Raw genomic sequence first — 70,248 nt, forward strand, 5'->3', positions numbered from 1 at the left:
AAATGCCGTGCGCCCCACTATATCGTTAGTGTTTAGCACACCGTTGTTTTATTTTCACCGCCCTCACTAATACCTCCATCTATCCGCCCCACCGTCCAAGGCTCCCTGCACTCTCCCTGTTCACGCACAGCCACCCCCGTCAAGTTTATCTCCCCACGCACTCCTGTAACTCGGCCCTACCGTCCATTCAGTCGGCTGCGCAGAGAGCGGGTGGTGAACCACTGATTGGCCAGAAGACGGCCGCCGGTGACGACGGCGTACCGGTGTCGGCTTACAACTGCTGATGAGGCTCGAGTGTCCGATGACGAATTGCAGACTCGTGTTCGGGTCGCGCGGGGTCGCGGAGCAGTGGCACGGGTAGTTATTGAACGGGTTCTCACGGGAAGATCATTTGTCACTTGAATGGGGGAGACGGTAATGAAGTAGGTATGCGAATTTTGATGTGCCATTGTATAGAGATCTTGTACACGGTGGCATGATATGCGATGACGGCCGCCGGCCGCCCTCCAGTGCTCTTTGGTGACCCCTCCCTCGCTGGTGCCCTGCGGTGACCGCTCCCTCTCTGGTGCCCTGTGGTGATGCTGGTGACGTGTCCTGCCGTCACCCAGAGTCCATTTACGGGTCACAGCGACCGCTGTCAGCCTGCGTGTCGTCTAGCGATGGATGGTGGGCCGTGATAGGTCACCAGCGGCGGCCATATGGACTCTGTTGTATGTCTGTGTGTCTGTCTGTCTGTGTGTCCGTATGTCTGTCCCTGTCTGCCTGTGTGGCTATGTATCTGTCTGTCTGTCTGTCTGTCTGTCTGTCTGTCTGTCTGTCTGTCTGCGTACTCGCGCTTCGTCATCTAACAGGATTTCCGTGAAACTCATGTGGCATGACTTCCCAAAGTTCATGGCATCTAGCAGTACATAACTACTGTATATGCAGACTCGAACAAACGACCTCCGTCCTCCAGATGCATTGGGCAGGGTCACCAGAGTAGCTACTCCCAGATAAGCAATTTATTGGACCAGGGGAGCAATTGCCCGATACACAATTACTCCTTTTTGCTGCAATCAAGCGATTATTCACTTTGGTCTCTCATGCCCCAAAACGATTGCCTTTATTCCTTCGAGGAAAACGAATACATTTGGCGCCAAAAAAGCGTTGCGATATATTGCATCAAGAAACACCGAATCGATGTTACATAGGTTGTTACACTTCGCATTCATCCCAGCGTAAACGCAAATGTCGCTGGTCTTCATTTAGGGATGGGTTTTATTTTCTCCAGAAACAAATAATACAAGATTCTGTGTCCATTGTGCACGGTTGTCTAAGAAGATATCTTATTATCTAGTCCATCTTTTCATACCACGGTGAGTTGTGTAACCCACCGGCACCCTCTCACGTTACGTTTATCCAGCTAACCGGGCTGCCGCTCTCCATTGCACCTATGTACTGACTGCAGTCTGGGCGTTTTACCAGCTTAACCTTGCCGTTTTCATTGCTTCAGATGTACTCGCTGGTCTGGGCGTGTGACCTGATGGTGCGGATCGACCCGCTGGACGTATTCATCCTCCTCATCTCCTGCATCTGCCACGACCTGGACCACCCCGGCTACAACAACATCTACCAGGTCAGTTACTAGTTAGAGACGGGTTACAACGTCTACCAGGTCAGTCAGAGATGGGAAACACATCTACCAGGTTAGTCGGGGTGGATACAACATCTATAGGTACCGGGTCAGTTAGAGATGGGTGCAACATCTACCGGATCAGTTAGAGTCTGGCAACAACATCTACTAGGTCAGTTAGAGATGGATATGACGGATACACCAGGTCAGTTCGAGACGGGCAGCACATCTACCAGGTCAGTTAGAGATGGACGCAGCAGCTACCAGGTCAGTTAGAGAATGGCAACACATCTACCAGGTCAGTTAGAGACTGGCACAACATCTACTAGGTCACCCAGGAACATCTATCAGGTCAGTTAGCCCTGATAGATTAGCCCTGATGTGTTACCCGTCTCTAAATGACCTGCAGGTCATTTAGAGACGGGTACCACATCTACCAGGTCAGTCGAGATGGACACAACATCAATGACTGATCGGTTCAAGACTGGCAGCACATTTATCAGGCCAGTCAGCGACGCGGGCTGACTGACCTGGTTAGCCAGGAACACATCTATTCCAGGTCGGTTAGTGACGGACAGCTCACCTAAAAGTCAGTCAGTCCTTCCCCTCAGCATCTCCAGGCCCCAGCAGCGGACTGTGTGATCTAGTGACCGTAAACTTATTGCAGGTCAGAGGTATCGGGCTGCCACGGCCTATTTCTGAACCTCGCCACCCGTTATCCGTGGCGATATAGAGAACAAATCGCATTTTCCCAGCTCGTTCCCGCGCGAGAGGGTGTCATCTCGTGTTCCCGAGTGGGACAGATTGACAGATATGTGACGGGTAACTGCATATCAGCAGCCGTGATGGGTTCGGCGATTGCATAACTCGTTCCATATGCGTATACGGAATAGGAACTGTCCTACAGGGTAAAATCCTATTTTGTTTTCATTCGGGATGCATCAGGCGCTGAAGGTCACGCCCATAACTTACGACATGGTAAAGGGAGGAAGCGTGAGCTTAGAACAACATACGCTAGTGCTGCTCTACGTCACTAAACCTTTTTTGTAGCGGACATTCATTTTCTCCAAAGATTTTAAATCCATTAGATCGGAGTGTGATTGGATAATTAAAATTATCCGGCATCTCCGGAGTCCGGACTCCAATCATTAATCATACCCCACAAACACTGTAAACGTACATATAACAACACAAACACTGTAAAAGCTGTCGTAAGCTTTCGTATGCCCAGTGCCGCCCATCTGTTGCGTCCGTCGTCCCAGGTGAAATGCGCGGCGGTGTCACAGTCACCGTCGCTGTCCATTCGCGTATCTGGGTTTTTGTCGCTGTTTGCCCGTATGGCCGCAATGGCTGGCCTGTTTTCGTCCGGCCGACTGAAAGCGATCCCGTGTCAGCGCTGGCGACGCCGCCGGAGCGCCGCAGGGAGTCGAACTGCCAGCGGCGCGGGCTCCCCACCTCAGTGACCCAGGGCAGGGCAGAGCGGCCACTGACCCCACCGGGGTGGTAGGGGGGGGAGCCATGTCACGGACCCATTATCAGTGGCCTTTAGACGTCATGCTGCCTACGTTTATTGTGGGTGAATGTTTGGGAAAATGGCCTCCAAAGTCCAGCGGCACTATTTGATCTACTTAGGTACTGACTGACGTTTTCCAATTTTGTCTAGTTTTTTTTACAAAAAATATGAGCTTTTTTGACAAACATTAGCATTGGTGTGCAAAATTAAAAGCTGCTAAAAGCAGCCTCAGAATGCCTCCCAGCCTCCTCCACCCACGGCCACCTCTCGGTATTTTAGGGTCACCATACTCAGCCCCGGCCCGGTTTGGGGTCAGCACTACTGCGCGCCGGCCCTCGGTGGTAAGGTCAGTGGCCAGTCGGCGTCACCACCCATTTGGGCCAGTCCGACGCAGCGCAGAACCGTCACCGACCCGACTAGGTCGGCTTCTCTGGTCGCCAGAAACGTCAACACAGCGCCGCAATCGACCGCTTACCGATACACAGCTCTGGGGACGCTGAAATCCGCAATGACTCGCGGTAAAGGCTTAAAAAACATCGATAAAAGTCCGTGAAGAAACGAAAATAAGTACGTCAGTCGGTTTCGAGCTAAGCTTAGGCGCCGGAAATCAATTAATTAACATCGCTTCTCAATGACGTTTCACCGAAGTGCTCAGGTATATTTTATTATTAAAAGGGCTTCATTTTGAAAGGCTTATAAGTGGATTGTATTTATATCACAGACCTCAATATGCACTTGCCGACACATCTATCCGTACTGTAGTTGCGGACATTTGCCGCTCTTTATACGCTATCCACAGGCAGCCTGGTCGAATTACATCGGACTCTGACGTCAACAGGTCGTTTACCTATCGCCGCTATAGGGGAAGCCGGGGGAAGCCCGGGCGCGGGGGATGCCCGGCAACCCCGTTTCCGGCTAAATTATTCACAAAAAAATGCTCAACTGTTTGTCCTTTCAGCGTGGCAGCTGAGGTAACGCCAGCGCAAAAGTTAAAGCTAGCAAAAATTGCATATTGTTAAAGTTATAGAGCAAAAATGATATTTTAAGGGTTTTTAGCTAAAAACTGATATATGATGCACTGTTAATGTTATACCATACATCCCTAATATTTATACAGATGTTATGAAAGGACCGTTTAAGTGTTTGTAGTGAGGGGTAACTAGGCACACTGAAAAAAACTTACTCCCCATTTTCTAATTTTAGAATGTCAAAAAGCACTCCTGCAATCGAATAATTTTATGACCTGGCATAAGCGCCTAAAATGGGGAGTTTTGGGGAATAAAACTAGCATATAGAATATATTTAGTATCCGAACGCTTATATTATTCGTGCTAGGGAGTTATTTTATGACGGAGGATAAAAGTATGCTATCTTTGGATAAAATTACACCCGATGATAATTTTATTAACTTAATACTAAAATTACTCCCATTCGGGGAATAATATTGCCATGCCAAAAAGCACTCCTTTTTTCGATACTTTTACCCCGGAGTAACTCCCCGGTAAAATCAAGCCCCGGTGTAAAAGTACCACCCCTGATAATGCGGGGTGATGTGATAATATTATGACCAAGTGTAAAATAAGGAATGCATTTAAACAATGTATTGAAACACCAACAATTGATTAACGAATGGTACCTGAGCATCAGCAGGTACATCTTAATTTGGACGCACTTCCAGTGATGGCGCATTGCGGCCGACAGGGACGTAATTTTGCTTCCTAGTTGAGAAGCGGCGTCTCTGGGAGGCAAAACTTCGTCTCTGCCGGCCGCAATGCGAAATCACTGGAAGGACGTTCAAGGTCACAACTCACAAGGGCGTTATGGTTAACACTGAGGCTAACGAATAACATCTGCGCACAGAACCACCGCCACGGATGGCAGATAAAACGAGCGTGTATGGTTAACACTGAGGCTAACGAATAACATCTGCGCACAGAACCACCGCCACGGATGGCAGATAAAACGAGCGTGTATAGTTAACACTGAGGCTAACGAATAACATCTGCGCACAGAACCACCGCCACGGATGGCAGATAAAACGAGCGTGTATGGTTAACACTGAGGCTAACGAATAACATCTGCGCACAGAACCACCGCCACGGATGGCATATAAAACGAGCGTGATCTGGGCTATGAAAGACGTACTGAGACTCATTGGCGTACTGAGACCGCCGCAGCTGAATTAGTCATAATACAGAGGCTCCAGTAGTGTGAGCCACACGTTGCGAGTCACTTGAGCCACAGGTGAGCCACAAGCCACGAGTCACTTGAACCACAGGTGAGCCACGGGTCGCCAGTCATTCGAAGTGGGCATCTCCAATGCTGGTTCTACACTACCTGGGTAACCTCCTACACCTTCTGTGATAAGCCAGATAGGTTTACATCGAATCCCACACTCCGGTAAAGAATCTCGAACAGGGCCCTGCAGGGCCCCGTGCACTTTGTATAGAAGACATCGTGGGCGGCCGTCATTAGGGCCACGGTCTCCAACCTGGTGGCCGGCAATTGGCAGACCACCACACCGTCCACCGATAGTTCCTCACCTGCCTGACGAACCCCGTTTCTCGGATCCGCCAAGGTGCCAATGGTTGTTCCACAACCATAGGCAAGTAGAGCTAGCAGCTCGTCGTCTGCCGTGAAAAAGAATATTGCAGTCAGTTGGCATCAATGCATATCGTACAAATAAACGTAAAGGAAACCTAGGAGAGAAACAAGGAACCGCGTTCGTACAGTAGCTGGCTATGCCATCTACAGTATCTGGAGACGATTCTTTGCTTTTTCCTGATTTCTTTTCACTCTCAAAATTGTAGTACGATGCGTAGTACGTTTGCGTAGTACGATACACTCTTACAACTAAACGTGGTGCATAATTACAAAATAATTATACGTCGTTAAAATATTTCAGTGAAATAAGAAATTGGTACCCGATGTTCCGCTGTCATGGTTAAGTATGGAGTGCAAGTAGGTATCAAACTGCATGTAACTGTGGTATATTTGGAGACAATGAAGACAACCATGAATGGAGACAACCTGAATGGAGACAACCATGACTTTTCAATATCACTAGAGTTAAACAACACTTTTTGACTAATAGCAAAACCAACGACGATTGGCTGTCCAAAGGTGAGGTACAACATGTTGTCTCGCCCGTCGTTAAAGTGCCACCTTTTTACGGTTTTCGGTTTAAAACGGTTTTCAGTAGACCTGACCCACCTATGACCTACCCTGAAGTCTGTTTCCCGAAATTCGTCCTAGTTTTCGAGATATCCGCATTCGAACTTCACATTGATGCCATCACAAAAAGTGTGGGAGATGGGATTTTAACATGGTAATGTTACATTCCCATATTCCACACATTTGTGATGGCTTTAATCTGAAGTCCAATTGCGGATATCTTGAAAACTAGGCCGAATTTCGGGAAACAGACTTCAGGGTAGGTCATAGGTGGGTTAGGTCTAGTGAAAACCGTTTTGTGTAAAAAAAGGTGGCAGTCTACCTTGAAGCCAAAAAAAAAAAAATCATCAAGAAAATAAACAGTTGTCCTGCCCTCTGCTATTAATGTATTACGCCATTGGGATACGTGAAACGTCATTTCTCCATCGTGCAGGAAGAAGCATGCGTGGGAAATACCTCCCTACACTTGGTCTTGGCTAATGTTTTGGCCTGACCTCGTATTTATCGAAAATACCTCGGGCCTAACTTTACATTCGCTAAAAAAAATCAGTCATAAACATTATTCCAGCCCTGGCCAGGAATATATTGTCTACGATGATTGGCTCGAGCCCAGTTATATAGAAGAAGAGTATCCCCCCCCCCCCCGGCACGATGTGTTGCTAGCAGAACACCTCATCCGAAAAGGTGTGCTTGTGCCCGTTCAAAACTCACCGTCCTTGTCGGCCGGCTGCACGTTTATCATCGTCTGGGCATACTTCTTCGCGGTATGTCTGATTTTGTGCAGGACATGCTCCTTCACGTCCTCCTCGAGCCCCATGATCATTCCCAAGTCAGTCCACACCTGGAAACATCGTAAAATCACATTAATGAATGGAATTAACATCAAACAACAACAAGTGAACATTATATCATTGTGGAAGGTCAGGTCAGGTAAGGTCAGGTCAGGTCAGACAAGGGAGCCCAACCAGGTAAGAGAACCAGGTAAGAGAACCTGCACTTAACATGTTGGACGAGTCAGATGCGTAACCACGAGTTTGAAGTTAGGTACTGGGGACCACATGGAGGGCCGCAAAGACCAACTATTATATTTCAGGATCAGCCTTCGCCCGATTGGGTGGGGTGGGGAGTTGGGGGGGTGGGGAGAGGGGAGGGGGGCATTTTTGGCCACACCTGCCAGTTTTTGTTGGGCGTGTAAGGAAAACCGCGGCGCGCACCGCCGCGAAACTTGGTATAGCCTATGATGCCTCAATTTCGCATCGTGTGTGAAAATTTTGACCGCAAGTCACCGAAGGTCAGGCCAGCAGGTCAAGTAAAGTAGCCATGCCTCTAAAAAACTTTGTTACTGTCATTCCAACAGTTAACATCCCAGAAGTTTGAAACTCAAACTTTTGCATGAGGAAATCAGTATGAACAATCGTATGTCTCAAAATTTTCACATCGGTGACCTAATGTCAGGTCAATTTTGAGACCTCTCCGTTATAAGTCATGGGAAAAAATAAAATGCTCTTCTTTTGGCCAAAAACACATTCAAACACCGTGACACAGGTTAACACTGAAGCGGAAAATTGCCCCTGTGACCCTTTCTATGTCCCTGACGTTATATCAGGTCATGATGAAACATCTCCAACAGTTTTTTACCATAACTTTTGGTAGAAATATGCCAGGGCGCTTAAAACACAATGAATGGGTTCAGCTTAACAATACCAATCGAATGACATGCAACATGACCTTTTCCGTGACCTTGACCAGGGGTAAAATTTTCAAGTTGACATTTTCAGGTCAATTTCTAATTCATTCGACGCGTCTCGACGAGACAAACGCGATGCCGGAAAAATCAGCGTTATAAAAGTTTTGAGTCAAAAGGTAGGTATGATCCAAAAACCTTTTCCGCAAAAACGTCAACCTGGAATCTAAACCGTTGACCTTGGTCAAATCTGAGAACATCACTCAGAAAGGCATTCAAAAGAGCTACCGAATGCGCTTTCCCGCAGAAATGCAGCTCTATCGGTTCCTGACTTATGTGCCTATTTGTGAAAAGTTGTCAAAATTGGGAACAAAAGTTCGTGAAAATTTTACCTTTGGTGACCTCCAGTGACCTCAGCGTTGACCCGATCAAAAATGGCAAAAGTAATTCTGAAAGACAGTGTAGCGAGATATCTGTTGGTTTTTACTGCGTCTTTCTAGCTTGCTTACTTTCCGAGATAATCTGGTGTGGCCAAAAAGCCCCCCCCCCCCTCCCCCATAGCGAAATTGGCTGAGAGGCCCACCCGGGCGCTGGCTAAACAAAATATCCATAGTGTTGTCTTTTCTTACTACATATTACTCTTCACGTCGATTTAGAGACAATATTTGGTAGCAAGTTAAGGAGGTCTTCGGTTTTACTGGGGACGGTCCCCAGTAACCCAAAGTTACTGGGGACCGGTCCCCAGTGTCCCCAGTGGTGGTTACGCGCCTGGGACGAGTTCCTCCCTGCTGGCGTGCTTGCCTCCTACTTTTCAGCACCTAGAGCCGCCCCTGCCATACCTAGGTATTTGGAGCATTTCCATACAGTGTCCCTAAGTGAGATGCTTATATTGTTACTTACACTGTGAGTTGCATGGTTTAAAAAATATCACAAAATCTATAACTTATTAGCTCTACATAACAATCTTGATCACAACTTGAACTAAATCAGGGTAATTGACATGGCTGTTTCCCCTGGTTTCAATGGCCTTGAGCATGTCATGGGGGACAATTTGTCTTCCAGAATTTCATCATCGCGGAAATCTTCGTCCGCAAATCTACGTCAACGCATTTCTTGGATTGTATGGTCATACTACGGATTACTGTAAAGTCATACTAACAAAACACAAAGTATACAGTAATTTCAGCTTACCTTCGAGGACTGGGACGCTTGCTCGGTTCTCTGACAGAAGGCCTTGGTTCTGACGACTTGAGCACAATGGCGGTCGCAAATGGTCGCGAACTGCAGAGACATTCCGAAAATATTATTCTTGGAATAATACTGTGCTGGACGAATAGATTAATCACTTTTAGATTAGTTATGTCACAACGGATTAGGATTATCAAGAAAGTGATACAGTATTGCTTGAAATACGCTCCCGAATACTCCCGAAGAATGATGTTAGTAATGCTACCACATAATATTACTCCATGGTTATAAAATTATTGTCCGGACATGATAGTTTTATCACGAAGGAAGTAATTTTTATACCTACCTGAGAATAGTTTTATTCTGTCGCGTCAATTTATCAGCCGTAATGGAGTATAAAAATTACCCTAATTACTCCACAGCGGTTTATTTTTATGCAGTTTTGATAAAAGTACTCTAGCTGTCAATTTTATTACCATCTAATGGGAGTTCAGCACAAATATATTCCAATGACCTTGTTTATCACTGTGAAATAAGCTAAAATTACCCCATGCCTCTTTGAGACTGATATAAATTTATAACCCGAAAGAATAAAAAGGACACGTGATAAAATTAGAAGATGAAATTAGCACTTGCTAAAACACAAAAGAGATGATTATAGTACCAGGTTTAAGAATAACTTTCAAAAACGCCCTTAATGCAATGCAGAGAGTAAGAATACGCTACAAAACATAATCATTATATGCCATTGGTGCGTGATTATTCGCCAAACTGGAGTGGAAAAACTCCAAAAATAACTCTCTAGGTGTAAGTTTTTTTCAGTGCAGGCTGGCTTAAGTATGACATTTTGTTTCGAACATCGCTGTTCTAAAATGAAATTAACACATTGGGGTAACCCCGGGCGAGTGGGCGAGCTTACCCCCAACCGAGAGCAATGCCACTAAACCGCTGTTTTCCATGAGATAATAGGTACTGAGTAGGTTTGGTTTACACCTGGCCAAAATATAAATTTTGAAAATAAACGTGTTAATATAGACAAAGTCTCTTTAGCTTGTCGCTCTATTCCAGTGCCCGTACCTATCAGTTATGGATGAGGGGCGATTGCTTGCAAGGTTTTTACTGTAAAAATATGGGAGAGATCTGCTCCATTTTAACGGTTTTGGGTTATACTATGGGTTATACTATCACTTACTATCAATAAGTGTGATTAAGTTTATGTTTGTATGCTACAAGAACGGCTATGTCACTTGAGGTCAACTATAGGGTCAAACTACGTTTTTGCAGATAACATGATAGAAAATGAAGCTAGAGCTTCAAAAATGATGTTATTGTGTTCTTCATCAGCCGAGTCGAATGGTATGTTATATGATGCATTTAGGTAAACGAAAAAATGAATTTTAAGGAATTTTAAAATACATATTTTTTGTCTATTTTGCATCACGATTTTCATCGACCTGTGCCCTATATGTGGTAGACGCTGGCAAAAATACCTGAAGTGTCATAAACTCCAAGGTGTCCAGAGCTAAACAGTACCTTAATATTTCACTTTCCGTCAATATTTGGGGGACACATAATGGTTTCACCATGACTCGTTGTTAAGCGCTGCAGAGGTGGCCGGCGTTACCCCTATGCCGGGCTTACCCCAGAAAAATTTACATTTTTTAAAACTCGAATTACGCAATTTTATACTAATTCCACAAAACCGAGTTTTTGGGAAAACATGGCCAATTAACTTATTTAGCTAACAAGATATCAACATTTTATACAGCACGCAAGGTATGTAATAAAAATGAAAAAGAGCTTATTATGCCGGACTTCCCCCGGCTTTCCCTACCACCATTTGTGCGATATTTTTATCCAAATGGCCGAAAAGACGCCGGATTAGCTGACGCAGGCCAAATAGGTACAGTCCCCAGCTAATGTGTCGTGCTAGTTCATCCCCTCCGTAAGTGACAGACATCAACCGGGTCAATAACTGCACAGCATGCCCATCGCATCCGGCCATACACGTTACACATCTCTGGCTGGGGGTTTCTGGTTCTACGGGCACCCAATGCAGTGCAGTGGGCACAGGCTGCTCTTTATAATCCAAGAACTGGCAATTGGCATAATAAATGCATGCCTGTTACGACGAAATTGCGCCAAATGAGGATTGATTGTCATTGTGAGGCCCACTAATGCCGCCGTCAGGCTATCTCATACAGATACGAGCATGCCAGTAAGAAATAAACACTTGTGTCCATGCCTTTTATTACATATCAATGCTCTCTCGACGGCCGACGCTGTGTCTGCCTAAATCAAACGTTTCCAAAAGCAGCAGCAAAGGGCGCTTGACAAAGATCAATGGTTGGGCGATCGTGCGCTGTTGACCGATATCTCGGCAAATAGTGGATGATGTTTATGTCATAATTTGTGTTAATAGGCAGCAAGCCAACGTATTAATCGACATAACGGCCAAACTCTATTATATTCTCTCAGTTATTGGGCCCAGTCACCGCGCGCCTCTGTCATGCGGTGCAGCATAACTTCAGGCGCACACTACTGCCGCCATCTATCGTCGAAAAGATAAGCATATGGAGACAGCCTGCCCCGCGCGACTTGCAGCCTGTGGGCTGTGTTCATTGCAGGTTGCATTAATAAGCGCCGCCGAATACCAACTACAAAGTAACGGTCAACGGATGTTGCCTGCATTAGGCACAGCTTGATGTCAATGATACGGGATACCTATTAATTCCCCTCGCCCCGCTGTGAAGAGCCCGCCATGTCTCGCCCCGTCCCCGACACAGCCGTCGGTCGCTCCTGTCACCAGATTAACGCCGGCACCGACCTGGCGCTGCGCTACAACGACGTATCGCCTCTGGAGAACCACCACTGTTCTGTGGCGTTCACCATCCTCCAGGAGCCGGCCGCCAACATACTGGCCCGCCTGAGCCCCGCCGAGCAGCGGCGCGCGCGCGAGGGTATCATTCGCTGCATCCTGGCCACCGACATGGCCAGACACAACGAGATCATTGGCCAGTTCCGCGAGATCGTCGACGAGTTCGACTTCTCCGAGCCGATCCACGTGAACCTGGTGAGGAGGAGCAGCGGCGGGCAGTAGATAGGGGTGGGAAGGGTAGAGCATGAACGGTGTAACAAGGAGTGGGGCTTGTGTCCAATTCTTCAGGGTGGCGAGGGTGTATGCGTGCCCTGCACATTTGAGCTGTGTCTGTTAATCGACTTCAATCTGATGCCGCCTCCTGCCTCCTGGGTGGCGATGGAAGGTAGAAGATAAAGCCCGTGTATGACGCCCTTATTCACTTCGGCAGCTGTCAATGATCCTGATCAAGATAGCCGACATATCAAACGAGGCTCGCCCGGTACCGGTGGCCGATCCCTGGATCGACTGTCTCCTACAAGTCGGTATAACTCGATAGACAGTTAGGTAGAGACGAGCACTCAAACAAACACAAGCAGACGAGCGACAACACTGACACTGCACTGTACAGTGTACGGTTAGACGTATGTAGACGTATGTAGACATACATGTAATTGCCATATACGAGTAATTGCCTCGTATGCCGTTGCAGCTGGTTAAAACGTGGACGACTGCACGGTACACACGCACAGCCATACGGTTCAGCATACCTGCTACAACAGACTCGAGCTGATCTGCTGCACCTGAGTCTTGATGTGGCACCACAAGCTCCTTGTAATACCATTAAAAAATACATTTTTTATCGTAATAAAGTTTATAGGACGTCTTCCCTGTACGCATTTCCCGTCTTGCATTGTCTTATGCTATAATTAAATGTTATGTAAATTGTTTATTCTGTACCGGATGACGTTCTGTGTTCATTACGGAGCGAGCGAAGCGAGCGGAGTCTTTCCTTAGATTAACGGAAATTTCTGAGTATGAGCGGCCGGCCGGCTGGCCGTGGTCACGCCTTTACGAGGCTTATATCTCAGCAACCACTTGACCGATTTACATGCGGTAATTTTTGCATGTAAGGCACTGCATATCCATGTGCCAGAGTTGGGGTGCTGCTGCACGTGCGCACGTGCTGGGGTCGTTTCCAGATCTCGAGAACGGCTCGACCGATTGCGCTCAAATTTGGTACACAGTTAGGGACCGGTTAGTAGGGTGCCGTGCACAAGTCAATTGGGACCCATTTTGCACGTGCGCACGTGCAGGGTGCCGCTTCCAGATCTCGAGAACGGCTGGGCCGATTGTGCCCAAATTTGGCACATCGCTAGAGACCGGTTAGTATGGGTGCCGTGCACAAGTCAGTTGGAGGTACCCCCTCGCAATTTCGCACGTGCAAGGCCCACCCTCTCGCTCGCTCCGTTAGTCGCCCCAAAAGGCGTTATACTGGTAGGTAATACCTGCTAAAAGCTTTAAAGCAGATAAGTATAGGCATAAGTCGCAGGGAATAGAGAAATATAACTATGTCACGCTTGTGCGCTTTGTAGGCATACAGTAACTTACTCGTAGACGTTACTGCATACCCACTGTTACCCGTTTTAACGTTATGTTGCCCGTAGACGTCTTAACTTTGTTATAAAAACAGTTTGTTGGATATCACATCTTAGCTTCAGTCAAGCTGCTCCGGCGGCGTATGTCCCTGCTTGACAAGCTTGCTTTCTCTGTAAGAAGGAGTAATCCCTATGCTGACGATTCACCCGCTGTGCCTCGGCAGGAGTTTTACAACCAGAGCGACCGTGAAAAGGCCGAGGGTCTGCCCGTGACACCGTTCATGGACCGCGAGAAGGTCAACAAGGCCGCCTCCCAGTGCAACTTCATCTCGTTCGTGCTGATGCCGCTTCTTACGGCCGCTGCCGAGCTGCTCAAGGAGCTGGAGGTGAGTCGAAGGACAGACGGTCGAGCCGCACCTCAGGTGCCGGGGGAAGCCAATATCTTACACGGTATATGAATGGGGAATAGAAATGGCTTGATGCAAAGCATGTCCGCCATTTTTGTCACATTGCTGGAAATAATTGCATCGCCCGCCATGTACTGTTACATAACATGAGTAATTGATAGGGACACTGTGCTCTGTGGTGTCATGAACTGCAATTGAGTCCTATGAATGCAGCGAACTTGTCTCTTCGCTACTGAAACACTATTTGTAGACGGTAAAGCCCTCTGCATGGACCATAGTTGGGAAGCTATTTTCAATTTAGCCGATACCTGCGCCCTGCAGTGGTCGCTCCTTTGCCTGCTCCTTGACGTCCCGTCCCTCTGCTCCTGCGCAGGGTCTGGTGCTGCACCCCGCCCGCGAGGCTCTGGAGCACTACTCCCGGCTGAATGAGCTGCCCCGCTCGGCCCGGACCAGCCTGGAGACGACGAGTGTACTGAGCGGCTCGTCCCCTACCGCACCCATCGAGCCCGTCCCTGAGGACACAGAGACCTCTGAGGACACCCTCAACGAGGCAGAGGTCAGCGAGCGCTCGGCCAAATTCAAGATCGCCACCCGGAACGACTCGGTGTGCCGCCGGGTGAGCGAGGACCCTCCGACATCCGTCTCGCTGCCCAGCTCCGGCTCCGGCGAGGGCAGTCTGCGCATCTCGCGCTACTTCCGCTGGATGCTGTCGCGGACGGAGGAGAAGCGGCCCTCCTGGTCGGGCCCGGAGCGCACGGCCGGCGCCGTGGTCGGCATGATGACGGCCGACCGGCGCCGGCCCGCCTCCAGCCCGCACGACGCGCGACTCATCACCAACGGACGGTCCGGGGCGCGCGCCTCGCCCGTGCGCGCGCCAAAACCCGGCTACCTGCGCTCGCTGGTGCTGAAGAAGCGCGAACAATCGGCCGGCGCGCGCGACGGCTCCAGTTAGACGCGGTGCTGGCGGCGGGCGCGCGGGTCGCGACCGGCGCTGGCTCGAGCGGTGTGCGCTTCTGTGAAGGCGGCGGAGAGTCCCAGCGGGGCAGCGGGTGGTGCGAGGCCAGTGCGAGGTACCCAGGTGTCGGGTGGTCCCGAGACGTGCGCTGCGGCGCTGCTGAGGTAGGGACGGCCCAGTTACGTTCGGTCGGCGCTGCTCCCGGTACTGTGGGCGTCGCTCGCTGTTGTGTTGGTGTTTGCCGTCTCGTCTAATGCCAAATCTCGCTGGGCCGATGGGGCGGGGCCGACCGGAGGGGTATCGCGCGGCAGACAGCCGGGAGGTGTCGAGTCTCAGTGAGACTGGGGTTGGCTGGTTCTCAGTGTTTCGTCCGGGTCAGATTATAAACGAGCGATGCTCCGCTCGGGAACAGGACCGACTTGCGGCTGCCACTCCTGTCGCCAATGCCCCAGTATTTTTTTTTTCTCTCTCTCAAATGTTTCGGTGCGTGTGATGCCGCTTCGGCAGCATAGAGGCCCGTGCATATCACTATGTAGATGTGTGTCATTCCATAGATTGTGGACCAACGTCCTTTTTACTGTTAGTTGGTCAATGTGAAGTTTCAGTGCTACTTAAAAGAGATTTCAAGCGTAGACCTGACAAAAGTTGAATGACTATCATACCACAAATTTTGCAATGCCCGGTGCATCGTAGTATTTGGTGAGACGATGCCCAAAATAAGCTGCCGAAGTGGCAGGCTTGTGCTTATTTATTATAATTTATTTTTAAAACCCTTTCGATTTACGTTGTCGTGGTTCATATGCGGCCTATGCAATGCTCAGTTGTTCTCTGTCTTCTGGTAACAAGTCTGACCATGTCTGACATAACATGCGACACTATCTTATCGGCACAACAAAAGTCAAACACTATAGCTCCTATCCCTCAGACCTAAATAGCCTACATGTCCCTATACATATAATATTCATATCAGGTCATATATGTCATGTGTTGAGCTGTGGTGAAAGGAAGAGCTCTTAAGAGCAGAGCGAGATGGGACAAGTAGGATTGTTGATATTGTGTCAGGTAAGTCAGCTGTATCTGTTAAAGAAACGAATGACCTTGCGGTAGCCATTTTCGCAGGGGAGCTGTGCGCTTTGTGCAGCGAAGTGCACAGTTACCGATGTGTTATCATACCATAGGCTATGCTGTTAAAGAGCAGTATGGTGCATGTGTCTGAGAGTTGTATATCGAGAATATCGACGGCTGCTGGGCGGCCCCAGTCACAGTTTGTGCGCTGTGCGATAGTTCCGAGGAAGGGGCGTGTGTATGGCACGGCTACCGGCGCTGGTTTTGTACGCCCTGTTTTCGTTGATTCGTCTGTTTGTTTCGCCTCTGCAGTGCAGTACTGTGGTGTGTGTGCCCGGGTGACCTGTGCCCCGTTCAGTGATGTTATTCGGGCGGCGCTCGGGCACAGCTCGGCGGCTGTCCTGGCGCCGCGGCGAGCTCGCTGTTAGGTCCGGCGTGGTTCTCGTGCGAGGGGAGCGGTCGGCTGACAGGTTCAGTTGCGACTTACCAATGAGACATAGTCACGGGCTACGGTACTCGGGGCGGAACTCGCGCAGCGCCTGACACCCGCCCGCGGGCCAGCGCGAGAGCGTTATATTCCGTCTGTGTGCGTGAGTGAGTGTGTGCAGGCGCTCTCGCTGGTTCATGTGCCAATGTTGTGTTCACCGGTCGCGGTGGGCGAGACTTCCAGTATTAGCTGAATGTGCGACGTCGCCGCGCTCGACAGACAAAGCCCGGACGTCGCGCTTCACTCGGGTATTGCTGCCGCCGTTTGATACTGACAATGGTTGATCAAAAGCTACGCTTCGCATTGATGTTGATAGTTGATACAGTTGTTTGTAACTCTGGTCCGCATTGGGTCCGTGTGTGTGTGTGAGATGTGGCGGAGGCAACGACGACGGGTTGTAATCGACTCAGAGGAATAGATCGGCTCAATGAGGCATCAAACTTCGATAACGCCTGCTCGAGTGGGATCCGTAATCCTTTCAGGAACTTGAGCCTCGCTAAATGATTTAATTTGCCCGCTTCTATCCTTTTATGTTAGGAATGCCGTTCGCGACACAGCACTTTTATACTTGTGGAGATGCAGGGACATATACCTATGTTTTTTTTTTAATAAATTTACTCCGAACCTTTTGAATGGAAGGATTCACAATGTCAGAGTCCCCGGCCCGCTAAGCGAAGCTTGTTACGGTGACCCTGCCCTCTACCCTCCGATCGCGCAATTCCAGGGTGGTGTTTCACCGGTGATAGCAGCACGCTGCTATTCGTGTCAAATTGGGTTTCCATGGAGACGTCAACAAGCCCATTGCTCCAACACTACCACAAGTGTGACGTCAGCAGAATAGCAGCGTGTTGCTATCACCGGTGAAACACCACCCTGTTCTATGGCTGAATTTGGAGTCCAAAGTTTAACGTGCGCACATAGCCGCGCACGGCCGGTCCCCTCACTGACTTCGCCTGGCTGCGGCCTGCCACCAACCGCAACCATACCTGTCAGGAGGCCCATAAACGTCAAGCGCCCGTCGCGCTACGAACCCGGACTGTTATAACCGGGAACGCGTGCTCTCACCACGCGGAGTCCAACGCTCTACCCACTGAGCTACGGGACCGGCATATGATAGTACGGCTAAGCCTGTGGAGTTACAGACGTCTTTCGGCATTTATTGAGAGCCAAATTTTGTGTGTGTGAGTGTGTGTGTGTGTGTATGAAATTCGCGTATTTCAACGGAGCCCGAAGCAAAGTCACAATAAGTTGTATAATAAGCCATAAGCTATTATAGGTTGTAGGTATTATCAGCTATACAAAGCTAAGGAAAGCTGTCCTATTTATTATCTTCGACAGGCAGAACTATTCTGAAACTTGAAAATGTGTGGAAATTAGAGTAGACAATGTATTGTCTGTAATATACTTTACACTTATTCTTCCTAAGCACGAATGAACAAAACGCCTTGATTTGTCGGCGAAAATGCCGTTCTCGCGAGGGAACTCAGTTAAAAAGCCTAGACAACTCCGTTTTTCTGTCATTCTGCCACGAATTTAGGTTTTAGGTGCCGAGCTACATACAGATCTTTCCCGTAGCCGATGTTCTAAGAGAAGGTACATATTCCGATATCATGTGACAAAAACGGTTAAGATACAGGGAAATACGAAACCATATTGTATCCTTCTCTTAGGCTGTAATCTTTCGCGCTAGCCTTCTTCCAGCAGTCGTATTAAGTAAATATAACTATTATAGAATGAATTGAATTAAGGTCTGAGTCTGGTGCCGTCTATCATTAGTATTATGTTACTTATAGACAGGCGACGCATCTGCGTCCTCTCTGGTTTGGTCATCACGTGATGTGTATGCTGTATACTCTGAGCGGTCGCCGTCATTACATTCACTGTAACTCAATATGAGATCTAATTCTGAACGTCATAGTGGTCCGCGTATATCAAACACGAGGCTATTAGTGAGACGGCTTTCGCGTCTGATTCATGAGAAATGAGAAGGATAAAAAACTTGTGAAGGGTTTCGGAAACCACACATATGTAGGTACCGTAGGTACCTATCACAGAAAGAAACGAATGGAAATGATGTCTTCCCTTCGAAAACGAAATAAGAGCTGAACTGAATCATAAATAAAACATGAGATAAAAATAAGATATTCCATTACAGGTAGGTACTAACACCGATGTATTGTTCGCTAAATGAAAGACTGCCATAAAATCGAAGCTTTGTTTCCGACGTTAAATGCCTAATGGACCGGCTCTTTATGCTCATAAAGGTACCTATGCACAATGCACATCGCACAAACATACGATTTTATGTCTCACAGAGATCACTGACCGGTTACTAGTTAGATACCGAAATATATTTTCTGCACTTCACGAATCGCTCACGTGATCATGCAGGTAATGTTGAACACAGAGTTTGGGACAGTTCTCGGTAGGTCAGCTTATCTATTTGCCGATAGATGGCACAAGTGGTGAACGCCTGGAATCATACTGCACCGCACAACAGCTGAGCGCTGCCGGTGCAGCATATCTGCAGGCGTTCCACGCTGGGGTCACCTAGTTTCGAGAAGATGCATGTGCTAGTGATGAGAAAACGGCCGTGCCCACATTCGCAGAAAATGATGAAAAGAATGAGTTTTACAATTGCTCGATTAAGGCAAATAAGAAACAAAACAATGCTCGCAATGGTAACACAAGAAAGCATGTTACATAAGTTGTTTTGCTGTTTCGACCTGCAAAGAAACCACTGACAAACCATTAATGCGAATGCTCTTTTACTCAGACGGAGCCCATTGTATGACTGGCTGCCAGTAGCAGTGTGGCTTGTCCGCTGCGTTTACTTATAGGCGGCGGAACGGGGGGGGGGGGGGAGGCACCGGGGCACCATGCCCCCCTTTGATTTTGGCATTTTTACAATAGCCCTATGGGCGTTGCATGAAAAGAATGGGACCAAAAGTCGGCAGTGCCCCCCCCCCCTATTGAAGGTATTCCGCCGCCACTGCGTTTACCCGCACCTAATCCACTCAGATCCCCTCAAACAACACCGCAATTCGCGCTGCCTCCTGCTCCGCCCGTTCTCGAGCCGGCGGCGACATTTTGCCACGGTGCTCCGCCGCGTCGGCGCCGCCCCACCTGTCGTCCGAGGTGTTTGCTCAGCTCGACTTTACAGCCGACTCGCAAACAGACCGATTGTCGTCCTGCCGGGGCTTAGGCCGACCTAGCCCGACAGTGGGGTGCATCCGGTAGACCGCCGGGGAGCTAAGGTGCCTGACGGGTGTAGGTGTGAGAGTGCGGGCGTCAGGAGACACGTGGGTGTAAGACTAGGTAATATGTAGGTATGGAAGCCAAATGACTGGTGTGTGTAGATGTGCGTGCGTCAGCCAGGATCCGGGCGGTGGTCAGTCAGGAGTCAGGCGGATGTGGACTGGAGACGTCAGACGACGTTTTACGTCTTCACCAGCGGATGAAGACGTAAGACGTCGGTAGGTGTAATGCCTGTCGGACTGTTTGTGTAAGGAGAGTCGGGCGGGTATGGGACTGTGGGAGTAAGACGTCAGTAGGTGTAACTGCCTGCCGAAGTGTAGTCTGTGTAGGCGAGACGAGTCGGGCGAGTGTGGGCGTGCGGACGTCGGCGGCGGGTGGGAGCCTGCAGCGGCACTGCGCTGCTGGAACTCATCAGAGAGGTAAACCATCAGGCAAACACTGCACGGCCCGCGGTAAACTGTCTGTCACTGGAACAATCAGCACGGCCACCGCTCCGGGAAACCGAGCTAAATCGACGCTGATCCAAACAGCCCAAACGACCGATCGCCGATCGCTGACGACGGCCGTCGGCGGCGGCGTGACGGCGGCCAGATCAACCCCCCCCCCCTCCCCACAGCGGCGGAGGCGGACTGCGCAATAGCCTGCCGTGACTCACTCTCCCAGGATCGTGGGACTTTGATATCGCCCATATGCACGTAGATCAAACGACCCGGTCCCAAATGCCCTACGCCGTCTGATTTAGATTTCTATTTTTGGTCATTTTACGTCCACCCTCGTTTCCGCTTGCCTTGTTCCATTTAAGCCCGTTTCCCACTTGTAGGTATAGATCTTTTACACCCCGTGCAAAGTTGTATTCCATTAGCCCTGTTATATATTTTCTATCATTTATTCAATTCACACCCCGCAGTGTCAGGCTAACCTGCCCTAAATATCCCCAGCTTCACGTTCACAGTTTCTGTCAATTTCGAATCTATTCGCCTGTCATCCGTTCTAGAAACCGTTGCCTTTGCCTAGTCCTTTTACAGGATGCCAGGCGTTATGATGGAGAGTAACTTGTTTATAAAGGTGTTCAAAGTTCGTCTACATAAGATCCGAAGAGAAGGTGTCCCAAAAACCGTCAGCATAACAAATGCAAATCATATACAAAATGCCTTTCCAAACTAAAAATTATCATTCAGTCATAAGTCATCTATGATCTCACCAAACTTAGCCTAGCCTAACCACGCCGCGTATTAAACGGGGCTGTTGCAAGCTCAGCTTTACCTGCCATTTGAAGGCACAATTGCTTATTTGCTTGGCTCAAAAGTTTGGAAAACTTATCAAAGTCGCTGACAATTCTTTCAAGTCCAAAAACTTTGAGCGACAAAACATACTCTCCGAAGCTTAAGTTCCATTGTATTGAAAATGAGCGTCGAAAGCACAAGCTGAACGTTATTCAAGTTCACGACCCTCCCCAACCGAGAAATTACTGAAAAACCGTCAGCAGTGTCCGAGACACATTGGTGTGGGATACCAAGATACCTATCGAATAACCCCTTCAAAGCCCATTCAAACAAATAATTCCAAATTTGGCGAGCACGGCTAACAGTTTCTCTCTCCGAGACGTGTCCGCATATCAAAACAATAATACGCCACTCTCAAACAACTCATCTTATGTCACGCCGACCTCCCACAACTCATAACCGTGGCGCCATCTTTCTAACAATCCCGCAGGCCCTCCCTCTCTCCCTCCTCATCTTCAGCACACCTTCCCGAATTCACTCTCCTCCTTAGAACTTCACCTTCCTGGGCGTTCTGGTGGCGGGCGCGGCGGAGACAGCCATCGTCTGCGTCTCCCTAAAGTCGTGCTTGTAGTCTTCCTCCAGTGGCCCGTCGCCGATGGTCGCCAGTCGCGGCGCGGTGGCCGCCGCCTCCTCCTCTCGGCGCTCCGGGCAGTCATCGGCCAGGTGGTCGCGGCGCTGGCACACCTTGCACGAGCCGCCCTTCGGGTAGACGCCGTTGGGGTTGAGCGCGCAGTCGCGTGACAGGTGGCCAGTCTGGCCGCAGACGAAGCAGACGGCGTAGGGCAGTTTGCCGCCGTCGGAAGGCCGCCGACACTCTGACAGACGGTGCTCGGTGGAGCCACAGCGGAAACAGAGGCCCGTCACCGGAGCCTTCAGGCCCGGAGCGCGGTTCGGACAGTCGCCGATGAGGTGGCCCGGCTGACGGCAGCCCAGACACACCTGCCGGAGGAGGGGAGAGTCAGATGACGGTGAGTGGGGAGGGGGAGATACCGAATAGGCGCCATATACCGAACACAATTGATCGAAGAACGCACAGACGCGAGTAACACGCAACGCACTGAACAGTAAATAACTCCACTTATGTACTTCCCGGGATGGCACCTGAACTATACCTATCCACACTTATCTTTTAGTAAAAAGTCCCACCCAGGGCTATATGCCTCATGTCCACTCACCCGCTTAGCGTCTCGTTTGCGTTTCATCTCCTCGCGTCGGCGGGCCGTCTTCATCGTCTGCTTGAGGACCATCTCGGAGACGCGCTGCAGCTTCAGCTGGCGGCGCAGCTCCTTGAGCCGGCCCACGGCGTCCGCCGTCATCCAGACGCCGTCAAACTTCACCATCCGCTCCTCCCGCGGTGCGCCGCCGCCGGGGTTTCGCACGTCCGCCACTGTTCGGCGCTTCGCCGGCGGAGAGCGCTCCTCACCAGGCGTGTCCGCCTCGCCGTCACTCGCGTCGTCCTTGTCTTCCTCAGCGTCAGACCCCTGGGCAACATCAGCATGGTCTCCGCCATCCTCGTCGTCGTTTTCGGCCGCGTCGTCTTGGAGCCGAGCGGCGGCGGAGGTGGGCTTTCGGGCACCACGGGCCGCCAGCTGCGAGAGCAGCAGTCGGTGCTCGGCACGTTTGCGTTTCTTCATCTCGCGTTTGAGCGTCTGCGGGTCGGAGATGGAGGCTGCCAGCTCGGCGCGTATCCGCTCCAGACGCGGCACGGCACGCCGGCGCACCCAGTAGCCCTCGAACTGGGTCATCAGTGGACCCTCGGCCAGCAGAGGGGGACCGGAGGCCGCCGCCGGCAGCTTCTGCTGCCACTTCTGCTTCTGTGGCTTCTTGTTCTTGTTTTTCACAGGTAAATTACCGATGTTTTTAGACATCGGCTGTGCATCCGATGTCTCTTCTGCTGAGAAATCATCTCCATTTTGTTCATCTTTCATGATAGGAGGCTTCACCATGTCACCATCTTTTATGACATGTTTCTTCTTCTCTTTGTGCATGTTGGCATCTTGATTTTTCCTTTTCTTTCCTTTAGTTGGCGACTTAACATCATCTTCCCCTTGCAGATTGACATCAGGAACTTTTCCTTCACTATCTCCTTCCAAATCAACTGATGTGGCAGCAATCATGTTCAAATGCTTCTTCTTTTTCTTTTTTGCACCCTGAGATTTCTGTTCTTTCACTTCCTTATTTTGATAATTTTCCATGTTCACTTTGGGTGACTCAGCTTCCATTGAGTCATCTGCATCAGATTTGCTGGAATAGTCAACATCATCCGAGAATTCTTGTGGCAGACTCAGACGCTTTGCATCTATCTTTTTCCCCTTTTTCTTGCCAGTGGATGCTGTCCTGAAGTGATCTAGCTGAGCTGACAACTTTCCCTTGGCTTTCTTGCCACTACCTTTCAGAGTTGCCACAGGTTTTTTGACAACAGAGGCATTTGAATTGGCACCAGCAGCTGCAGCCGAGTGTTTCTCAGCTGATGGAGGTGCCATTTCTGACCATGGCGTAGCATCTAATGGAGGCTTCTTGATGCCTTTCGTTGAGTACCGAGCAAACCGAGTCATTGCTCAAGCTGAAATGAAAGAACAGTTCACATAAATTATTGTCGGACACAAAAATGAAAAATGCAACTTTTTACCATATTACATTTACACAATGATTTTGACAAAACCACTCATTTTAACAAAATTGACTACCTACCTACCAATAGCCTCTTCAGCTCATGTCAATGAACCTAGTTACAAATCATGCGTTCTGCGGGGTAAAATGAAATGAAGCTGAGCAACAAAATAACTTGAGAGCAAGGCCGTATATAAGCTTGAGAGAGATTATTAATAACAGTAACCTTCTTTTTAAAAACGTACCTTTGCCCTGCAATCTTCACAGACGACGCACGTGCGCACTGCGCGTGCTCCACCTGCGAGCAAAATATGTCGCTAGAGCGCCAAGAAGCGCAAATATGGAAGCATTGCACTAATTGCTACCAAATCCCTAAATCCCTTCAGCTCCCCCTATTCCGCCGTCGCCAAGCCGACGGTGCTGGATCGATGAGCGAAACACCTTCTATATACCCTGGAAACACCCACCACCAAAACCTCATCCCAGACCCTAGAAACGTTATCAAATATCAGTACTGTTGGCTTCACTGGAAAGGGGGATTAAGAAGACAAGCCTCGGTAAGTAATTAGAGTAGTCGGTCGCCAGACGCCAGGCATGAACTGTAAAGTTTTTGAAAGGCTTGTTGATGTTCGCAGTTCGACTTTCAAAGAGGCTTCGTATTTTTTTTTCCGGATGGCGTTATTTCCCTCGCCATCCGAATCAGGAAGTCGACAATACAATGAAAAATCCGCAAATGCCTACGTGAACTTTTTCGAACATCTCGATCTCGGCTTACATCTGCTGAAACAATTCGCACTCCTTGCGGTGTTTCCAGACGCGACTGTGAGGTATGGAGGAGCCGTACCCGTTCGCGGCGCTGCAGCTGCTGCTCACCTCCTACCGGCTGAAGCGGTGGCTGCACCTGGACGACGAGCCGCCGCCGCCGCTGCCGGACGGCTGTGAGGACGTGGACGTGGGTCAGGTCCAGGAGCTGGTCGAAACGGGCCTGCTGGACGGCCTGCTGCCCCACCTGACGGAGGTGCTCGGCTCGCGTCCGTCGCCCGCTCCTCCTCTGGCCGCCGGCCGTCCGCGGGAGCGGGTCCCGGGCCGCGGCCGGCGGCGGGACCGTGACCGCGATCAGCGCCGGGAGTTCAGCCTGGCCGAGCAGGACGTCATCATCACCATCCAGGTGCAGGACGACGCGCAGCGGCGCTGCCAGCAGTTCAGCTGCGCCAAACAGGTGCTGCTGGAGCACATGCCGTACTTCCGTGACGTGGTGCGCGGCCAGCAGCTAGAGAACGTCGACATCACCATCCACTGCGAGCTGGCCGTGTTCGGCTGGCTGATGCGCTGGCTGGAGAGCCGCTCGGCGGACGCCGCGCCGCCGGAGCTCTCCGCCGACGTGGTGGTGTCCGTACTTAGCTCGGCCGACTTCCTGCGAATGGAGCCGCTCGTGGATGAGTGTGTGGCGTTCATTGGCGCTGACCTGTCGGCGGTGGCCGGTCGGCCGGGCGTGGCCTGCCTCAGTGACCGGCTGATGGCGCGGCTGGCCGCCCTGTTCGACCACCGCAGCGTTGAGGCGCTCTCTGAGCACGAGCGGCTGCGCAGTCGGCTCTACTGCCAGCTGACCGCGAGGTTGTGTGGAGCGCGGCCGCGGCCAGCCGGAGCCCACCAGCGCACCGCAGCGCAGCTGTTCCGCTGTGCCGACTGCGGCCGACTTCTTCTCCCGGAGGTAGCTGCGCACATACCCTGCGCAGCGCGTAACCTGGCCGTCTGCGCCGACGGCCGCGTGGCGTACCGGCACCGCCGCGACACGGACTGGCAGCTGGGCGCGCACGTGGCCCAGCTCCGCCGCCAGCTGCGCTCCTGGCGGCTCGTCTACTGGCGTCTGTGGGCGGCCGTGAACTTCCTCTGGTGCGCCCGCTGCGAGGCGCCGTTCGCAGCCGCCCACCTGGCCGGCTGTCGGTTCCACCCGGAGCCGGCGCGTTACGGCACGCTCGGCCGGTCGGCAGCCACCCCTCTCGGCCACCACCCGTGCTGCGGGGGTACGGCCGTTCAGTTCGACCCGCTCAGACTGCGCGGAGGTGCTGGATGTCTCCTCCGCGACCACCTGGTGCAGCCGGCGCCAGAGGTCGCGCTGCGAGCTGATGATGGTGTGTATGAGGATCTCCTGGAGCACCGCTCGCTGGCCGTCGAACCGCCGCCGTCCGCCGGGGCTGAGGGGGCGGTGGAGGGAGGAGGAGACGCCGCCCCGCTGCGCGCTCAGACTGAGCTGCAACTGGTGCCGTCTGGAGTCAGCGGCGGTGGCGACTGCGGCCTGCTGCCCGCTACCCTGCGGCCCAGGGAGGGCGAGGCTGCCGCTGCTGCTACACCACAGCGCTCCATATCGCTGGATTCAGCCGACTTCACCGCTTCAGATGACGAGGAGGAGGGCGCTCCTCCGCCGGAACCGGCGGCCGGGGCGGGGGCGGCGCGGCCGCGCACCGCCCAGCTGTGGCGGCGGCGCGGCGGCGAGCGGCCAGAGCCAGCGCCGCCGCCGCCGCCCGCCGTCTGGACCCCAGCCGCCTCGACTCGTCACAACCAGGACGCCCAGCGACACCGTGAGACCGGCGAGCTGCGGCGGCTGGCCGACCAGCTCAGCGGCAGGCAGGCCGGCTGGCGCGCGCGGCGCGGACTCGCCGCCGCCGGGTCGTTCCTGGTGATAGAGCGCGAGCTGCGGGCCTCGGCAGAGCCGCCAACATCCGACGGCCGACACCGGAGAGGAAGGAGGAAATAGTGCTGCGAGAACCCGTCCGCAGGTCAGAGGTAGCTAGAGTCGGGAGATTTTCGAAAAGTCACGACCCAGTCAGGTGCGCCATTCATGAGCCCGCTTGTAGCGAGATAATGGTATGGGCGCCTGTCTCGTTGCACTCAATGCGCGGTACGGATTAAATACACCAATAACACACAACCTGTTCGCAGATTACCTAATTAACGGTAGACTAGAAACGATTGACAAACACACTGATCAATAACAAAGGCCATATATTAAAAATGTAGGATAACTAGGCTTCATAATATCGACCATGTAGAAAACAAATGCACCTGACAAGCTGAGATAATATACACATAAACACTTGGCATGCTTCACAGCTCAACAAACCATTTCATATGGCGGCACCATTTCAGCTACGCACTTTTAGCGGTCAGAGCTGCCCGAACAGCACATCATCGTCATCATTAAACATGGCGTCGATCTCGGCGGCAGAGATGGTGTCCGGTTTGTGTTTGGCGGCCGCTGGGGGCGGCGGCGCGGCGGGGGCGGGGGCGGGGGCGGCCGGTCTGGAGAACAGCCGGAGGGCGGGGGAGGCTGCCGCCGCCGCCGCCGCCCGGGGTGGGTGTGCCGACCCGGAGGTCAGGGGAGAGGTCGCGGCAGGTCGACTGGCGGCCGGCGCTGAGCGCAGGGCGGGGGACGCCGAGTTTGCACCTCTACTACTGCCACCACCGGTTCGCTGTGGGGTGGAGTAGGGCGCCGGCCGGCCTCTGGAGGAACCCCCGCCACCTCTGCCGCGCCACGAGCGGCCACCACGGCCCCGCCAGCAGCGGCCGCCGCCGCTGCCGCCGCCGCCGGACAGCTGAGGGGTCGGGTAGAGCTGCGGCCGCGGCGGGGACGGCGGAGGAGACTCCTGGAGTACAGCCACCTCTGGCGGCTCCTCCACGAGCCGTGCCGACGTCAACTCTGCCTCACTGAGCTCGGACAGCTGACGGCAGAGGGCGGGTAAAAGTCATTGACCACATCACGGCGCAGTTCGGGATATACGGATTAGGAAAGAGCAAAGACGGGTCGGACGCATTCTGTAGACAGCTGGACAGCTGAAACTGCTCTCTATGGGGAAAAAAATAAAACATCACTTCAGAAGTCAGACAATGAACTGAAATTCAATTGTCACATCTAAGTTCGATCCGCCAAATTAAAAAGGTAACCATTCAGAGGCAAAGCTCATTCATCGTGGGCTGGGTTTAAACCTCTACTGCCAATTCAGGACCAACTCCCCTTCCCCAGCCCCAACACCTACCCGTACGACGGGCGCGGAGTCGGCCCCGGCCGGTGTCTCCGGTGCCAGGTAGACCAGACTGCGCCGGGTCACGCTCAGATAGAGCCGCCGTGCTGACTCCCGCCACACGACCACGTCACGAAGCAGTAGTGCGCAGCCCGGCCGCAGCGCGGCGCCACCGTGCTCAAACGCGTCCTTGGCTACGGTTCCCTCCATTTGACCTGCCGGGTAGACGAGGACGGATACAGTGACACAGTCATCACCCGTGTCCCGTTCTGACTGCGTGCTAAGATCTATCAGTGAGCTTCAATATGGGTAGTATCTCAGAAAATCACGCCCCAAATGCAGACATGTTACCATTTATCGAATTCAGCCATTTATTATGACGCATTGACGATGTGTTTAATTTCCGAAGATATGTTGCTGAGAGTTCCATTTCTATGCACATAAGATAGCATCATTTCTAGGATCTTCTCAAGTAACTCCAGACACCTCGCAATACAAACAGCTCTCAATGTAAACAGATGCTCTTATCTATTCACAACGATGCCTCTTATCTATTCACAGCGATGCCCTAACTGCCCGAATAAGTATCTTCCCGGCGATCCAAATCACCAGCTACCGACGTCCTCCCTTCAACCGGCCGGTCCAAAAGCCGTCTCCCATCCCTCCTACTAACCAGTGGGGTCGCGGAAGGTGGCCTGGTAGCTGAGGTCCGAGGTCCCCATCCCCCCTACCCCTCCCCCCCCTACTGACCGGTGGGGTCCCGGAAGGTGGCCTGGTAGCTGAGGTCCGAGGTCTCCCCTATCACCCCCCCCCACACACACACACACAATCACACACTAACCGGTGGGGTGCGGGAAGTCGCTTGGTAGCTGAGGTCCGAGGTCTCACTTGTCCCCCCCCCCCTACTCACCGGTGGGGTCGCGGAAGGTGGCCTGGTAGCTGAGGTCCGAGGTGGGCTCCAGGCTGTGCAGCACGGCCACCAGCAGGGGCACCTTGCGCAGCTGGTTGGCGGCCGCCGCGCGACGCACCGCGCCCAGGTTAATGCGGCGCGGCAGGCCGTCGGCGTCGGCCGGCGAGAGTCGCAGCTCGGCCAGTAGTCGGCGCCACGGCCCGGCCTCCCAGGCGGCAGTGTCCTCCGGCTGCGAGAGCTGACTCTGAGCGGAGGGCGTGGAGAGAGCGGTGAGCGTCGGCGAGTTGTGAGATAGGTTGGGGACGCCGCACTGTAGGATAACAAGGGTTATGCAGGAAAGCGTACTAAAAATGCGAAGCAAAAGGCTGAGCATTGAACGCATTTGGGCATATCGTCCTTACTTCACATTAACGGCAGAAGCTCAAGTCGGACCTTATTGATCGTGGCTGGTGTTATTTCGACCAGCGGGATAGCGAACGACACATGCAACTCCGTACACAACGTTTTCCTCAACAACGGGCAATATAATATGCATATGCATAGTGCATACGTAATTAAAGCTAAACCACACACCAATACAAAAATGTCCGAGTCTGCCAGTCTCTCACGAGTTCACCAAAGTGACTACAGACGGCTTCGCCCCAGCTCACCTCCGAGACCGGGTCATGCAGGCTGGGGTCATCGTCCTCCCCAGCGGCGATCGAGTCATCGTCCTGGAGACTGACCTCGTGCGCCAGTGTCAGCAGAGAGCCCTGTAACAACCGCCACAGCTGGTCAATACTGACACCGTATTATGGTCAGCAGGGAGCCCTGTAACGATTACAGGTCAGGTATAGCACCTCATGGGATCAGCAGGGAGCCCTGAAACGATTACAGGTTAGTTACAGTGCCACAGTGGAATCACCAGGGACTCGGCCTATAGCAACACAACAGGTCAATAATGGCTCACAGAGGTCACAGACAACGGACACAAGAGGTCAGTCGTTGTTCGCGAGCAGGCCGGGTGCTGCCACCGCGGCAACCGTGACCAAAGCCATGAACGAGAAATTACATTCACTAACAGTAACTGTCACGGATCCAAAGAGCTGCAGCAGTTGCTAATCTGAAATGTAATTCCAGAGCTGTGATAACACTAGAAACTATTTTTACATCATCTGCTTTCATTTCCAGGGAGCCACAGAATGTGTCTAAATGTGACAATAACATATGAGCTGGCCATTTGAGCGAATTCGTTTCGCAAGAAATAAAACGATAAAATTTATAGGCGCACCGGAAACATATGATCTGAGCTGTAATTTCACGGATAATTCACATCAGTCTAAGCCAGATAAGCAGAAGCTACGATCTTCATATGCAATTCTCCAACAAGAATGGGGGCGAAATTGCCCTGCGAAAAAAGCAATTGGAATGGGTTAACTATATTTTAACCAAAGAAACCACTTTAACGCTATAATCTACAATCTACTGTGGTGGGTACTGGATAGAATATGCCGGCCAATTGAGTCGACGCCAGCGCAGTCACACCTACCGTCATGGGTAGAATGCCGGCCGGTCCGGGGAAGCGTCTCTTCACTGCCGAGCCCGTCGAGCGCCGCCCACCGGAGCGTGGCACGTCAGACGACCGGCGAGAACCCGCCGGCATGTCACGTGACTCCCGGTCAGGGAGCGTCATGCCGGCCAGAGGTGAGTCACGTGCTCCGTTTCCAGGGAACGCCGACCCAGCGACCGGTGAGTCACCTGATCTCAGGTCAGCTAGTGGACACCGACTGGCTGGTGGGTCACGCGGCGGCGTTTTAGCACCGTTCCGCTTATCTTCCGTGTCACGTGGTGCCTCCCCTATGTCGTCCAGCATGTCACGTGGGCCAGTGGCGGCGCCGCTGGGCAGATCACGTGACTGAGAGCTGACGGCGCCGACGGTCGGGAGGTGGGCGGCCGCAGGAGCCGCCTCGGCCGCCTCACAGGCGTCTAGCAGGTCCGCATCCATTAGATCATCGTCGTCGGCGAACATATCTGCAGTGGACATCTCGGGCGAGGCCGGCGCCGCGGCGGGGGCGGCAGCGGCGGGGGCGGCGGCGGGAGCAGGCCAGGAGGGGAAGGTCGCCGCGCCGGGCCGCAGCCCGAACATCTGGCTGACGCTGACCGAGTCAGGGGTGCAGCTGAAGCCTCCCAGTCCCGGGTCGTCAGGGCGGTCCGGACGGCCGGCGCCGGGAGCCGCCCAGCCGCCGCGCCGCTCGCTGCTGCTGCCGGTAGGAGGGTGAGATGGCATCCGACTTGGAGGCAGGACCTCGTCCAGGAAACCCTGCAAGGTCAGCAAAAGAGGCATTGGCAAAACAGCAGCGAACAAAATAGGGGGAGTATCTGTTTTCACACAAGCAACCCTTTAACTCCCTTTAAATATTTTTTGTCTATAATCACACCATTTACCAACTGCAGTCTGCAAATGTCAATAATAGAAACACCTAACCTCAGCAAAATCAAAATCTTCATCTTCAAAGTTCATTTTCTTGAATTGATGCTCTTCTCAGACAAGATGCTGTGCAATTGAACTACAAATATCTGGAAACAAAATGCAATCATCAGGAAAACAAAGAAAAGGACAGAGATGGTCTGCCTTTGGTGGGAGCAGTGATGGTTCATTGTAATCTGAACCAGTTGTTTTAGCAGAGTTGAGTTGAACAAAATATGGTTCTGATTCACATTAAGGCTAAGCACATCATGCTTTGCCATCCAAGCATCAAAATTTGAATCCTGCCAAAATGCAAATATGCCTGCAAATACCATAGGTAGGTAGCCAGTAGGTAGCTCAAAAGACAGACCCTGCGTTCGATGTCTCTCGGACGACGAAGATTCTACACCGTCCGTCCAATAACATTCCATAACCACAGCCGAGCCCCCACAGACCTTGAACGTGATTGGCCGGACAACGTAATATCTTCGTCGTCCTAGACATCGAACGCGGGGAGTGTCTAGTCTAGAGTGCTGTCTAGTATTAACAAATTAACAATAAAAAATAACATTTTCTGTGCATGTCACGTTCTCAATTCAACCCAAGTATCAAAACAATCCAACAAATTATTACAAATGATTAATGGAATCCATCCCAGCTGGCAAATAATAAAATAGCGTGGCCCTCGTGATGGCTTAACACAAACTTGCGCACCAGCAGGCAGTGAGCTTCAGTTTAGTGATCCATGCCATGAAAATACAAAACTTGAGAAAAATAGCATTTTTTTGTAAGTTCCAAGTGACAAGCTGTGTGCGTTAACCAATAATATGTACTATATTTTTAATTGTTCGGTGGAAAACCTTGCAACACGTGCCGAGAATCAAATGTTGGCGCGCATAATCTCGGGCTCTGGTATTAACTGGATAATTCGCCAGCTGACGCCGTATGGTGGTGCTAGTGGAGCAGCACCATATGACGTCAGCAGAAAACACCGTGAGCAGCTATGAAATGGGAGCGAGCACCACGGAAATATCGAAAGGTGATGGACATGTACTGACTTTGGTCATTCAAGTACCACCAACACCATACAAAAACCATATAATATCGTCTAGACTGATTCTGGAATCGATTCGTTCGGGTATTTAAAACACATAAAAAATGTTTGTTACCAAATTCTGAAACAGTATAAGGATATTCTTGTCCCTTATTTTTACCTTGTGGAGTACCTTTACAATACTTTTACTCGCTTTCTAGCGCGCCCATCACTATCTTTGAATAAGGGCCCTGTTCATGAACCCCGGCGGTCGCTGCGGCCGCTGCGGTCGCTGCGGCCAGCCGGGTTGTTACGTCACAAAAAGGGGCGGGGCTCATGTAGTATGACGAATGTATGACGTCATCTTGCTGCGGCCGCTGCGATCTCTGCGGCCGCAATCCAGCGACCGCCGAGCCTCAAGAAAACTAATTGCACTGAACTTGGCGCACTGAAGTCAAATAGGCGCAGGCCGTGTTGTCATGGAGACGATTTTGTAAACAAATTATCTACCGGTGTGCTTCAGTTGTAAACAATTGTCGGAAACTATTTCGGCAGCAGACGCTGTTCATGGAACGCTGCTGCGGCCGAGTGAGTGATGACGTTTCAAAAATGGGCGGGGCTTAGAACCTGCGGCCGGCCGCAGCGGCCGCAGACTTCATGAACAGGGCCCTGGATTGCAACGCTGTAGGAAAACTTTTTTCATTTGTCATTTCTTCCACTTTTGAGCAATGATAATTTATTTGGTTTTATACATTAAATAATGAGGCCGGCTCCTAACTTTTTAGGGATCTGCAGTGGCCCAGAGAGCAAAATCAGATATTTCCTAGAAACTTGAGGCCACTATTTTCTTATATGCTAAATAATATACAAATATTGATATGTAAAGAATGATACGGGTGTATAATTCTGCAGAAATATAAATTCAAAGTATTTAACATTTTTCCAGAACTTTTCCAAAATCTTCCATAATGACTTCTTTCAATACAAGGTGAAAGCAATTTCAGTTAACAATAAAGCAGTACAAGGCATTACCTTGAGCTGCAATGATCCATAACCAATCGGCACCTGCAATTTGATCTTCGAGATGTACCCTGCCTCTGTTCCCTGACTTTCCCTTTTCGTTGTACCGGGTGAAGTGAATATTCTGTGAATGTTCTTCTGACAGTCAGTTTTTAGTCCTACATTATGTTGTCAATCAGATTTAATTGGTTCAAAAACCGTCGTAGTCCGTCTCATTCGCAGTCCACATCTCCACATGCGCACCCATACATGCTAAAAATTTTCACTACGTATGTACTATGTACCCTGCAGCGTACCCTGATGAAAAATGTTTTGTTGAAAGCAGAGACACTTCCCAAGGTAGGCCATAGTCCATGGCCATATATTTAAGTCAAAACAAATGAAACAGATAAACACAATTCCAATCATCAAGTCAACCAGCATCGACAATCTGCACATAAGTTCTAAATCTATTGTAAGACTACTTTGTATTCAAGCTTTGTATTGCAGAAGGGTGGAAGCTGCATGGAATTATGCGACAATTTCAGCGTGCATCCACGCTCGAAAGAGCAGGGTTAATTGTAACAATACCATAACAATAACGTAATTGTAGGTGTTGTGATTCAGTTGTCTCTTGTCTGTGCTGGCCATTGCGCGGGCGGTCCAGCGGCGGAACTCGGCTTCGCCGCCGTGGCGCGCTGGCAGTTGCTTCTTCTTCTTCTTCTGCATCCCACCGCCAACCCGCTCAGGGGGGCGGCGGGTCGAACGGCGGCTCGGTCTGCCCAACATCCTCGATGAAGGTGACGACCTTCGTCGCCGGGCCGCCGAGGACGTCGACCAGGCGAGGGTCGACACCCCAGCGGCGGCGGCGGGCCGCCTCATAGGCCGGACAATCGGTTAGTAGGTGCGCCGCGCTGTCGGGCTCCCCGCACGCGGGGCATTCGTCGTCGGCTGCCAGGCCAATCTTGTGGAGCGTGTCACGGGTCAGCGGTGATGTGCCGGTCCTCAGCTGGGACAGCGTCACCGACCCCCAGCGCGCCAGGGAGTCGTGGGCAGGCGTGGGGTCCGGGTGCGGGTGGGCAGCGGTTGCCCTCTGTCGCGACAGCTCCCGGACATGGCGCGTGACGGCGGCTCGCGCACTCGACAGGTCGATCGGTGCGCTGTCTTGGTCGCCCGCCGTGGCCTCGCCAGCCAGGCGGTCGGCGGTTTCGTTGACGTCCAGCCCGGCATGGCCTGGCACCCACTGGAGCACCGTCTCGGTGCCGTTCTCAGCGAGGGTGCTCAGCAGCCTCCAGACCTCGGCGGCCAGGGCCATGGTCTGGTTAGCTGGGCCGCGGCCGAGTAGTTGGAGCCCAGACCTTGAGTCGGCGAGGAGGCGGACCGACTTGGTCGATGCCAACTCCCCGTCCTCCAGGCCGGCCACAGCCGCGAACGCCTCGCGCATGGCGGTCAGTTCTGCTCTTAGGCTGGAGCAGACCGCCCCTGCAGGAGCGCGCACGGTCTCTTCTCTGTTGAGGTGGTGGAACTGGATAAGCGCGCCTGCACCGCCCTATTCCGTCCCGCCGCGAGCCGAGCCGTCCGACCAGATAGTGACGTCCGGGTGCGGGAGCTCGTAAATGGCTCGCAGGGCAGCTTCCCTGCGGACTGCAGGCGAGTCCGACCGGCGGGTGGCCACGGGCAGGTCCACCCTGAAGGTGATGCCAGCGCGGTGGCCCAGCCATGGCGGGTCGCAGCTGTAGAACGCCGAACCTGTAACGCAATAAAATTGCAATTGTAACAAAGACCTGCATGGTCAGCACACATCTGCAGTGACTGTCATCCCAAGTTGGTATGAATTGGAACAAAGTTGGGTCATGGTAGCAGACGTAGCACAAGCTGTCGTGATATGCCATACCGTAGGACTAGGTCGTAGGTTGTAAATTTTAGGTTTAAGGCTGTAGGTTGTAGGTCAGGTTAGGTAAGGTTTGGTTAGAAAAACCCATTCTCGTGCATAGGGCAGCTTGTGCTAAGTCTACCTTACCAATACCCAATTTGAATTCCCAAAATTGATGGCAAACAGGCTCTTTGTATAACAAGTGTGGTTAATTGTTCTAATCCCCACTGCAATGTGAGGGTAACTGCTTTTCTACAATCACAGCATTTGAATTCATATAGGTAGCCATAGGTACAATTCACATAGGTTATAGGTATTCGACCATAGCCTCTCCGATTATGCCTTTCACTCGATACAAGCGGGACCCATAGGCCGAGTGGCCTTATAACCCGATGACCAACTAACGTAAGGTAAGGTAAGGTAAGGTAGGTGTTTACATGTTCAGAAAATGATACAAAATATGACACAATTATAGCTGCAACTGGATAGTGGATCAGGATACCAACCTCAACTAAAAGTTCTGCAGCCTTATAACCTAACACGACTAAATTGCCAAAATAAATCCCTTAGTACAATAGCTTGACTTTAAAATAACAGAACCTTTGCATGCAGACCCCGGAAACTGGAGGGTTAAAAAGTAACAAAAATAAACATTCACTAATATCAATAGGTATGTTGCTATAAATTTCATATGTAGCATAAGCGCCAATACTGCCTTTATTTACAATTTTGCTACTGTTTTCCACTCACAAACGCTGCCCTCCGTGGACAGCAGCAGCAGCAGTGAAACGTCACCCGTTGTGTGACATCATCACCCATGACGTAATGGAAATCCAGTTGTTACCAAGGCCCATAATCTCAATATACCCTGCGCATAATAAACAACTGCGCTCTCGATCAGCTGATTGGGGATCTCGTTTTTCTTTTAGAAAGCTCCTAAAAAATGAGACTGCCAAATAATAATGCGGTGAATGATATGTAACTTTGGTGCACACACACGGAAAATGTAGCATGACAAACTTAGGGCCTGTTCCAGCGCCTCCAGAAGAAATTCTTGACTGGAGGCTCTACCAGAGGTTTTACTGGAGGCGCTGGAACGCAATCTGGAGATTTCTGGAGATTAGCGTCATAGATACCAAAAGAATGATGATTGTTCTCTCTTGAAACGCAAAATTTGTTTTCAATTTTAGTTAAAAAGATAAATAAAATTATAGCATTGTAATTTTCTTTACATTCAAGTTGTAAAATAATAAGTCAAATGTCCTTTGTTTACATTCGTGATTGTCACATGTGCACCATAATTGTAGACCAGAGCCTCCAGAGAAATTTGGACCTCTCAACTCTCTGGAGGCTACTGGAGGTTTCTGGAGCTTTGGCGAGAGCTTTCTGGAGCTTTCTGGAGGCGCTGGAACGCTCTCTGGAGGATTCTAGAGCTTTCTGGAGCTTTCTGGAGGTTTCTGGAGGCGCTGGAACAGGCCCTTAGGAATCTTTATTGTTTGGCCTGTGAAAGTATGATGTAAATAATAAGCTTTTGTGCAATGCTATTCTTGGGCTCCGCATAGCTACCGTAAATGGGGGATCGACAATGCGTTGAAGTGGGATTGAAATCGAGCAAAATCAGACTCCGTGTAATTCAAGCGTGTTTGCTTGTTTTGAAAGTTCGGGGCGACAGGATCGTGTGATAGCAATTGCAAACGTTGCCAGATCTATTGTGTCCATACTTCCCAGTGAAAAGGGCGCAACTGACACCATCACCGATTTCAAATAGTTTATCCCAGCCTGCGCCCTGCAGAGTCATTCCAAATAGTCTTTACGTGATGCATGTCATCCACGTGTCATCCCAATCGGTTGGTTTAAACATCAAAGTCCGTTCTAAACATATATTGGAGCACCTACCTTACGAAAATAGTGCGGATGTCTTCACACATTTATCACATTTCAGTACAATACTTGAGCACATCAAAACAGCCCATCCAAATAATTGCACACGCCCACTATAACTCTAGACAGCATAGTATAGGGACGGTCAGTGGGAGACACCAGCTAACACTGAGGCGTCGCGACAACAGGGAGCGTTCCACATACGGAAATAGTGCGGCATCTAACCAGCTTGAGGAAAAAAGGACACAAAGCATATACTAACCACCATGAAATGCCAAAGCGACTAAAACATAAGCTCACGCGTCTGGCTCTAAGAGAAGAAAATTAGCTACAATAGCATAAGCAGTGAGAAGCTTCTAAAAGTGGCGGTCAACAGGACATGCACGTTTATTGGAAGATGCGTACCTACCGAGTCATCTAACATGACCTTGGCTAGCCCGCGCGCTGGTAGTCACAGTGGCGCCTACTTAACGACAACCTGAGTATTCCTTCTCCGCCCTCTGCCGTCATTGTCGACAGGCAGGTAATTCTCTCCGATCCGATCAGTGAACAATGAACACGATCAACAACCCGCACTTCTGCCGACAATGGCTTCCAAAACACGCACGTTTTCCACAGCAAAAGTAGCCTCAAGGAACACCGGCTCGTAAAACGCACATGGCCCACCCGTCGCCTGGACACGGCGCCACGCCATCGCTACCTGTCTTCGTACGCCGCCCGCCGCTTCAGAAGGGCGAGTTCATGCCGAGCTTGGTGTCGAACTCGAGTCTCGCCCGCTTCTGGTAGCGGATGTTGTACTTGAACTCCTGCCGCTTCACCAGCTCGGTGACCAGCAGCTGCAGCAGCGGGCCGGCCAGCGCCGCCGCCGCCAGCCACGGCGCCGCCGCCACCGGCCAGGCCAGCTGCTGGCCGTACACGGCACAGTCGAGCAGCACAAACACCACTGCCAGTAACAGGGAGATAGCCACCGACACGCTCCAGGACACGCTCGCGCACGGCCACCGCTGCCATAGCTGCGCGCGCCGGTGCACGAAGCCGGCCGAGCTGACGCAGGCGTACAGCACGATCAGCACGAGGAGGGCGTCCTGGATGGGCCGCAGCTCGGTCGGCGGGTACACGTAGTGACACGACTCGGACGGGCACACCGAGTGCAGACTGAGGCCGAAGAAGGCGAGCGCGGCCAGCAGCGAGGGCAGCAGGCGCAGGCCGTAGCACCAGCCGGCGTAGACCAGGTGCGGCCAGGTGACGGCCGACTGACACCGGTCCTGAGCCTCGTCCATGATCCGTCTGTCCACGGGCGCGGCCAGCAGCGCGCCAGACAGCACTGGCAGCTGCACGGAGAGAGAGAGAGGACACCGGTCGGCGGTCAGACGACGGGTGGTTAGAGGAGAGGAACACTGAACAGGGGCAACTAATGTCTTGACGCAAGACGAGGGCTATGCTTAGATACATATAAAGAAAACACAGTAGTTAAAGCACTTCACGCTTAAACGAAGAAACGTTTCACACAACCAACCGACCACCCCTCCCTCCCGTCCAACTAACCTGCACACAGGTGATCCAGAGCAGGTGTCCGGCCGGCAGCGGCGGCGGCAGCAGCAGCACCGAGCTCAGAACTGCCAGCGCTGCCAGGGTGATGGCCTGGCACGCCCAGAAGGTCACGGCCGTGCGCAGCCGCTGCACCAGGTGCCGCGCCTCCAGCACCAGCTGCGTCAGCGAGACGGCGTCATCACGACGCAGCGTCAGCGCGCAGGGCAGCGAGTCGAGCCGCTCGGCCAGCGCCACCGGGCCGTCGGTGGACAGGGACGGCGGCAGCAGCGGCTGGCGGCCGGCCTCGCCGTCCGCGCCGTCACCCTGCCCGCCGCCGGCGGTGGTGTCGGCGCCGGTGGTGGTGTGGGGGTCACCAGAGGGGCAGCCCGGCTCCGGCATCATGGAGCAGAGCTGCGGGTGCAGCGGACGGACCGCCAGCGCGGCGTCCGCCTGCAGGAAGACGCCGGCGTTCTGCGGACTGCCCGAGGAGCCGAGCACACACACCACCTCTCCGTACTCCTGCATTATCTGAAATACGTGACAGGGCGCCGCACGGACGGCGCAGGTCGGTCAGATGAGCTGGAATGGCGATACCGGTTGCGAACGGACAGTCAGACAGAAAGTGGTACTCATCAGAGCTTCCATTACAGTTTAAAAGTAAAACAACTTCATGATAGTCCAGGACTCGTACGATTTACGATAGGTAGCTATTATTCCACTCAACAACCGAAATACTAGCCCTGTATGAACAGATAAAATTACTAAGGCTAACAAGTCAAATCTCGTCACCGCTCCTCTACTGACCTGGAGCATGGCGCGCGTGGTGGCCGGCGTGCAGTCAGTGAACAGGGACACCTGCAGCGGCACGTTGTCCACGTGCTCCAGGTGCGGACGAATCTGCGCGATGCCCTTCGGCAGCTTGGCGCGGTTACTCATGTCAAAGTTGACCGGGTCCGACTGGTCGCTGCTGTCGGTGATCCGACTGGCCGAGCGGGAGGCGGCCGGCGACACGGGCTCCTCCAGCACTTCGACCGAGCCCACCGATCCCCCCGGCTCCGTGGCCGGGCACACACACTCGCTCTGCACGCGGATACGGCCGTCCGCCTGATCCAGACCGTCTCCGGCGCCGCCGCCGGCCGGGCAGCACTCCTCCTCCTCCTCACAGTCTGCCGACTGGTCCACGTCCAAGTTTATGACGGAGGGTGCCGACACACTCAGCGGTCGCAGCCGCTCCAGTGTGCGGCCGGCGGCGGCGCGCGAGTCGCCGCTCTCGTTGGAGGCCAGCCGCCGAACGGAGGGGTGCTGAACCATGTCCCCGGTGGGCGCACACGAGCCGTGGTGCGAGCCGTCGTCCAGCAGGGAGATGTGGCAGTTCCAGCCCGACTCCAGGCCCATCTTCTCGCTGAAGACGCGCGATCGTAACTCGTTCTCCTTGCTGAAGTGGACGAAGCGGATGCAGGCCTTTTCCAGGTGGTCAATGAGGCGCACCATGTCGGCCAGCGCCTGGTACTGCATCGTCACCATGCCGGTGAAGATCTGGTTACACTGCACCTGAATTAGCCCCTCTGTCGAGTCGACGTCCACCACCTCAGAGCCGTAGAGTGAATCGGTGGACATGTACTGAGGATGGACCGGCTTGTCGGGCCACGTGTCCAGTGAGAGACCGTGGCCGGGCAGCGGCGAGCGCGCCGCCCGGTAGATGTGACCCGACTGCTCGGGTAGCTCCAGGTAACGCTCGCTGAGCTCCACGGCCACGCGGGAGGTGAGCGGTCGGTACGCGAACGCTGAGCAATACATGGTGACCGAGTGGCGGTGGTAGAAGTCGAGGATGCGGCGCCGGTCCGCCTCTGAGAGAGGTATGACGTCGGTGCCGTCCCAGAAGTCGGAGCACGAGTCGAGCACCAGGTCGGCAGTTCCCTGGCTCACCAGCTGCAGCGAGTTGGTGTACAGCTCTCGCAGAATCACAGAGTTCATGTGCGGGTACGGGAAGCGGATCTTGCTGAAGCTGAAGGCGCGTGTCAGCTTGTTGCGTCGCACCGGGTCCAGCTTCAGGTGCTTGTAGCAGGCCATCTGCGACTCGAGCTGGAAGGCGTCGGCAGCGCGCTTGCTGAACCCGATCTGCCGGGCCAGCTGGCAGAGACAGCGCCGCGCCGGCACCGGCACCAGGTCGGCCTCGCCGTGCGCCAGACATACCATATGCCGACAGAAGCGCCAGTAGTCGGCCAGCGTCTGGTCACTGCAGGTGTTGACCAGCACGGCTAGACCGATTGGCTTCAGGCGTGAGAGCGAGTCACGCCAGTGCGGGTCGTCGAACTGAATCGACCACGGCTCGGCCGGGTTGTCGCGGGTGAGATCGAGCACGTCCAGAGCGGCGTCCGATACCACCGGGTCGATGTCGGCGTCCGAGACATCGCTGGCGCCGTCCGAGGCAGCCGCCGGCTCGTCGCCGCCCCCGCTCTTCAGACGCACCGTTACCACCTTCTCAGCGGTCGGATTTGGCCAGCTCAGCACACCTTTCTTGTCGACACAGCAGAGCGAGGTGAGAGCTCCCAGCGTGTACAGCAGACTGGCCGTGTGCGGCAGGCTGTCGCACCGACCGCTCGCCGTGTCGCGCAGCACGGGCCACACGTGCCGCCAGTGCGCCGCCACGTGCTCGTGCACGCTAGTCTCGTCCAGTACGTCCAGCTGGCGGCGGTCGTCGGGTCGTGGCTGTCGCATCTCGCGCGCCAGAGCCACCAGACGCGCCTGAGCCAGCCAGGCGGCAGGAACCAGCACCAGACTGCACGGCAGTGGCAGCACCGGCAGTAGACAGCCGCAGATGCGCTGCAGCAGCAGCCGGATGTGCGCCGACAGGCCGACCACCGTCTCGGGCAGCAGCCAGAGCTGCAGCGGCACCGCCACCAGCACAGCGGAGACCAGCGCGGCCGGCAGCGCCGCCATCAGGACGGCCGCCAGCAGACGCTCCAGTTCCCGGCGAGGCGGTGGCGCCGGCCGCTCCTCTGCCGACAGCGCCAGCTGCAGCGACTCCAGGTACGGTGAGGAGAGCACGCGGAACCGGCGATTGGGCAGCGCCGACACCAGGCGCGGGTGCGTCAGCTTCTCGTCACTGCGCTGTCCGGCGCCGGGGACGTACTGCTCCAGACGGAGCAGGCGCAGCGGCGGCTCGTCAGAGACCGACTCGACGTCTGCCAGCGCGGCCTCGCCGGGTCGCAGCACCACCAGGTCGCCGCGGGTCAGCAGCGAGGCAGGCAGGTTCACCAGCCGGCCGTCTCGGTACGTCCACTGCAGGCCGATACAGGGGGACGGCGGCGCGTGCAGGTGCGGGTACTCGGCCTCCGTCCAGCCGCCCGACTCTGCCGTGGCCTCCGCCGCGCGGCCCAGCCGCTCCGCCAGCCGGCCGGCCTTGGCCGCCAGCTCCCCGTCGGCCAGGGCGCGCTGCCACACGGAGAGGGCGGCGTTGGCGGCGGCGAGCGCCAGCACCAGCGCGGCGGCCACCGCCTCGCTGGCGCCGCCGTCCTCGGCCAGCGCGGCGCTGGTCACCAGCGCGACGGCGACCAGCGCCGAGAGCACCAGCACCGGCCAGGAGAACCAGACGCGCCGCTGGAGGGCGGCGGCGGCCAGCCAGCCGCGCCGCTGGCCGCGCCGCCGCTCCTCCAGCGCCGACTCCATGTCGTCCCGCAGTCGGCGCAGCGCCTCGGCCGTGCTGAGGCCATCGCGCACACTGCCGCCACCGTTCAGTTGTTGATGAACAGACGCCATCCGATCCAGGCCGAGTACGCGAACGCGATCAGCATGGGCACCGTGAGCGGCAGCACCAGCAGGTAGTAGCCGAGAGGGCCGACCAGCTCCATACAGCAGGAGGTGGGCTGCCGCCAGACGCGGGACACTGCGCTCAAACAGCTATTTCACAGACCTGGCAAAACACAGATGCAGCATTTAATAAGCACGCTACCATACTATGAGCAATAGAAATGCTTTGCGTTAGCAAAAAAAGGTACTAGAAAACGAAAATCAAATTATTTAATTGTTAATTGTTTGGATTTGGGATAGCAAGGCATGGTTGTAGACATATTAATCATAATTGATGTGGAAAGTGAAATCTGGAATCGTCTGCACATTATTGATCACTTTAACATAAATTTTGAAAAATTACTTAAAACTTTATTTATGTGTATCTAGCAGGAAAATGCATCTGTTTATGCAACCCATGAGAGCCAACCAACCAGTTCATTGTTGTCTGTTCAGTTTTGTAAGCACTGATTATCAATGTCATGCTGGTGCCTTGAAAAGTTCACTTAAACAACTGTTTTACCTATTATGGGAGACCTTTAGAAGCAGACCAATGAAGGTGTACACTGTACATACTACATAGGTAACAAATCAGATCTTTCAAAGGCCGTGAGTGTAAAGACAGAGTGCAAGTTTAAAATTAACCCTCGCCCGTATTGGTGTTTTTCCAGCCGCCAACGTATAAGGGGGAGGGGGTCCGTTGGACTCCCCCCTTGCCGTTTCGCCCCTGAGGCCTGTTTCACTAAAAACTTGCGATTGCAAGTGTTTGAACTTTACAATTCATAAGTATTTTTGCAAACTATGTAAAATCGGATTTCACTAAACTTCATCACCAGCGGCACCTCCGATAAAAAGAGTTGGTAAATAAACTTGTAAACAGTAAAATTATGCCCGGTTACATAGCATTTTTGTCGGGGCTGTTGCTCAGTTCTTCTGCGATGATTTTAATGTAGTACTTTTCGTATATTTAGATGAGATCATTGTGTAAATTGCAAAGCGTCATTGGCATGTTTTGCAACATCACAGGCGGAGCTAGAGGCTTGCAACTATCCCTATGTAAACGCGGCTATCGTTTTTAATCAAGAACTATAACATGTTACAGATATTGCTTATTTTAATCAAACTATGTCTAGTATTCATGTCGGAAATTGCAGGAATAAATCAAAAATAATGATGCTGTTTCTGAATGGTATAAATGATAATTCACAATATCTTCTTATTGAAAGAAAATAAAACGTAAAACATTTGACAGCAGAAGACTGTTGAATGCAATTATGGCGCGCGAATGACAAAACATGACGATATTTATTTATTGCTCGTAGCTGGACCGTAGGGAATGTGCTAAGTGAAAAAGAGCATATAATGACTCAGCATATCATATTTGTTTTAAATAATTGATTGCTTTTCATCATTGCACAAAAAGTAATAAAATTCCAAACGTAAGGGCCACTGGAATTTCGGGTTTGTAAGTACAAAGTGTTCTTTCAAGTTTTTGGTCTTCGTGAAACAGAAAGTTTGCGATTTCGATGTTTCTTACAAACTTTTTTCTTGTAAAAAAGTTGGTAAATTTTAAACTCAAAATTCATGCCCGAAGGTTTCGTGAAATCCAAATTTCAAATGTTGGTAAGTATTTGTTTTAAACTCAAATTTTTTCTTTGTAATTACACACTTTATTTGTTAGTGAAACAGGCCTCAGATTGCGCTAGTTTCGCGGAAAAAAACGAGCGTGTTGCCCGTGACGGAGGAAGCCGATGATAACTAATTTTAATGTCCTAGGTCATTGGTTGACCTTCCAGGTCAGGTCAATGACCCAAAAGTCGGGAAAATCGGGACCTCTTACTCATCTTAAAACGTCGAAAAGTGTGGCTGCTATGAGTTTTTTTCGGGGTGCTGATCACGAATATTATGTTAGTTTTGAATTTTGATCACAGATGATGTCTTCATGCATTTAGGCCAGGTCAGGTCAGGTCAGGTCAGGTCAACCAGTAGGGGTCCTGCCAGGTATTCATAGTAGGTGTCAACCACCTCTGACAGCTTCGTAACATGTTACAAAGGCACCAAAACTACTTCATAAATGTTCATATGGTTGCTAAATTCGAATTCAGCTCCAAAAACTAGCCAAGAAATATCAAATATGTAACTCGAAAAAGAACTGAGGTTATCAAAGGTCAATGACCCGACCTGACCTTCAGGTGACCTTAACACCCACCCTAATGCATGGGGGCAACATCCTATCATATGTTTGAACTTTGAACACTTGAAACCACGAAAAGACTGCAAACGCGCGGCTAATGCGAGCCGACATACGCAGAATCGCGATTCCGGCCAAACATGGTCTCAAATAGTAGGTCACAGGTCAAAGGTCATTTGGGTTAGGGTCATGAAAGGTTCAGGGTAGGTGTAAAATTGATTAACGCGAGGGTACTGAACGTTTGGTCGCGATCGGCCGCTTTTTACGTGAGTTATTTGCAAAAAACCGAGAGAGGTCCGTTCGAACCCCCCCCCCCCTACACGGGCAAGGGTTAATGTTCATTGTTCAGTGCAGGGCATCTCATCAGAGCAAATGTGATTTAATGGTGCAAAATGTTCAGTAGCAGAAGTCATCATTATGTGAATATTTAATGTCTAATAGAAAATAAAGCAAGTTGAAGGTGTAAACAAAAAGCTCCTCTGGAATTATCAGGTCCTTTCCTACAATTTTTACTACAATAATTATGAGAGTACAGCTATAATTTTACTTGATGTGGTGATATTTATTATCTTTACCCCATCAGTAGTACAGATTGTAAGATTTATATGTATGCATGATATATGTATGATGTATCTGGAATTTGCTGTCTTTTAGCAGCTTCCAATCCACCTTATTTTATGTAGATCTTGTCAGTAGTATTGAAAAGTTTCCTTTTCACCTTCACTTAATGACATTCTTGAGATGCAGTGTACAGCACTGGAACTCCCTTATGCTGCAAGGTGTGACCAAAGCTGACTGTCAACAGCTTCAAGAACAGGCCACACCAGCACTGGGCAACAACCATTCCTGAGTAATTTGTCTTGATTTGCATGGATCATGTACATCACAGGATCTAGCATGTAGTTATAGAAATGGAATCATCAGCTGTCTCAATTGAAACTATGTTTTCATATAAAAGCTAATTGTACAATGAGAAACACACACCCACGACACCCATACTCTGTTCTACTTCTATCGTATTCCAAGAAAGATTGAAGTAACCTGGCACATTAACTTCTCATGATTGATTCTTCCTTGTCTATATTACCTGCCTCCCTCAGCAAGTCTCCACCCAGGAAGCCTGAAGCCAAATAGGTGAGTTAACACTGGCAGAACCAGTGACAGTGAGGCCCGAGTGTGTTTCAATTTGGGGCATTTGCCCTGGCCCATCTTGGCATCTTGAGTCCTGCAGGCTGTGACACCCAAAATGTATGAAATGTTGGCACTCTTGTGAGTTTCACATATAGGAAGAAAACTGAACAAAATTTTTAGGTTTATTTCAAATGCATTGCAAAGCACTGGCTTACTGCCAAACGAGAAGTTTTTAAAGATCGGATAATCTTTTTGTGGATAATAGGAATGCCCCCATTGCAAGCTTTTGAGGATAAACCAATATGAATCAGTCTATATATTCTGCCCATATGTAAATATAACTGAAAATTCCATAGGCAGTCTTTTGAAATAAAAACCACCTCAACCTAGCCTGGAAAAGTACAAGTAAAGTAAAAGTATTCATATACACTGTGGAAAAGTACTGTTCATGACTACAGGAATCTATAAGGCTATAAAACTCTAAATCAGGCATTTTAGGCATCAGTATCGGGCATCAGTACCTAAGCATTTTGAAAAGAAAATGCCCAGGGCGGAAAATGCCTACTGATCCCAACCCCAATCCCTGAGAGGCGGTGCTACCACTACTCGTGCTTTGTTGTAGTGAATCAGAATTTCCAGTGATTCTGCATATTTTACGGGTCGGAAACACGGAGGTCCCCAAGCGTTTTCGTTTTAATTATATGAATCCAATTAGTATCACAACATGCTATAATCCAACTATCTAACATTCCCTGCCAGTAAAATGCAACAGCTTACCATTTAAAGCTGGCAAAATTGACCCCAAAACACCACATGCCCCACCCCTCGCAACCGACGCTGACGCCATGCTGTTTACGGCGGATGAACACAATTTATAAACAATCAAGGCTGCAAAAATATCAGATGCGTTTCGCGTGCACAATTTTTTATCGCAGCCAGAAATGACAAACAATACCAAGGTTCTCAGATTGTTATGTCTAAAGCGCGGACAACTTTAAATTTGAGAAAAGCGATTATTACTCGATGAAATTCAAAGAGGTGTCCTAACCTAACCTAACCTAACCTAACCTAACCTAACCTAACCTACTGATTTTTGCCTACCGAGCTTAAAGAAGCCTAACCTAACCTACTGATTTTGCCCACCAGGCATAAGAAACCTAACCTAACCTAACCTAACCTAACCTACTGATTCTTGCTTACCGGGAATCCTAACCTAACCTAACCTAACCTAACCTACTGATTTTTGCCTACCAGGCATTAAGGAACCTAACCTAACCTAACCTAACCTAACCTACTGATTTTTGCCTACCGGGAATCCTAACCTAACCTAACCTAACCTAACCTACTGATTTTTGCCTACCAGGCATTAAGGAACCTAACCTAACCTAACCTAACCTAACCTACTGATTTTTGCCTACCGGGAATCCTAACCTAACCTAACCTAACCTAACCTAACCTACTGATTTTTGCCTACCGGATAAGGAAATAGTTACTTACAGGAATAGATTGCAGGCAATAGTAAATCAAATATTTTCAGGTTAAGTGGTCATGCATCAGGCTTCAGGCCTTCGGCCTGAAGCCAGATACATAACCATTTAACCTAAAAATATTTGATTTACTATTGCCTGTAATCTCTCCTAAGGCATTGCCTTCGGCACTGCACTGCTTCGCCACGAGTTGGCCACCGACGAAAACATGCACAGTACAGGCGAAGAAATGTTGGACGAAGAATGAAAATATGTACAGACAAAAAAAATGCACGGACCAAAAAACGAAAATAAAGAAAATGCACGAACGAAAATATTTACGAACGAAACATTTCTGAAGACTTTTTCAGAAAAGTCGCTATCATTCGTCGACAGATCTGGCGCATCTCGTGAGGCGCTTTACCGAAAAAGAAAATTACCGAATTCTCTTCTATTAAAAATTAAAAATACAGAACCGTAATGTAATTCCAAAATTATTTGTGTATATCTATCACTTTTTCATAAAAATAGTACCCCCCCCCCACCCAAAACCCCGGTTTCCCACAGTTCCCCTAGTGTGTTGGGTTTTATGAAGATACTACATTTCTGCGTAATGGTATTTAACAACAAATGACATGTTGACAACAGACCGTCGTGCGGCTCCACCGAGATCGTGGTAAGAATACGATTAGTTAGCTTTTGGTCTTAAAATTATCGATCAGATAACTGGAAACCACATTATTCTTACTAAACATGAGTTTCTCTATAGAATGATGTCTATATTATAGGGATTAACTAATTTTTGAAGCGGGGACCTCCATGTGTACCGCCATTTTACGAAAAATAGATGTTACAGATAGCTGATTTTATTTATTAAAGGGACCCTCCCACCTTCAAAAAAGTTAATGAATTGGCACGAAAGTGATGTCGCTCGGTTCAGAAAGAGCGAAAACGAATATCTACCAAATTTCATCGAAAAATATTCACAGGTTTTCAAGATATTAGACTTTTACTTTTGTTTACTTTTTGGGATCTCCGCTGTTCCTAGCGACTTTATTTGAAAGTGCGGCATTTGTTGCGCGCAAAGCAGCATATACCACCGCGTGCTACCAAACGTTTTAGTAAAAGATTTAAAAATCGTTAGATCTCCGCTGACGTCACAAATTCTAAGGGGGCATACCAATGCACTAGCCCCTTAGAATCCGAAAACTGCAAGTTTGAAATTCCATATCTCCGAATTAAAGCATTTGTCGATGTTGTGAGTGCCCAAACCGGTATTTGCAGGCCATGGCCACCAATTTGGCTATCTCAACTCAAAACTAATGTTAAAGGTAGTGTGCCACCTTTGAAAGATTTCCCGTTTTATTTTTCCTAGGATAAGAAGCTTCTGTTTTTACCTAATATCGCAAAAAAAATCAAAAAGGGGCCTGGAATAGTGCCTTTTTCGCCTAAAAGTTTATCGGTTTTTAGATATGTATAACAACTGTAGTGGGCTCACCTGCAAACAAGCGTCGGGCAACAATCGCGAATGCGGCGCACTTGTGACAATAAGCAAAGGTCATTATAGTGTTACGACCATACGACGTACGGGAATGAGTTATCAGCTGTCTAATCGTAGACAACACTTGGACAACACAATGTCGAGCCTTAAACTGTAAGCCTGTATTGGTATTGTTTCTTAAATTTGGCTGTCGAACATTAATTTGTGGTTTGAAATATGATTTTATGTAAAATAATTGATATGAAACAGCCGTCTCTTAAGTTATGACCCCATTACACCACACGCAAGTGGCAGAAATGACAATGATCAGCTGACGCATTTTTCTTGGCCGAAGTCAGAGCGCGCGGCCCGACGCACCACGCGTATTTGGAAATTCCGACCTCGACGAGCATCAGAAGCCACCTAACAGGCGTGTTCGAAACCGCAGGAGATGATGATGAACGGGTTTATCGAAACTTGATTGGATGAGCCTATCGGTAATAGCGATTTTAGTGTGTGCATTTATTGTTCATAGTGGTGTGAAATGTGGTTGGGGTACGACCGACAACCCGTCGGGGCGAATTTCGCACTGGGGTACTCAAAATTTGAAGAATTTAAGACGTTTCCATAAGTTTTGAAGGTATGGATAAGTTCTAAAGATCCGGTTCTCCTTATCCGGGTCATTAACTCCATATGGTCCAAGAAAGCTGGCACACTACCTTTAAGGTGGGAGTGTCCCTTTAATTAAGCGATAAACACATATAAACACCAATCTACATTCACTTTGACGCGCCGATTCTGCCGCAACTCCGTTTTTTAAGGTTTAGTTTTTGTTTCTTATTTACGTCTTAAAGGTAGACTGCCACCTTTTTTTCACAAAACGGTTTTCACTAGAGCTGAGCCACCTACCCAGCTAACAATTTGCCGTTGTTACAACGTCGTTTAAACGTTGTCAAATGGTTACCACAACGTCCCGATTTATCGTTGTGACAACGTAATTTTGTAGACTCCAGACAACGGCGTGACAACGTCATCCGACCATGCATTTGAATGTCATCACAACGTTTCTGTAACGTGGCCGTGACGTCCCAAAACCGTTCTTACAACGTCCCGCCAACGTTATGAAATGTTTTCTGTAACGTACCAACAGTGTTTCTGGAACGTTGTCACCACGTTTCTGCAACGTGACTACAAGGAGTATAGAACGCTTTGGCAACGTCTCTGCGACGTTTTTGTCACGTACGCACCACGTTGTCGCTACTTCGTATTGCCGTCCCTGCGACCCTGAGTAAACGTCCTAAACATTTTCGCAACGTCCTTCAACGTGTTCGCAACATACTCAGAATGCGTTTCCGACGCTCTCTTCCCGTTCTCTAGACTTGTAAAAAAGGCATGTAAGAAGTGTATATTTCAATACATCACACAGCTCAGGTCAATTTACACAAGAAACAACGGCGGCGGCATCGGTGATGGGCATGGGGCCCAGGGCGCCCCCATGGGGGCGTGGGACGGAATTGGGTTCTACCGGCTCTAGCGCTAGCCGCTAGCACGCCAGAACTGGAGAAAGTTCACTTCTTCACTAACCCTCGCTGGGAGGATCACTCGGCGGACCGTTAGGCACCGGCTCATTTGCGGCCTCGATGTCCCTAGGCAGCTGGCAGTGCTTGACTAGACGGTCTGCGCACCCCCCGTTCCGGTCGCAGCTTCCGGACAGCCACTTCGCTACCGCATTGCCGACAGTAGGCCTGCCACAAGGCGCGCTGACGAGTTGCAGGACGTCTGCGGGAAGACATGAGGGAAAATCAGACATTCAATTCATGGAAAAATCACAAAAATACCTGCACCACTTTCCGTAACAGTGCGACAGGCTAGATCAAACATGTCAACACCTTAGAGGCTAGAGCTACAATGAACTATAGCCTAGACCGCACGATATTACAAGGCACAATCTTGCAAATGCTACTCGTAAATGGTACTTTGACTTACCAGTCAAAGCAATTATCACATCAAGCGCAGACAACTGGCGCTATCTTTCATCTTCCAGCTATCTCAGCCGCGCCCGCCGCCGGCCCTCACTGCTCACTCGCGCCGCGTAGACTGCGGCTCGGCCGGCTGGCTCTGAACGCCGGCCGGTGACACTGACGTCACGGCCCCTCAGGCGAGGTCAGGGCGCGAGCCACCGTTCGCCTGAGTGGCGGCCCGCGTGGCTTGCTGGCAGCCGCGGATAACAGCCGCGTTTACATAGGGATAGTTGCAAGCCTCTAGCTCCGCCTGTGATGTTGCAAAACATGCCAATGACGCTTTGCAATTTACACATGTTACATATATATATATACATATATATATATATATATATATATATATATATATATATATATATATATATATATATATATATATATATATATATATATATATATATATATATATTAGAGAGAGATAGAGAGAGAAAGGTATCAGAATTTACTTGTAAAAACACCGCTAATTATTCAGTACCTATAATGTCAAGGATGTGAAAAACCGTTTTAACAACGTGTTGGCGACCACCAGCTGACAACGTGAACAGTCCAAGTGTTAAAATATGTCAAATTTAACGATGAAAACTGAATATGCGCATTGAAAGTCAAAGGAAATGCATTATATGGCCATATATGTCACCATGCATTATCAAAATATAATGCTGCAAGTGCGCGGTTGCTGCAACGTACCAATAAAACGTTGTCACGACGTTTTACCACGACTTTCGGACCAAACCATGGCTTCACAACGTTCAGAACGTTGCTACAACGTAATTAAAACGTAATTTCGCAACTTACCGAAACACGACGTTGTGACAACGTTGTAGTAACGTTTCCTGTTAGCTGGGTATGTCCCAGACTGAAGTTGGTTTTCCGAAATTCGAACCCGTTTGCGAGAAATCGGAGACCAAAGTTTAGTTTGATGCCATTTTTTTAGTTCAAGAAAACCGGCATCTCTACGTTTATCGATAACTTTGAAACATTAGTTTTCTTATCTTTTGGCAAAAATATGTCGAAACTTTGATTGTTTCGAGATCAGAGAAGAATTTTGGAGTGTCAAAATAAAATTTAGACTAATATATTCAGTAGTTCATTTTTTTCCAAAAAAGTGTGGGAAATGGGGTTTAACATGGGCCAGACCCATTCCAAATGAGCCATGATTTTTAAATGTTTTACGAAGTTAAATGCAAAATAAATTAAACCTGGCCAGTTTCTTTGAAAATTATATATTAATTATCAACATACAACCTTACTTTTTTAAATAAAATGCAATAATATGACAAAGGAATCATGTCTAAGGCGACTGGATTTTTTTACCATGTTCAAAAAAACCTTCATGCATTCATGGTCGGGAATGGTAGGGTAAGGGCGGGTAAGAGTACGCGGGCGATAAGAGTACGCATCAGCTGTTTCGGTTGCTTAGCAACGCGGGTTTGTCGAGTTCATGAAGTGACATGAAGCCGCCAGTGCGTGCATGTCACCAACGGAACGTGGGCGTTGAGAGGCGACGCTGTTTAGTTTAGGGCGATGAATATTATTTTCGAGCGTTATGATATTATTATGATATGGTACAATAATTTTTATACTTGGCAGTCGAGATAAGGTACATTTCCGTGATTGTTGTGGGAAACTTGTGAGGTTATCTGGGGAAATACTGTACAGTGCAATATTCTGTTTGCGAAGTTTTGCACAATGTTTTGGGGATGTTTTGTGCGCGAATTGCATGTACGGTAAGAGGACGCACTGTTCAGGAGGGTAAGAGTACGCAGAATTATACATTAAATCGAATATACAGAAATATAGAATTATTAATCTATCGCTCAATGACGTTTGTTTTGTAGGTATATCATCAATGGAGCACTGTGATGCAGATGCGTACCTGAAATTCTTCCAAATACGAGCTATTCTCCTTTTTGATTGTGCATTTTTTTTTTAAGAAACACATGACATGATTATTTCCTGATTTATAGACTTGAAAGATTTATTTATGTTTTTCTTTTTGGATACTAGAATTAACTTAAATGCCTTCTGAGTTTGAAGTTAAGCATTTGGACAGTGCAAGCTGCATAGGTGTGTGTTCATATGCTTGCGTACTCCACCCGCCTGGCGTGCGTACTCTTACACACCCCGTATGGTAAGAGTACGCAAGTGCAACGGTTCAGAAAATGTCAGTTTTAGACCACTTCCATTTACGCTGAAGGATCGTTGCCCCATGGGTTGATGGCTAATTCAATGAACTTTAATATTCCCTATTTGCGATTTCTTTCCTTCAAATATTAAACAAATGAGAGCAAGAAATCCACTAAGTGCGTACTCTTATACGACTTCACCCTATACGATGGATGAGCTATTTTTTCTCATGTTCTTGTGTAATGATATTGTCCAAAATGGTATCAGAAGATTATTTCAGAGGGTAAAAACAAACTATGAAGCCCTATATCCCGTATGTCGGTTTTTAAAAAAAGTGTGGGAAATGGGCTTCAGCATTGTGAGACGTTTGAAGTTTTTCTTTCATATGGTGGCTTTTGAACTTGACCTCGATCGGAAGAAACTGAAACACATTTTGGCCCTTTCTTATAGGTATCTTGTTTTGGCCGGCAAGAATTTGAAGTGAGGCGAAATATGAGTTCTGTTTTTCCGTACGAAGGCATAGGTAATAAAAATATGGGAATATGTATTTTTCCTTTCAGAAAGTCTTGCAGAAATAGGTACTGCTTATGAATTAGATATTGATATGGATGTCGGGTCAGGGTGGTATTGGTCTTGTTTTTCAGCAAATTGAAATGTCCCATTCGGATGGTTTGCTATGGGCATTGTAAATGATGATCATTTTTTCTTAGCTAGCTCTTTGACATGGGTGTAAGAGCAGACAAAATATGGGTGGAGGATGGGGTCATGTTATTGTCATTGTCAAATAGTCAGCCATAACTTTGCTGGGTCAACATGATTCTTACATTGGAAAGCCCGGACTAGATAAAATAAATGCTCTGCTGAATATGACCAGCGTAGTAGTGGGATTGCACCTGAAAATTCATTGCACATCTGGCGATCTGGCATAACATCCTCTCTAGAGCCGTCCGCAGGGGAAATCTGCTGCTAAATTGACCAGACTACCGACTAAATTTGGCAACAGGGCTTTCGCTAAAATAAAAAATCTGTAGCCGCCCTGCGCCGTAAATTTCAGGTGCCAACATGCGCTGAATTCGGCGCATGTGAAGTTACGCCTGACATGCACTGAAAGTTTTGGCGCAATCATGCCACTATGCAGGACATTTTCAGCATAACGTGAATTTTTCCAGTCTGGAGCCAAATAGTAATGTCAGCACTGAGAAATTAGGATGTTGTCAACATAACCTTCAACATATTTGTCAATTTTAGTTACAATTTATCACTAATGGGTACCTATTGTTATCATTTGGTAGGTACCTACATTGCATCCTAGCTTGTCATCATAGCAAACATGCAGATATCTAAAGAAATGTTTGTTGGTCCTTCTAAGCTGTTGAAATTTCTCCACAGTCAACACAATGCAGTATGCTGGGAGCACAAAACGAAGGCATCCGTGGAAGGAACAGCAATGCTGGGAGCAGGCTGTTCGCAGAAAGTGATCAGTAAGTTACCTGTGCATACTGCTGTTTTTTTATACAGGGAGGGGGTTAGAGTTTAAACATGTCTCAGCAAGATTATTGCATGAAAATTAAATGATATTTGAATGCTGATAATTATAGATACTAGAAAGAGTAATCATAAAGCAGGCATTGCACTTCCCTGCAAACACCTGAATGAGCTGAAGGCGGGCATTGTATGAAGACAGATGAAAATAACGAACATAATCTAACCAGGCCTGACCTTACCTACTTACCGACAACCTACCAGCCTACAGCCTAAATACCTACAAGCTACCAGCTTACCACCAGTCACAATGCCTTCAGCTGTTCAGGGAAGAGCAGCGTCTGCTTTACGACTAGGTACTGATAGGCGGGTAACGAAACTGATTGGTTCCAGCCAGGAGTAATTTTCCTTCTAAAGAAAACAAAGTGTTGATTATATAACAGACTAAAGAAAAATATAGTCTGCTCCATACCAAGCTTATGGTCTAAGTTGCTTTGCCAAGTTGCTTCTTGGTTCAATAATGTGTCTCTTAACCCTCGCCCTGGCAGGGGGGGGGGGTTGATGCACCCCCCAAGGTTTTTCGAAGATAGCGTAAAAACGGCGGCGCAAAGTTGGCACAGCCTACGGGGCAACCCTTTTACATATGACCTGAAAATTTCAAGTCCGGGTGACCTTGGTCAGGTCACCAGGTCAGAAAAACCGGTACAAGGTCATGGTCAAGTTTCAATTTTCTTTTTGCACCTGTCGGCTGTCCAACTCACTGTTTTGGACTGATTTCCTTCAAACTTTCAGGATGTGCTAAGTTCACCGAGTTGTATAACATATAGTTCGGGTTTTTTGAGGTCACTGACCTGAGGTCAGTTAGAGGTCATAACGTCGTAATGTTAAGCCTATGGGAAAATACTAAATTCGGAAAATACTGGAGATATCCGCTTCGTTCCATCACTTTTGTGCTTTGAAACCATAGTAGTTAACAGCAGGTCACTTGGTGCTTCTTTGTTTGGTGAACTTATCCATTGGTCAGGTCAAATGAGGTCAACTGAGGTCAAATGACGTTTTTGCCAATAACTTGGCACATAATGACGCTAGAGTTTAAAAATGGTATCATTGTGTTCCTGGTGATCAGCCGAATCGAATGATATGCGATATGATGCAATTTGGGTAACTTGAACTTAATTAGTTAATTAAAGTTTACTTAAAAATTAAGAAAAACTTTAAGTACACTTCAGCAAACAACAAGGTATATCATTCGACGCGCCTTGACGTGCTGATTTCACTGGTGCTTTTCTTTTTTTCTATCTTAATTGGATCAAAAGTTATAAGCGAAAAACTTTTGACCTGTTTTTAGCAAAAAATTTACATTTATATCCCCCAAAACACCTCCAAATATTGACCTAGAGCAACCAAATTTGCATAGGGGCGAGAACTCCAGGGGTCCCACCTACCTACCAAATTTGGTGTTTCTAGGTGCCATAGGAGCCAATCGCGAGGGGGGGTCGCATCAACCCCCCCCCCCCCTGCCAGGCCGTGTTATGAAAAATGCCCTGCCAGGGCGAGGGTTAATGTAGGAGCTATGCACACATAAAGCATGTGTTGTTTACAGCATGGTACTTCGGCTGCAAGCTTGAAATGGAACAGACTTTAGTCTTATCTGCGTATGGTAGCTCGAGCAGAGGTATTACATCTGCTTACGTGTCCCGTAGCAGCATTTTACACCTTGTCCTGCTCTCCCACAGAGCGCGCAAGCCACCAGCCAGCTGACGCAGAGCCCAGAGGGCGGTCGCCACCAACATCCGCACGGCGCAGCTGCAGAGATGATTTCTGCCATGGAGCAGCATCCGCGGCTCCATAACATCATCCTTCCATCATTCTCCATCATCATTCCCGGAGCTCACCCGGCGGCGCCCGCGCCCCGCCTGGCCGTCCAGCTTGCGCGCTCCGCCGCGCGCCGCGGGCCCGGCTCGCCGGAACGTCCGGCTTAGTTCGGCGTTTGAGGCGCGGCGGGGGGCACCGTCTCTGTGCCCTGCTCCGGGTCCCCGCCGCCTGCGGTCTCTTCTGCTGCCGCCACTGAGGGGAGCGGCTCTTCTTTGAAGACGGCATCGGTCGACGGTGATGCTGGCGGGCCGGTGGCGCGTGCCCCGTCGGCAGCGCGCCTCGGAAGGACGCTGGTGACGACGAATCTTCATCGCCGTCGGCACCGGTCGCGAGCGAGTCGCTGTTTAGTTGGCCTGCTACAGACTTTGCTGTGCCAAAAAGTGCGACTGTGGCCAGACTGGTATACGATTTGTCAGTGCTTACGCCCCTCTTGCCGTGCCGGCCGTGCTCTTTGCCGTCTATTGAGGATGCGTTAGAGTTATCGTTTTGGGGTTTTATACCGGTATCAAGATTGATTTAAAAGATGGATTTCATCACATTCCTCGCGCACGTTCCACACGTCCTTTTGGTGTTTTGTATGATGGTAAAACGTGCTTATACCTTTTCTCTGTTACCAATGGGCCCTATTAGGTACTGCATCTCCTGCATTATTAGGTAGAGATGCAGTACCATTATTAGGTACTGCATTATTAGGTACTGAAGGAGATGCAGTTAGGTACTGCATCTCCTTCGGAGATGCAGTACCTAACAGATGCTTTCAGTGAACTTGTAGAGTCGAGATTTAACGTCAGGTGTTTGGCGTATTTAGATGATTTTCTTTTTATGTCCAAGGACGCTGAATGGTATCGCTGCGTTTCTGACTAGTGTTGGGTTGTGTATTAATTTCAATAAATTAGTTCTCGTTCCGTCGCATGTTTTTACGTTTCTTGGTGTGTCGATTGACTTTGGGCGTGATTCTGCGCGTGTTCAGGATAATGCCTTGTCACTATTGCGGGATGGCCGTGGTCCAAGCACAGTCGCTGTGACAGACGGTTCGATGTGTCGACCAATCATGTTGCTTCGTTTTTGGCGCCTTGTGTGTTGTCCGGTCTGTCAAGACTCAGCTGGCTCAGTCTCGACTCTGGCTCTGGCTGGCTCAGTCTCAGTCTCATCAGAGAGCGAAAGGAGCTGCGCGCGCGGCTGCAGCAATTCATCGGCGGCGGCGCTGTGAACGCTGTGTCGGCGGCGCGCGAACAGGAGCTGATCGCGCTAAACGAGGACCGCCAGCAGCTTGTCCATCTGCAGCAGCTGGTGTTGCAGCTGATGGGCGGCCAGCAGCCGGCGGCGGTCGCTACCCCCCCCCCCCCGCCGGTCCTGTGTGCGGGGACCGCCGCGCCCGGCAGTGATGGAGGGTACTATGGCGGTGTTACATTCCTAACTGTTGTCACATATCAACTGAGAACCGTCCGGAGGCAGTTACCGCCGGCCGGCACCTACTCACCGTGGCCGTATTTTTTATATGGAGAGAGGAGAGAGAGGAGAGAGTTGTTCAGAGAATATCAGGTTGTTAGAGAATACAGTGTATATTTATTATTTGAATCGAGCGAGTCGCGTGTTCCACGAGCGGGACTTGGAGCAAAAAGCTGGCACTGAGATACAACGAACAGAACGTGGCGTCGAGCAGGAACGCCCCCGGCTATGTACACGGTGCTGCTGGGCGCGCGACCAACAAAACACGGGAATGCATCAACATCAAAGACACACGGTACATCAAAGCCCTCCGCGCCATCGCTGGGTCCGTCGGCACCGCTAGCGCTTCTACAAAACAAGCACGCACACAGAGACGCCATTTCCAAACGCACGCATACACAGAACAAAAACGCACACGCACGTCCATTCGTTTCACTCAGTCACCCATGAACGGCTTGGGTTTCCGGACGGTCACCAGCCGGCGGGGCCGCGCCGCGGCAATAGGCGTGAGTCTCCTCGTTGAGCTTGCTGAGCGCGCTGCCACCGGAGGCGGACGGGGCGCCGCCGGCCGCGCCGTCCTTCGCGTCGCTCACCTCCACCTCGACCCCACTGTCGGAGTCCTCGGCGGCGGCGCGCCGGCGCAGCTGCTCGCAGATCTCCTCTGTGACGAAGGTTGCGCACTTGGGGTCGCGCATCAGCGGCGTGAACTCGAGCTCTGGCCGGCCCTGGTGCAGGCGCCTGGCGCAGGTACTAGGTAGTGCTCCGTCAGCGGCCGCGGCTGCACCACGGCAGCGCGCGATGCTCGCACAGCTCGCACTCACGCTCCACGGGAGCCGGCGCCGACTCCGGTCGCCGCCGCTTCACCGGCGTCGAGCTGGCCTGAGACGAGCCCTTTGCCGCACTGCCCGAGCCCGTGTGAGGGATGATTGTGAATTGTGATCTCGTTGTTGATTTTGATGGGCTGTCCGGTGGCGGCCGCCGCCGCAGCTGCCTTCCTACGGCCAAACGACTCCATAATCTTCTTGGCGACGACAGAGTGAGAGCTGTAGACGTCATTCTCGAACTGTTTGTATACATATGCGAATGTGGCCGTACAGACGGTGCACTTGTAGGGAAAGGTGCACCGGGTTCAGCATCACAAGGTGGTCCTTAAAGACGTGGTGCAGGAGCTTCCACTGGTACACCTGACGCACACAGAGAAAACACGTCACCGGTAAATCCCAGTTTGAAGTGAAGGAAGATGTGCATGAAATCCTAGGACCAGACAACTCGCAGGAGGGAAGTCCACAAATGACGCAACATCACTATTCACTACAACCTCGTATCGCACAGCAATGTAAAATCATTAACGGTACCTAATGGTCTCCCTAATAACCAGTGTACGTGTATCTCCAACCCGAGCCGCCTCCCCCTATAAGATCAAGACTTGTACCATGTGTCCTAAGTAATAAGTTCACCTGTATCAAGTTCACCTAGCACCACTTTTCTGAAGGAAAAGTGGTTCATGTTTTAGTGCCATCTTTCATTATAGAAAGACAATGATGTTGAATGTGTTTTCTGATGAACCACAAAGTGAAAATCAGTGATTTATTGGTGCATTGTATTTAAGAATTCCTTTTGAATTATCATGAGCAGAGTTGAATACCTCCTTTTGCACTCTTTAGAAAATGAAGAGACTCACAAAACTAAAACATGATTAGAAAGAACACATCCTTAGAAATGTTTTGTGTACTAACCATATTTTTTTCACAAAACATTTATAACTTCCACCAAACCACACAATGAGTCAGGTGAGATTATCTTACATTAGGTAAGGTTAGGTAAGGTTAGATTAGGTTGTATTATTTCTGCTTGTAGTGTACCTGACTTTTCAAGGTAGGTACATGATAATTTTAATTGCAATAATCACTTTAAAGTATATATTGGCTAGCAACCTAGATAAAGGCTAGGCCACACATGGCAATTAAATAAATATTAACAATTGTTTCATGCTTTCACATCACATCGTAAGAAACATTCAGTTATTTACCTTTGGGGCTCGGGCTGGGCGGTGGGTGAAAAGTTGAGAATTCTTCTTGCCCCTCGACCACCTCCTCTCCTCACCCGTCCTCGTCCTCTCCCTCGCTCACCAGGCATCTTCACCTGGAAGGTAGGCATACAGAAATGGGCCAGTCTGCAAAACGTGGCAGGTCTTGACAATATGTTGTCGGGGCACACACCACAGGTTGTGGCAGGTTTGAGGAATTTTGGGGCAGAAGCAAGGAAATCTGGGGCAGAAGTTGAAAGCTTGTCACAGCATTGATTTGTTTCGCTTCTCATACTTATTAAATGATGCACTTCATCATTATATCATTTTCATCATATTCATGAGGGGCCCTTATGAAAGGAATTGGTTTGCCCAGGTCTCGGCATTCCGCTTTGGGCAATGTTTTGCCTGTCCCAAACATCTTGTCACGGATTGAGCTCCCTGCCACACTTTGAAGACTGGGAAATTGGTGCTGGAATGGAAACACTATCAGATTCATGACAATTTTCCAATACCACAGGTATTTGTTATTCAAATAGCCTTTGTCTCAACTTAGTCTATCACTATTCATATAAACCTGGAAATAGTCTAGCTTTTAATATCACATGCCAAAATACATGCATATATATACCTATCAGATGAATCAGAATTGGAATATTTTAAGATATAGATAACATAACTCATTAAAACAGGCAATTGAAAAAGCGTAAACAGGACATACATAACCAAAGCAAGGATCATTGTATATTTCAATTGTAACATGCGCGCCGTTTATGGCGACAAAACCCGCTTCCATATCTTATGACCTTGAAGTCTAGTGATGTGTCAACATTGTCGCTAGACATTAGCCGATTGATAATTTATGATAATCGATAATTTTTTTACGCGATTCACGTGATGATAGCTTGCCAGGTGAATTCTAAAATTTCGTTTTATCCAGGGAAAAAATCATGGGCCAATCTGAGAAAACTTTTTGAAGGTGGCAGTCTTCCTTTAAAACACAGCTTTTTTCATTGGCGGGAAAAACGAAAACGGACGTCTCGCTCATAACAGCGAAAAAGGTAAAAAGAGATAATCTGAAACCATTACTTTATTACGAATAGATGGTGCTCTATGAAATAAAGAAGAAAAGAGAAGCATAGACACGGTTCAACAGCTCACCCTCGACACCCTGTCCTGTAAATGTATTTTACGATTCTTCCGTTTCGAGCGTTCTCAATATCGTAACATCAACATCAGCGAACACCAGGGGCGTCGTTTTGTATAGGCCTGGTAGGGCCCGAGCCTTACCAATGTTTATTTGGGCCCTACCAATGTTCGCTGAGCCCTACCAATCTTTTGTCACTTATCAGTTGATAAAAAATCAAAATAAACAGATAAGCAAATATTAAATAAGCACACATGCAAGGACATAAATAAGGTTCTAGCCACAGTAGGTGCATGTATAGCTGACAATGAGGTTTCACGTGTCTAGGACTCCGGTCCTTAATGGATTTTAAGAGGCTCGAAAACGCAATTGGTTATAGAGGTCCATAACTGCCTCTGAGTCCCGCATACCACGCGACCGCCCCTAATAGACCCCGATCCGTCTCCACACCAGCCGCTGGAGGCCCTACACCGACTTCGGAAGGTGCCGCTCCAGAATAGGCCATAGGTATATTGATTTGAGTGGGTGATGCAGCCTGATTCCCCAGGGTTCAACGCCAGGTCATTACCGCATCAGACCCCGAAAACTGAAGCTCGTAACTACGAGGGGCGTTCAAAAAGTTTCGGGCCGAACAATGAAGGAGTTGGAATTTTGGCCTGCAAGGCGGTGTGTTAAATGATGTGTTATTGAGATGTCCACTTACGCAAATTAAGTAAGTGGCCATTAATTAAGTCTCTTCTGTGATTGATTCGGGCTTCTATTCGTAGCATAGTTCGCCATTTCGGATAGGATGGGCGACGCCCAGAAGAGAGCAGTGATTCGTTTCATAGTAGTTAGCGCAGAAAAAGCACCAAGCGTTAACCCTCGCCCTGGGCATTTTTCATAACACGGCCTGGCAGGGGGGAGGGGTCGATGCGACCCCCCTCCGCTCGTCAACTTTCCAAAACAGGGGCAGGCAATTGATGATGTGCGTCCATTCGATAAACATCGAGGAGAGGCTATAGGGAAGCTGACGTAAAGTGTGCACCTGATCCGCGACCACGCACCTGCGTACATGGGCGCGGGCGGGATGACGAACAGTGAAGCGATGAGCTTCGAGTTGTTGTCGCATCCACTTTTTTCTCTCCGAACCTTGCACACTCTGGTTAGTGGTTGCCACCTCTTCCCCAACATAAGAAAATTAGCAGCGGCAACCTCGCTAACAGCAGGGAGACGAAATCAGCCGTCTTGGACGTGCAGGATGGGTCCAAAACCCACTTGGTTATGGAGGCCTTGAGGGCTCTCGCGAAGCGCTGCGCGAAATGTGCTTGTCTTAACGGTGTTTATTTGAATAAATGAACTTTTTGGTCTAATGAGTCGATGCTGTATCTCTCTGCTCCTTCATGGTCGGGCCCGTAGCTTTCTGAACGCCCCTCGTACTGTCATCCTTTTCACGGGCGTAGGAACGTCATGAAAAGTGGGTGGGCCACCCTGTCAAGGGCCTCCTTTTCCAGGGGGCCTCCTATTTTCAGGGGCCTCCAACTTTTGCCTCGTCCTGCTGGCTGCTTTCAAGTATGACCTCCAAATCTAGCTTCTGAGATCGGGCAGATGTACCCAGGGGCGTAACCGCTTAAGCGAACAGTGCGGAAAGTCCGCACCATTTTTAAACTTATTCCCCCTCCGATTTTTTAAAAGAATCTATTCGCCACAAACGGCGCATGACCCCTGAAAACCCTTACACAAATGTCTTCCTCGTTTCCCAGGTGCCCCCATTAGCTTCATAGGCGCCCTCTTTGGCATATAAGCGTTCTATGTATAGTCATCAGAGTCATCCCTATATGTCCCACAGTCGCCCCGTTGCATTGTCGCATACAATGTGCGCTTATCATAGGCGTCTCTCTTTCATAGACACTTGAAGGCGCCTCTCTTTGCCATGCCGGCGCCCCTGTTTCTTATGAATGCACCCTCATGGCATTGATCAATTGCAGTCTGCAGACCTCTATTGCATGTGGACGCCCATATATGTAGGCCTCAGAGGCGCCCCTCTTTCGCATTGAGGCGCCCCTATGGGCTTCATAGGCGCCCCTCTATTGCACGTAGGTCCCCTACTGTCTCAGAACCGCTCCCCTTTGGCTTGCAGACGCCCATCTTTCGTACGGAGGAGCCGCTGTGGTTCTTAGAGACGGCATGGTGCTCCCAGACGCAGATGGGGCTCTCGGAGTCGACAGTGTGGGACCTTCAGTCGCTGATGGGTGCCCGCCAGATGTAGACCCTCGGAGACGCCGGTATGGGGCCCTCAGAGATGCTGGTATGTGGCTCTTAGAGACACCGGTGTGGAACCCTCAGATACTTCAATGTGAAGCCCTTACAATTGCTGGTGTGGAGCTATGAATGCGCTGGCTTAAATCCCTCAGAGGCCGGCACATGGACATTAGAGCTCAGTGAGAGCTTGTGTGGTGCCTTCAGTGGCCTTGTGGAGCCGTTAGACATCAACATGGTGATCTCAGGAGCCGGTGAGTCCTCAGAGTCACCGGTGTGGGGCCTTCAGAGCTCTGAGACACTGGTGTGGGGCCCTCAGAGGTGCCGGTGTGGGTCCTTCAGATATACAGCCCACCGCTAAAGTAATGTAGGGTTTTACCAATCCCAACGGTTGGCTTTGACTGGCGATTGTTTAAAGGGACCCTCCCACCTTCAAAAAAGTTATTGAATTGGCATAAAAGTGATGTAGCGTGAATCACAAAGAGCGAAAATGAACATCTACCCAATTTTACCGGAAAATATTCACCCGTTTTCGAGATATAAGACTTTTATTTTTGTTTACTTTTTGGGAAATCCGCTGTTTCTATGACGTCACATAAAGGTTTTCTTTACGTCGACATTTGGAAGCAATAGTTTGGTATCAAAGTGCGACAAATATTGCGCGAATGATGCGTTTATCTTATCAAGGTCAATATATGATGGCCAATAAAGGATTCCAGGACAATTCTTATGGCATTTCTTCGTATCGCAATTCTTCGTCTGCAAATCTTCGTCAGGGCATTTATTCGTACCTATCGCATTACTTTGTCTCGCACCAGGGTATCAGTATATGAAAATCGGCTCGCATTTCTTCTTCAACGCAAATATATGCAAGAGTAAGCATTGAGGGACTAATAAATGCACCGACGAAGATTTGTAGACGAAGAAATGCGGACGAAAAATTGTGCTACGAAGGAATGTCATGCGAGGATTCGTTCGGGTACCATGACATTTATGTGATTTCAAAGTCAAGGTTCACAGCTGATCTGCTAAATCAAGCCAAGAATCCAAACTATCAAAAAACTATAAATATTTGTTTGTCTGTCACAGAGGTCTCAAGCAATATAAGGTTGACATATGTTGAATCAAAAATCTACTGCCACAACTCACATCTCCTGCCTTAGTTTATCATTGTTGTTTTAACTTGCTTTCAAGAGAAACGGAAGCCAGTATCTGATATCACTTCAGATGATTGTTTCAAGATCTGAGTTCAAATGGAAATAAGAGCAAGATCAAGATGAAACAGGGATTATTGCTGTTAAAGTAGTTTGGCCATGATACAACAAGCACATAAATCATTAGCCAAATCAAATACTGGTTGGTTTGTCAAGATGTTTGTTGTCTGTCGTCTGTCGAGCTGCTATGAACACTGAACGCTCTCACTCTTACTTTGAAGAGAGTAGTTTAAGTTGAATGGTAGTGAGCTGTAATTAGACAAAGCAGCTATTCAGTGCTCACATCAAGCCAGGCTAGGAAATGGCATCAACTGTGGTGGGAGGAAGCAGGTTCGGCAGCCCTATATGTTGTAAACTTCTGTTGTGTCTTGTGTTTGATCAACTGATGTTTTCTGCTGTTTTGTGCAGTGATAGTAGCAGGTAACTGCATGCTTGTCAAATTATGTGAATAAACGAATTCATAACATTGCATTTTTCTCTCCATGCAAGGAACAAGTAAGATGTTGTAGAAAATGTAATAGAGGGCTGCATTGCTGATTTTGCACTTTATCAGAGCTTTATTTAGAATTGCTTTCCTGAAAGCTACACACAGGCCACAGCACTGAAATTCACAATGTCATAGCTTTTGGCAGAAAAAAGAAAAGACTTGCCTAGGTAAAATTGGCTGAAAGTATGGCAGAGCAGGTCTTGATGCGTATGCCCATCCCAATTCGTGTGCTTGCCGAAGCCAAACTGAGTGCAACACATTAACTCTGACCCACCATGGTGGCTGGCATATCCTGAACTTTCACCACTCTAAACAAGACAACTTTCAGCCCTCAGCATTGTATTAAAACACTGTACATGGCAGTTGACACTCAAAATTTGTTTCAGTGCCATCCACGGACAACATCAGTCGCCATTCACCAGGCCAGTAAAAACAGAATAGATAGTAGCTTCAAACCCATGTAGTCAGAGTTACTAGGTCTGCACCTCAAAACAAAATCCAGGTGACATTCACCACGCCAGTAAAAAAAAAAAAAACAGGTAGGTATAGTAGACTACAGAATGATGTTCCACTCTTCAGAAGCTATCAGTTGACCGGAGCGCTAAGTTGTGCCGCTTATCACGCAATTAAGCGTATCGATTGTAAGCATTGGGACAAAGCTATAATTTGTGAACTCAGCCCGTGTGATGCGGCACAGCCTACCACTCCAGGCAAATAATTGCCTGTGAAAAGTGGAACATCATTCTGTAGTCGACTATACTTAGGTAACGTAACAGCTTCAAATCTGGTAACATGTTGGTCGGACTTAACACTACCATATGTACATGGAATAATATGATACCAAACAATAGTGCAACCATTCTGGACAACAAAAGTGTATGATAAAATTAATTTAGAATACTTTGGCAGCATGATTTACGAGCACAGGCAGGTGTTACCTACCAGCCTTCTCAATGCTCGTAAAACCAACATTGTAGTTTTGATTTTACCTTACATAATAACACACTTGGCTGCCATGGCACATTTAATTTAACACTGTGAAAAGACCAGTTATAACCACTTCACAAGCACAATTGCACCTCATGCCGACATCCTTTTCCAAAGACAGTCAGCAGCGTCTTTCGTCAAAACTGGAAGATCAATCCCCTTTCAACTGTTAACATCAAAAATATTTCTTCATGGTGTGATCTCCTATGGAAACCTTGCGGGAAAAGAATTAATGTCAATTGTCAGCTCTTCAAATTTCTTTGGACTTAAACTTGCAGTACCATAGGTATCCAGTTTGCTTTGATATTTTGTTTTTCATTCCATGTTGAAGTTGAACACCAAGCTCCAGATATAGCAGGCAGCTTGATCATCTTCGGCCTTGGTATAATAGATAGATAGATAGATAGATAGATAGATAGATAGATTTGTATTCCAGACTAACAGTCCATTGCTATGAGTTGATGATGGATGTACCACTATGGATGATGGATGAACAACAACAAACATCGATTAAGGCACACTCCCAGTCGATGCACATTCACTGTAGCACAGCATGACAATAGAGCTTACTGAGCCAAAAACGTTTCAGTTTTGATCTGAAACGGAGATCCCCTGAATTGATTGCTTCAATGATGCTATTGGGGCTCTCTTCAAGTCTTCTCAGAAACTTATAAATAAGTTTCCTGAACACGCTTTCACAATTCAGCACTCTAAAATATGCACATGTCATACTCGTACTCTCAAATTTAGAAAACCCGATAAGTCGTTTAAGAAGGTTGTGATAGCTCACAATGAGTCGATTCATAGTTGCCTTCCTATAGTTCCACCACAGGTGTGCACAGTACATCGATGAACAGTAAGTCTCAAATAGTTTCAGTTTGACATCTACAGTACACATGTGAAACATCCTTATGATCATATTCCCTCTGACAAATAAACCTTTGTTCTGATTGGCAATATCTAGATCATCAGTCATGTCTTCCTCTATGATATGCCCAAGATATTTAACTTTATCAACACATACTAACGGCATGGGCCCTAACATAAAATCAGGTATTTTGACATTCCTCATCCCCTTCGATCTACATGACATTGCAACACTCTTTGAACTATTATACACAACATCATTTGCCATACCAAATTCATGGCAAACATTCAACAGTTTTTGCATCCCTGCACTTGATGGAGAGATAAGCACCACATCATCAGCATACATCAAGTGATTGACCAATTTCCGACCTATAAGACAACCTATGCCTTTTTCATTTAATCTGCTAGACAACTCATCTATAAACACGTTGAAAAGGGGAGGTGACAAGATACCTCCCTGCCGGACACCATTGGACACTTTAAACTTTTCTGAAAAAGTGGATCCCCATTTAATGACCATTTCTTGCTCTTGGTACCAGAACGCAAGCAATCTTAGGTACACATAAGGAACACCTCTCTCTGAAAGCCTCTGAAAGAGAATTTTATGATTAACACGGTCAAACGCCTTGCTTGCATCAAGAAAACACAGATGGACAATGCTATTCATTGACTTATACTTTTCAACTATCTCTTTCAAAGTGTAAATGCATTGGTCTGTGCCAAGGTTCTTTTTAAAGCCAAACTGGTTGTCCTGTGTCAACAAATAATTCTCAAGTCGTTTTTGCAGTACTACCTCGAAAAGCTTACTCACCATGTTAGGGGTTGCCACAGGTCTATAATTATTCATTTCGGTGATCGAAGCAGCTTTGTTCTTTACTATTGGCACAATGCTCACCGTCATCAAAGACCTTGGGAGGAAACCATGAAGAAGGAAAGCATTGAAACACAAGCATAGTAATGTCACAAGCCTATGTGAAGCATGTAGGAGATGCTCAGGAGATATTTGATCAGGACCACCTGCCTTACCCTTTTTCAGCTCGAACAAAGCATGCCTGACCTCCTCAACAGTAACAGGTACTATTTCATTATCCTCTTCTGTATTCCATACGTTATCCTTGTCTGTCATGCTATCTGGCACGGAGTTAAGCAGATCCTTAAAATGAGTTTGCCATAAAGAAGCAATGTTAGCTTCACCAGATACGTCATTAATCGTATTTGGTCTCGGAATCTTTGCTCCTTTGACATTGCTTACTTCCTTCCAAAAACTCTTAACATCCTTATCAACAAATTTTGAAGCCAAAGACTCTTGTCGTAATTCGTTTTCATACCTTTTGATGAAGCGTATCGCTCTTTTACATTCAAGCTTAGCTTGAATGTGTGCCTGATAGATGGGACCATCCCGAGGCATTCCAGATGCTTTCCATAGCAGAAATGTTTCCCTAGAATGATCATACTTGTCTTTTACAAATCTATTCCAACCAGGCTTACCTTGAGGGTGTGAATGTCTCCTATCTCTCTGCATCATCTCATGGCTAGCTATTCGCAGGCAATCAATTATTAGCTCATATGTCTCATTTATATCATTCATGTGCTCCTTTAACTTGCAATTCCCTTCAGCACATGTCAAACCTGGAAGCATCGGTACATCTTTTAAGCACTCATCTGTTAATTCATTGAACTTAAGCAAGGCACTGGTGCTGAAGTTGTCCCAATTGACAACTGCATGAAAATGTTCATCATCAGTGACCTCTGGGAGCTGATCCACTGAAAGAGTGAGGCACAAAGGCATGTGGTCCTCTTGGGATATGCCATAATCTATATGCATCTCAGTTATTACTCTATGCAGGTCCGCACTTGAGACTGCATGATCCAACCAGGATTTTGAACCCCAGCTATCACTTACAAAAGAAAAGCTATCTGGTGGCAGCGTGGTAAAGCTTGAAATGTTCAGAGTGTGATCTTTGCAAAACTCTAGCATATGTTTTGCAAACATATTCTGTCCATGCAACCCTAGATTAGCATTCCAATCACCTATAATTAAAAAAGAGCTTGTTTCAATGCTATTTAATGTCAAAGTGAGCTGGCCTAGTTTATCTTGGTATTCATTCTCATTCTCTGGACATTGATAGGGTAAATAAATTGTTATAAGAGTGAAGCTTTTCCCGTCATTTTTTACATTAACACCTACACACCAATCTAGCTCAAATAGCAAAGGTTTCACAACTGTTGATATTGACTTTCTATAAAGGATGGCCACACCTCCTGGAGCATGACCAGTAATGAAGCCTTGACTTAAGTCCACACCAGAAACCCCAATTCCAATGAAACGTGAATCAAGAGAATTTAGATTGGCAAGTTCCTGTTTATAGTACCATGTTTCTTGTAAACAAATAATATCATTTTGATTCAAAAGAGAAATCAAGTCAGGCCTTAAGGAAAGGGACCTGCTATCTTCTGGAAGTCCCCTACAATTATAGGAAGCAACTTTAAGATTTTCCATCATTTCTGAGATCTACACTAGTTTGTCCACTGATAGGGATCCACTTCCATTTACTTACATTTTCTGAAAGTCCCCCCTCCACCACCTGACATAGGACCCCTCAGGCCATATCTCATCACACAGTAGTTGCTTTGGATCTGAACATTCACATAACACATGAAATGAAGTGTAGGTGTTATAACGGGTCTTCACATCCGAAACCATCACCTTGATTTCCAGTCTCTCCTCCAAATACTGTCGAAGGTCCTCTTTCTTCACTTTTGGGTCGAATCTCGATGCAAATATGCTGGCAAACCTTTTCTTTTTTATAGTTGGGAGTCCAGTGTTTTTCATAGTTCCGTTGATATGGTTTTTCTTCTTGTCGCTCATCTTATTCATGAGTTTGTTTTCTTGTTTAGCCTCATCTAGCGTTTTCTCGTCTTCTACTAGAAAACCTACTATATGTGGTCGGGACTAGCAAAAAGTTAGTTCAAACTAGAATATGGTAACGCTTATGGTCGGCAGTTGTGACGCGCACGTGACATTCATTTCTTAAATTTCTAAAATAACAGGTTTTAGGGGCCGATTAGTGGGCAGATACATTCTATTAGCTATTCATAATTGATTATGCAAACATTCAAGAATCTACATCATTCGATTCTAGCCGAAATCACGCGGCGCTCCCAGGATTCGAACTCACGACCCTCGGATCCGTAGCCCGATACGCTACCGACTGCGCTACCGAGGACCGCGCGCCGACGATCGGAGAGGCGGATCGCGGGTGCTGTCGTGCAGAGAAATCTTTACCCTGTACGCCGTAGAAGATCGGCTGGGTTTCGTGAAAAATGGTAGAGGAATTGTCGAAAGAAAATTCATCGATCTATCATTTGAGACTAAGAACCATTGATTCCTTCAAAGGTTTACCGAGATATCGCTCGCTGAAAACAGGCCATTTAACATGTAAACCCTATGGGCTGGTAGGAAATGTACGCCGTGGAGCAGCAGTGCTACCAACTAACTTCGGCGGGGGCCGGTGGACTGTACCTATAGAGCCTTGAGATGCACAGGTGTGGTGGCCGGTGGCCCACAGAGGCGCCGGTGTGGGGCCTCCAGAGCCACCGATATAGGGCCCTAAGAGACACTAGTATGACCCTCAAAGGCGCCGCTGTGTGGCGCTTCAAACACTGGTGTGGAGCCATCACAGGCGGGTGGAGCCGTTAGAGGCCGGAAAGGGCCCTTAGATGCCTACAAGGAGCCTTTAGAAGCCGGTGTGGCACCCTTATGGGGATAAGCGTGTCTACTTGGGAGCCCTTGAGGTGCTCTCATGAGCTCTGTGGGGCCCTACCGAGCCGAAATATGGCCACGGCCAGTTGCCGCCGCATGGCTCTTCGGACAATCATTCTCATG

The 70,248-nt window shown here is 49.3% G+C and overlaps 5 protein-coding genes and 3 long non-coding RNA genes across 11 annotated transcripts; 3 read left to right on the forward strand and 5 right to left on the reverse strand.

Moving 5' to 3' along the window:
- Positions 1 to 1,492: 1,492 nt before the first annotated feature.
- Positions 1,493 to 16,888, forward strand: LOC122384378 (high affinity cGMP-specific 3',5'-cyclic phosphodiesterase 9A-like; the record flags this gene model as incomplete). The annotated part of the gene is made up of 5 exons (XM_043371738.1): positions 1,493 to 1,615; positions 11,981 to 12,244; positions 12,480 to 12,569; positions 13,851 to 14,012; positions 14,407 to 16,888. Coding segments are annotated over 5 exons (1,218 nt in total), but the record flags the coding sequence as incomplete, so codon positions are not given.
- Positions 5,641 to 9,251, reverse strand: LOC122384379. Its single transcript, XR_006257026.1, has 3 exons — positions 9,175 to 9,251; positions 7,011 to 7,140; positions 5,641 to 5,755 (listed from the first exon to the last, which is right to left on the reverse strand). It is a non-coding gene; the product is annotated as an uncharacterized LOC122384379 (long non-coding RNA).
- Positions 16,889 to 21,175: 4,287 nt separating the features above from the next.
- On the reverse strand, positions 21,176 to 24,329 carry LOC122384352. 4 transcript variants are annotated; one of them, XM_043371688.1, is made up of 3 exons: positions 23,937 to 24,329; positions 22,257 to 23,644; positions 21,176 to 22,020 (listed from the first exon to the last, which is right to left on the reverse strand). In XM_043371688.1, exons 2-3 carry the CDS (start codon positions 23,634 to 23,636, stop codon positions 21,568 to 21,570), a joined length of 1,833 nt encoding a protein of 610 aa, XP_043227623.1. In that variant the 5' UTR covers positions 23,637 to 23,644; positions 23,937 to 24,329; the 3' UTR covers positions 21,176 to 21,567. The 4 variants fall into 4 exon arrangements, with proteins under 4 accessions (XP_043227623.1, XP_043227625.1, XP_043227626.1 ...); XM_043371690.1 differs by having other exon boundaries at positions 23,773 to 23,956; XM_043371691.1 differs by having other exon boundaries at positions 23,918 to 23,945.
- A 425-nt stretch (positions 24,330 to 24,754) lies between these two features.
- On the forward strand, positions 24,755 to 26,446 carry LOC122384351 (uncharacterized protein KIAA1841 homolog; the record flags this gene model as incomplete). The annotated part of the gene is made up of 2 exons (XM_043371687.1): positions 24,755 to 26,131; positions 26,255 to 26,446. Coding segments are annotated over 2 exons (1,569 nt in total), but the record flags the coding sequence as incomplete, so codon positions are not given.
- Positions 26,447 to 26,855: 409 nt separating this feature from the next.
- LOC122384368 lies at positions 26,856 to 31,935 on the reverse strand. The gene is made up of 8 exons (XM_043371726.1): positions 31,700 to 31,935; positions 31,085 to 31,176; positions 30,149 to 30,919; positions 29,271 to 29,372; positions 28,621 to 28,864; positions 27,726 to 27,925; positions 26,988 to 27,410; positions 26,856 to 26,861 (listed from the first exon to the last, which is right to left on the reverse strand). Exons 2-8 carry the CDS (start codon positions 31,118 to 31,120, stop codon positions 26,856 to 26,858), a joined length of 1,782 nt encoding a protein of 593 aa, XP_043227661.1. The 5' UTR covers positions 31,121 to 31,176; positions 31,700 to 31,935.
- A 4,902-nt stretch (positions 31,936 to 36,837) lies between these two features.
- On the reverse strand, positions 36,838 to 42,285 carry LOC122384376 (transmembrane protein 94-like). Its single transcript, XM_043371734.1, has 3 exons — positions 39,187 to 42,285; positions 38,398 to 38,910; positions 36,838 to 38,183 (listed from the first exon to the last, which is right to left on the reverse strand). Exons 1-3 carry the CDS (start codon positions 42,139 to 42,141, stop codon positions 37,578 to 37,580), a joined length of 4,074 nt encoding a protein of 1,357 aa, XP_043227669.1. The 5' UTR covers positions 42,142 to 42,285; the 3' UTR covers positions 36,838 to 37,577.
- Positions 42,286 to 52,915: 10,630 nt separating this feature from the next.
- On the forward strand, positions 52,916 to 56,853 carry LOC122384363. The gene is made up of 3 exons (XR_006257023.1): positions 52,916 to 53,110; positions 53,977 to 54,068; positions 55,806 to 56,853. It is a non-coding gene; the product is annotated as an uncharacterized LOC122384363 (long non-coding RNA).
- Positions 56,854 to 57,762: 909 nt separating this feature from the next.
- Positions 57,763 to 60,138, reverse strand: LOC122384364. The gene is made up of 3 exons (XR_006257024.1): positions 60,051 to 60,138; positions 59,423 to 59,535; positions 57,763 to 58,577 (listed from the first exon to the last, which is right to left on the reverse strand). It is a non-coding gene; the product is annotated as an uncharacterized LOC122384364 (long non-coding RNA).
- Between the last annotated feature and the right edge of the window lie 10,110 nt (positions 60,139 to 70,248).

The sequence above is a fragment of the Amphibalanus amphitrite genome, unplaced genomic scaffold (assembly GCF_019059575.1).
Source record: "Amphibalanus amphitrite isolate SeventyFive unplaced genomic scaffold, NRLGWU_Aamphi_draft 000187F_arrow, whole genome shotgun sequence".
NCBI classification, from domain to species: Eukaryota; Metazoa; Arthropoda; class Thecostraca; order Balanomorpha; family Balanidae; genus Amphibalanus; species Amphibalanus amphitrite.

What these genes read in the sequence shown, in the direction of transcription:
- LOC122384352 (XM_043371688.1), bottom strand. Translation starts at nt 23,636, where the DNA reads ATGACTCGGTTTGCTCGGTACTCAACGAAAGGCATCAAGAAGCCTCCA. An exon ending in GCAAACGAGACGCTAAGCGG is followed by an intron (nt 22,021 to 22,256) that starts GTGAGTGGACAT and finishes CTCCTCCGGCAG; the next exon opens with GTGTGTCTGGGCTGCCGTCA.
- LOC122384368 (XM_043371726.1), bottom strand. Translation starts at nt 31,120, where the DNA reads ATGAACTTTGAAGATGAAGATTTTGATTTTGCTGAG. An exon ending in CCGGCATTCTACCCATGACG is followed by an intron (nt 29,373 to 30,148) that starts GTAGGTGTGACT and finishes CGGTTGTTACAG; the next exon opens with GGCTCTCTGCTGACACTGGC. An exon ending in TGCATGACCCGGTCTCGGAG is followed by an intron (nt 28,865 to 29,270) that starts GTGAGCTGGGGC and finishes CCCTCCGCTCAG; the next exon opens with AGTCAGCTCTCGCAGCCGGA.
- LOC122384376 (XM_043371734.1), bottom strand. Translation starts at nt 42,141, where the DNA reads ATGGCGTCTGTTCATCAACAACTGAACGGTGGCGGCAGTGTGCGCGAT. An exon ending in CCACGCGCGCCATGCTCCAG is followed by an intron (nt 38,911 to 39,186) that starts GTCAGTAGAGGA and finishes CACGTATTTCAG; the next exon opens with ATAATGCAGGAGTACGGAGA. An exon ending in TCTGGATCACCTGTGTGCAG is followed by an intron (nt 38,184 to 38,397) that starts GTTAGTTGGACG and finishes CTCTCCGTGCAG; the next exon opens with CTGCCAGTGCTGTCTGGCGC.